At 38.0% G+C, this 72,089-nt stretch overlaps 1 protein-coding gene across 1 annotated transcript; it reads left to right on the top strand.

Annotated features, from left to right (window-relative positions):
- The first annotated feature begins 13,346 nt into the window (after positions 1–13,346).
- Positions 13,347–69,398, top strand: LOC118580027 (zinc finger protein 431-like). Its single transcript, XM_036181860.1, has 4 exons — positions 13,347–13,416; positions 68,125–68,234; positions 68,436–68,658; positions 68,977–69,398. Exons 1-4 carry the CDS (start codon positions 13,347–13,349, stop codon positions 69,396–69,398), a joined length of 825 nt encoding a protein of 274 aa, XP_036037753.1.
- The last annotated feature ends 2,691 nt before the right edge of the window (positions 69,399–72,089 follow it).

The raw sequence follows: 72,089 nt of genomic DNA, 5'->3' as shown, positions 1-72,089 counted from the left end.
GAAAGTGTTTAATTTAGAGATTATGATTTCAGAGGGTGAGCCATAATGGGGAGCATGTATGGCAGCCAGAACAACTGAGAGCTAACATCTTCATTTACAAGCAAGGAGCATACTGGGAATGGCATGTGCTTTTGAAACCTCAAAGAAGTGACACCTTCCTAAAACAGGGCCACACCTCTTAATCCTCCCCAAATAATTCCACCAACTTGGGACCAAGTATTCAAACATGAGCCTATGGGAGCCATTCCCATTCAAGCCACCACAATAACCAACTTCTATATACCATAAGTTGCATGCTTTTATTTAAAATACTGTATTTACAAAATAGGTTTCATGAAAAGAGTGGAATTATTTTACACACTACAGAGTCCTTTAATATCATCTGGAATCTTGTATCAATTTCTCAGTTCATGTGTTACTATTCATTATTTTGGCTCAAATGGATTAAAAACCATGCCTCACATAAATATTTGGCTTACAGGTACTATTTAATAGCTTTTAAATTTTGTTCTTGCTAGAGGAAGGATGTCTCTGGGGGCATGTCTCTGTACCATCCCCAGTGTTTCTCTCTCTCTCTCTCTCTCTCTCTCTCTCTCTCTCTCTCTCTCTCTCTCCCTCCTTCCTTAGTGCTTACAGTTCAAGATGTGAGCTCTCAGCTTCCTGTTTCTGTTACCATGCTTGTTGATGCTTCTGTTCTGCAATTGTGAATTTTATCCCTGTGGAACCATAAACCAAAATAAACTCTCTTCCTAAAGTTGCCTTGGTCAAGGTTTTATCACAGCAACAAAAAGTTAACAAATAAAGTATGAATATTATTCTTTGATATTGCCCCAGTACTCAGCATGTAGTAGTTTATTTAAGTTTAGATGTGATTAAACTATATTAATACATTTTTCTTAATATATGCTACTTAACAATTTATCACTGTATCTTCTACTTTGGATGGATCATTTTTGTATATGTGATTTTATAACAACATCCATGTGCCATTTGGAAATTTTTTATTTGTTGAATCATAGATCTTCCAACTGGTGATAGTTCGCTATATAGCATCAAAAATTCCATTTGTCACTAACTACCAACCTCAAAACGAGAACGTTTAAGTGCTTGTATTAGTTATTCTGCTGTTGCTGTGATAAGACATTGTGACCAAAAACAACTGCAAAAGCAAAATTTTCTTTGATTCTATCATTTCAGAGGAAGAGTCCATAATGGCAGGGAGACATAGGAACAGACAACTTGGAACAGGAAGCTGAGAGATCACGTCTTCAACCACAAACACAAATAAGAGAGGGAGAACAGGAGGAGGAGGAGGCAATGTTATGACCTCTCAAAGGCTGCCACTAGTGATGAGCTTTAGCCAGGAAGGCTGCACCACCTCTTCCAACAGTACCACTAACTGAGGACCAAGGTTTGAATACCGGAGCCTATGAAGGACATTTCTCATTCAAACCACCACAGTACTGGAGAACTGTCAAACTCGGTGGAAGATAAAAGTTTTACAAGACTGGGACTTTCACTTGAAAACTTGAATTTTTATCTCTGGCAGCAATACTGCTGATCCTTTTCACTAAATGGCAGCTCACTGAATTCTCTTGGGGGGGAATATCTGCTGGAAACCCAGGCCTCAAAGCTGTCATCGGGGTGTCAGTTTTCTCAAATAAACCCGAACTCCAGGGCTAGAGAGATGGTTTAGCCGCTAAAGTGCTCGCAGTTCAAATATGAGGACCCAAGTTCAATCCTGAGCGCACGTGTAAAATACCAGGCATAACAGCAGACACTTGTAATCCCAGGACTCTAGAGACAGGGACAGCAATTCAACCAGGAGCTAGCATATTGGCACATCTGGTTGAATGAGTGAACTCGAGGTTCAGTAGATATTATGCTACACCGAACAGACATATATAGTAGCTTCTGTTAATACTTAGATATAAAGAATGTTTTCTTTCATAGTGTAAATATTCAGACATCTAATTTTTCATTAACTCTTATTCAATCTGACCTTCAAAAACATTGTGTTAAATTAGCAAGACTGTTCTATAATATTGATAAATAAAATTAATATTTACATAAAAATAATTCTATATTATATATATATTTTAACTATATTTTATATATAGTTAAAACTATAATTTTTGAACTATGTTTAAACATGTTATAAATGTAAAATTTATTAATTTTCTTACATTAAACTAGAAGAGGCCTACTGACATCAAAGAAATGAAAACAATTGTGTACGTGATATGATTATAGCTTTTCAATAATATTTTATTAGTGTGCATACCTAAAAAAAAAACACGTGATTGTGCTCAGAAACTTCAAAGATTCATCTTAATTGTCTTAAAAACAATCTGGAGCCCCCTAGGACGGCAATTGCAATGAAGGGTTGGTTTTCTAGATTAAGTTGACCTCTGGGCATGTCTAGGGGGTCCTTTATTACATTAACTGAGGGAGGAAACCTAGTATGAGTGGCGCCATTTCACACTCAGCAGTTCCTTCTGTAAAAGCAAGTTGAGCACTAGCATATATCTGTTCATTTCTCTCTCCTAACTGCAGGCTTGATGTAACCAGCTGCTCCAAACTCCCACTGCAGTGATTTCCTCAAGTGATGGACTGTCCTTCGAACTGCAAACTGAAATCAAACCTCCCCTCATCTGCCCATGTTCAGCTGTTTCATCCCAGCGACAGGAAAACAAACCATGACAGGAGCAAACAAATTCATGTTTGAAACACAATTTAGAAATCTATAACAAAGAATCTACATATATAGAACTTGGGTCCTAGTGAGGTTTGAGAGTCCATACAGCGCTGTTGAAGAAAAAGAGAATTTTTCTACATTGTTCCTTTATGCTCAACATCACAGTTTCACATCTTACTTCCATGCAAGTGACATGAATATAACTTACATAACATAAGCCTATGGAAAGCCGTTTTGATGTGTCTTCTACATAATGCATTTGTTGGGGGAAATAGTGACTGGGAACCAAACAGAAGAGTGCATGTGTATGTGTTGGTTTATGTATGACGCTCTTGTGGTTGTGATGTGCTTCTGGAGAGAAGACTGAGGGTCGAGAAGGATTAAGATGGAGGAGAGAGAAGGAAAGAGGAGAGAGACTATGTGTATCAAAGTTACAATCTTTCCATCACAAGAGGTTTATGCCTTTTCACTCAGCAGATGTATGAACAAATATAAATAAATGTCAAAAAATACTATTTAAAACTGTCCTCTAGGGAGCTTTAGGGAATCCAGAAACTCCACATTTCATACAAACTGAATTATAGCCATGGACTTTATCTAAGAAAAGAATTCAAAATTTGTATCACAGAATACAAGACACCCCAAAGCTAAGAATCACTGTATCTAGGTAATTGCTTTTAATTAGAGTTGTAAACAAGCCTCAGGTCCATATTTGGTAACTAGAGTAAACTAATGATTAATGGTCTAAGCCATATATAAGTAGCTACTCCTAAATAATTCACTAGGGAGTTCTATTCACCATTTTCCCTATAACATCCTTAAGCTGGTTATGTGATTTACATTAAAATAACAAGAAAGACTATTAGGAAACGTTTATCCGTAAATGTCTGTACTTAAAACCTGAATGGTGGGGATGAGTGTAAATCATTTATGAAGGTAATTAAATACTAGATAAGTATAAGAATTTATCATTGATCACACAGTTTTTGCAGATAATTAAATAGTTTTATGGTCACATCTCAGTTTCTTAGCACTCTGTAGAAACTGTGGTTCATGACTTTGAAAACATTTTTTCAGTTGTTTTCTACCTTTACAGAATACTAGAAAGGTGACAGCCAGTAATGTCCCAGTGTCCTTTTGAGACTGGCATTATTCTAGGCCAGTTACTGCATAAATTTATCAATCTGCATTGTAATAATCATTGTTTATTTCACTTCTTAGTATAATGCTTAATTTGCAAGAGGAAATTAATTTTAATTTCTATGTATGCCTAAACATACCAGAGCAGCAGAATGACATGTATATATGGCATGTACACACATACACAAGCACGTGCACATGTATTACTCACTACATCATTTTACCTCACAACATCAAGGAGGCTCCTAACACAATATTTCCACTAACACCAAACCTTTTCTATTCCCAAACACAATATGATTTTTAGATTTCCAAATTTTACAAATATAGAAATATCCATAAGATGGTGCTGTATCTTTAATTTAATTTGGTCAGATTCTTGAGTACTGAAATACATCTGTTACAAATAAGGTTAAAAGCTTGTGTTAGACTTTCTCCCTTAATAAAAGTCTTAAGCTGTGTAGCTGACAATGTAAAGAAAATCAAAAATTTTAAAGCACCTTCTCACATATCATATAATTGCTTAAGTATCTTTGTTCCAGATCTAGCTGAGAAAAATACATTAAAAAGTAATCAAAATTCTCATTTCAACTGACATTTTCTGAACTGTAGGCACTGTGCACATACCATATTAAATAAGGGAAGTGCTTGAATTGTATACATTATCAATTTCTACCAAGGTCAATAGTAGTCTCTAAATGCCCTTTGAAATACCCAGTTTGACTGGGAATTAGAAATGCCATTGTATGCAAATTATTTCTTTCAAATGTCGAAGACTTCTATAAGAATTAATTTAATAAAATGCAATAGCTAGTAAAATTATTTTTTGATGAAGGAAATATGATTTAATATGCTAACTGTATAGTCTGATATAATGTGATGCCATCATAAATAATATTTAATTTCTAATTTCATTAGTCCAAACAGATTTCTTAAGTAGGGTATTTTAAATGGCTATTACTCCATTATTTTTAAGATAAATACTTTCATGTCAAAGGAATGAAAAGCTTTTGTCAAGAGGTGACAGGGGAAGTTTGTTCATAAAAGGAAAAATTAGGGGTCATGACAGACAATGACAGCCACAGAGACATAGCCAAAGTGAGAACCTATTCCCATCAATAAATACATGGAAATCTCAAATCAGTCATTTACTGTTGTGAGGCATATTTAACTTCATGGGTCTTGTTTCCATTCATTTTCTCATTTCTCTCTTTGTTCACTGCCTTCTTCTGAGTGACACCATCATTGAATCTCTTGTACAAAGTAATACTATTATTTTGTAGGAAACTGAATTGATGTTTGTAGGCATGATATGGATAAGTTACAAAGAATCCTGTACAACATGATTTCAAAGTAGGAAAGCTTAATGAATATTTATTGTTAGTAAACTCCACATTTATTCTAGCTTTTCTGTCAGCAATATACTTGTCTTTTGAAAACTATAAAATTCTGAGAACCATTTCCTAGAATTAGTCTTTCTGAATGTTAGAATATTTTCTTATTATTCAAATAGATATAAAATGTTTAAATAGTGTGTATGTTTATGTAAATACAATAACAAATTATATGCATTTGATAGAATAAATCATTGAAATTAAGAAACTAAAACCAGGGAGTTGGGCGTGGAGCTCACTTGCCTAGCTTATGCACAGCTCTGGGTTTAATCATTAGCACAAGAGCTAAAAAGGAAGGAAGGAAACTAAAGTCAAGCAATTTTATTGTCAACCATTTTCATTAAGATGATCCATCATCTTTTAGCTACGTATTTTCCACTCACTTAACAACATTGTTGATAATATAATAAATACTTCCATCTATAATACCTTCCCAAGGGCACTTTCAATAGCAATTTTGTATAGCCAGTGGAAAACTAGTTTGATACGATATATATTATACATATAATATAAAAAGAAGAGAAACTTTACTTATGAACTGTGTTTATGCATTCATTTTTAAAATGCAGAACTGTTCCACAGACCTGAAGATAAAAGATAGCTATTTGGGAAGAGGAAAGGGAATCAGCCAAAGACGTAAAGGCCAGGGGTGGAGTGGGTGCTGCTTTTGATGAAATAAGATTAGACATGTGCTGTATTGAGTATGATGATTTCAACAATAAAAGCTTATATACATATGTACACAACACACACACACACACACACACACACACACACACACACACACACAGCATAGGTGGAGGTTATGCAGAAGGCAGGATATGTTTGAAATCTCCTGAGTGAGGAGGAGCTAGATATGTTCTCAGTTCCTGAAGGTCAGCATCAGTAGCCTGAGCATTGAGAACTAAAGGCGTTCAGTGCAGGGCCCTATGCACCTAGTAAAACTTTGCCTTTTATCCTGAGGTCAATGGTGACTATTATACATCAGAGTCTTGCTTTTTTATTTTATAATAAAATCACTTAAGTCATACAGTAGAGTTAAAACAGCAAAAAAATGGGAGAGGATAAGAAAAGTGGATGAATGAAATGTTTGAAAAGAAATAATAGGGGATGGGGATTTAGCTCAGTGGTAGAGCACTTGCCTAGCAATCACAAGGCCCTGGGTTCGATCCTCAGCTCCAAAAAAAAAAAAGAAGGAAAAGAAATAATATGTTGTATAATTTAAATACACCAATGAAAAAGTGGCTGTTACCCTTGTGTACCTGCACACACAGAAGTACACATATTACACACATGCACACACACACACACACACACACACACACACACAAAATGACATCAGGCAAAAGTTAGAAGAAAGTGTTAAGATTGCCACTCAGCATTACAAGACTACAAAACTTTGTACTTGAACTGTTCCTAATTTAAAAAAAATAAATAAAACTCCGTTTGCAATCATTTCAAAAATAATACGTTTGGTCTTGGCATCTTCACACCATGAAATTTTAAACACACATGTGCTGTCCTTTATAAACACAACGTGTCTATGAGGTGGTAAATTCATTCCATTGGCTGTACTCTCCTCTGCAGTGTGGGAACATAGCATCAGGCAAACTTTGGTGAGCAGCATTAATCCCTTGGATCCTGATTAGGAATCCGGGTTTGAATTATACTCGTATAATCTTACTGATTAATTGTTTGTGATCATATAGATGTTCCAAGTCAAGAGCCATAAATATATAGACCAATCTTTGGACAAATACAATCGATAGTCAAAATGTAAAGTTGAGAAATCATTAAAATAAAAATCTATATCAAAACTAGTTGGAATTGAACTTTTTGGTAATGTTATAGTTTGTCTTTAAGTATTTTAAACTTATTTTAGATTTATTTGTTTTGTTTTATGGGTATGAGTGTTTTGCTTGCATATGTGTGTATGTGTGTGTGTGTGTGTGTGTGTGTGTGTGCGCGCGCGCCATGTGCATATTTGGTACCCTTGGTGCTCAGAAGACGGCATCAGATTCCCTAGTGCTGAAATTACAGATGTGTTTGAGCTGCCATGCAGGTGTTTGGTATTAAACCTGGATGTGCTGCAAAAGCAACAAAAGCTCTTAACTGCTAAGCCATCCCATTTATAAGTTTTAATATACTAGTGACACTGTTAGATTAAACTATATTACTAATGCATATTAACTAGAGGTGCATCAGTGGTTCAGGATTATAGAAGAGCTACTGAAGGATTTTAGCTGAGACAAAGAGTTTTACTCAAAATTCTCATGAGTCTATCAGGTGAGGCCTTTACTACAAAGAAAAATACTTTAATGAAATATGTGGTTTATCTTTTTATTTTAGTGTGTTTAGTGTTGGTGAAGCAATGCTGTTCAAATATTTCAATTTCATATTTTAACAAGAAAATGTGGAAATGAAGTAAGCCTTTAATTATATTCCCATAGTATTTCTCTGGAAAACAGTTCAGATTTTTTTTTTTTTGAAACATGGTCTCTCTATGTAGCTCTGGTCATCCTGGAACTCGCTATGTAGTCTACGCTGGTCTTGAACTCACAGGTATCCTCCTGACTCTGCCTCCCAAGAGCTGATATTAAAGACTTGCGCCACTAAGCCCAGCTTAGAATTTCTGATATTATAAAGGCATCCTAAGTTTTAATGGAAAGCAGAACAAGTTAAATCTATCACTAGTCTGAATTTTACTGCTATTTGATATATGGAACCAACTGTCAACATAATCCAAAGTCAAAGACTTAATATAACTCCGGACTGACTTCTAGGCAATCAAATGCAAATACCTCAAAAGAAAGACATTGGGGCTAGAGAGATGGCTCAGAAGCTAAGAGAGTGAACTCCTGTTCAGTTACTAGCTCTCAGTGATTCCAGGTCCGGGAAATCCAGCGTCCTTTTTTGTACTCTGTGGTTGCCTGTACTCATATGTGTGCACACATGGGGTGGGAGTGGGGGTTAAAATAAAACAAAACAAAATCTTTTTAAAATTGAGACATTAGTAGACTGTATCCTGGTGTATGGTTAATAAAGGAGGACAAAGGATAAGTATGAATTTTATTCCAAACACAGTGCTTGCAGTTTTCAGTCTAGAAGTTCATTTCACTGTTTTCTGAACTGTGTTTTATTTTTTAAAGTGATTGATTAGTTTGACAGAACTGGAGATCAACCTAGAGTCTCACACATGATAGTTGAATGAATTTTCTACCATTAAAGTATTTCCTAACCCCGATTTAACTTGTTACTATTTTGAGGCATTGTCTCGCTGAATTGCTCTGAGTGAGTTTGGATCCACTCTGTAGCCTGTGCATGCCTTGATCTTGTACTCTTCCTGGGCCAGCCTCCCAAATACCTAGAATTACAGACCTGAGACTGTAGGTATTCTATCAATAAAGCTCTTTTTTTCAAACTACAGAATACTTCAAATTCAAGTAAGCTTCCAACTAATCAAACACTCAATGGACCAAAAAGGCTCATACTAAAAGACTACACAGCAGCACTCACATAATCTTGGGCTTTGCAGAGCATTAGTTTAGGTGTCATTAATTAGGCAGTCAGGAAAGGCAATAAAACAAACACCTTCAGGATGGTGACTGTAAGTCTACTGCTGAAAAAGGATGTAATTTCCTCTGTTATTTTTCTCATTTCTTTTCAAAAACAGAAATGAATTACTTACATAATTCAAAACATACTTGATGCTCTTTAAAATTTCTAAGCAGAGGAAATTGTTTTCAAAAGTTTTCATTCTTTCTAAGGTGACAAATAGTTACGAAGCACCTGCTGACTACACACTAGTTACTAAAGATAGGGCAAGAAACAAGATGGGCATTTTGTTAAAATTGCAATTGCATCGCATATTTTTGGAAAATCTCTGGTGGCTATTACTTTTATGGCAGTTTTGTAGTGAAAGCTTGGGGGATTAAAAGAGGCACAGCTAGCTTACAATGATTTACCTTGGTTTAAGTCTCTTTATTCAATACTCAAAACTTTATCCGAAAGTAGAGATCTTTATCCCTAGCCAATGATTTGTTTGATTTATTTGCATGTGTGAGAAATAGCTCATTATTTCCCCTGTGAGTAGCACCATGCCATTGACTCACACTATGTTTTCTGATCTTTTCTGCCATTTAGGTACCTGAATAACAACAACCTCCCTAAAAGACAGTGGTGTCAACACAATCAACAATTCTCTCACCTGTGTGTCATCTGCTCCAGGAAAGCCTGTGTTACAGGTTGGTTTTACAACTACAGCCCCCATCTTTCATCCTTTTTGAAACTGTTTAGAGAAATGTCTTCATTATGATGCCATAGGCATAGGAAGAAGAGATGGGACCCAGAGAACCACAAGAAACATTCTCAGGTTTTAGGAACAACGGTATTTATTATAATTTGGGTCATATTTTCAGAATTGCATACATCTGTAGAAACTCAACAAACTGCAAAATCTATATGGATACAGTTCACCATTTGTAAATTATAACTCAATAAAGTTGACTCACAAAGCAAAAGGAATTCTAAAAAGCATTGAATTAATTAAAATGACCTGTAGCAAACTAGCATTTTATTGACAGATATATTTCTTACACAAATAGAGAAAAGTAGCATTATTGAATATTTTTTTAAAAAACTTTAGTTTTTTGCACAGAAAATGGGATACATTTTCATTTAAAAACTACATTTTTTAAATTGTTGCTTTCTAATTCAATGAAATTCTTCCTTATATCTCACCTTGCTTTCCTCTTTTCTCTTGGTAAGACGGGCATTGCTTTGTCTTCCTCTCTGGGTCTCCTTCTTTAATTTCTTTTCTCCCACACATTGTAAGAATCTGTTCTTTGGGCACTAAGGATTGTACAAAAATGTTGATTTTGTTCTGTTTATAATCTTAGAACATTTTTTTCAGATAGAAAATTAAAACACTAAAATTGTTTATGTAGTCCAATTAATGCCCACAAACAGGCTGACAGAAAATAAACACTTGATGTACCATCTTCAGAATTCAGAGGTGCTCCCAAGGCTATGGTAAGATGCTAGTGCTTATGAAAAGCTCCAGAAATTCAGCCCTAATTTAGTGCCTCTCTGAGGAGACCATTGCTGCTTTCTCTTGCTATCCCTCACAATTGGCTTTCTTGAATCTGCAAATTGATCTTACATTTGTTTTTCTTCTTTTCCTCCTGAGAAAATTAAAGAGAACAGAGTAGATTGACATTAGGGCCTGTTTACAAAATAAACTGTTTCCCTGGTATGTCAACCAGAGTCATGGGTAAGCTTTAACAGAACAGTCTCAATTTATCATAGCTAATCGACCATTTTCAGCTTCAGTGTTCCAATGGACTAATATTAAAGACGTTAAACACAGGTAACATGAGATTTTGTAGAACTGCAATATTTGGAGGGTTTTTTTTTTTATTATTTTAAGAGTATTTCTATGGACAAATTGATGCACTCCTAGTATACATGTATCTACGCACATGCCTGCCCAAACCACACGATTTCATTAGCTAGACTTAAGAGGAAGGAAGGAATGATTTGAGAGAACAGTGCTAAATAATTAGCATTTTAAAGAGATGACAGTAACAGTGGGTTGTCCAAAATTTTCATAGTCCAGTCTTATCAACAATGATACATCACGCAGGAGACTAGAAGGACCTTTAAAATGGACTGTGTGCAGAATAAGCCACTATTGATGTTCATTCCCATTGCTATCGATGAATTGTGAATTGTAGCATTTGTGGAGTCACATATCCATATGCTAGCACCCCAAAGATGACCAGCAATGAATTCAGATGATGAGTGTAGAGAACAACCCACGAAAAGTAAAGCATAAGCCCAGTGTCATTACTTCTTTGCAGTACCTCGGATATTCAGTAGCCAGTTTACCTGGAGTCATCCTGAAATTAGCCCCAAATCACTGCCTTCCTTTTCACAATGCAATTTCATTATTCTTTGGAATCTTCTAGCTCATTGCCCTGAAAGTAAAGTATTTCAGTAGCTACTAGTTATAATAGTCACATCAGCTGCCATTAAACCCCCAAAATGCTGCCATCTAGAAAGAGAAAGGGAGTGTGTGTCACACACCAGCTGCACTTCTAAAAGCTTTACAGAAGAACTTGTACTGGATTCTCCCAAAATACCCAGTAAGTAGAATCACTTATTCTACCAATTCTGCAACCAAACAAGCAGAGACTTGGGGAGACATTAAGTAATTTCTTCAAAGTTGCTCCCCCAGTAAAATGCAGAGCCGGAACTGGGTTGTATATAGTTTAGACTGCAGCCTCTAATTCTTGCAATGTATGGAGGAGACCTTGGTAACTAGCTTTAAGGGAAGAGCGACAGTAAGGAGACACATTCCTTAGAGGACTTGTGTAGGTGATGCCTGTGTCAGCTTTTACATTAGGTAACAAGATTCAGATCAATAAGGCTCAGGCACATGGCTGGGGAGCTCAGAGACTGTGAATGGGAGTTACGGAAATAAATGAGGAAAGTGCTAGACAGGAGAGTATAGAGTGTGAAGAGAGTACTTGGGAAGCAGAGAGGAGAGCACTGGGTGGCCAGAGTCCAAGCAACCTTTCCAGAGAAGGCATTATCTAAATGCAACAATTAATTGTTTTCTTGGGGAAAAATCTATTTTAAAATTTGACCAGACCTGGGAAACAAGAAATAAGATGACAAGTTTACCAGTCAAGGGACCTGTAATTCAAATACTAAGACCCCTGTTCCAGACAGACACTCACTGAATAAATTCTCAGTAGCCTAAAATTTGTCTTTATTTTCTTCTGAAGCTTATTTCTAGAGAACGGTTTAACTAAGATAAGCAAATAATAAGGGGATGACAGATAAAATAAACAGGAATGGAGTACCATTCACAGAGATAGGAAATACAGGCCTTGAAGCTGTGACTAGCCAGATACTAATCTAAAGGACAAAGGACGCCCGGCAAGGAATGACAATATCTCTTGCCTTTGCACAGCATTCAACCTCTACTTCCTTGAGCAAATAGCAGCATGAGAAAGAAATCCAAGCTTTTGTTTATTCACTTGAAACACAAGGGGAAACAAGCTCAAACAAGTGGAATTTTGTTTCTAAAATGGTGGCTTCGGAGACATCTTCAGTTCTTTGACCTATTACTTAGCCCACCCACAATGAGTCTGTGCTCTTCCTGGAGACCTCTCTTTTATGGTTAATAATCCTTTTGGCTAAAGTTCACAGTTTTTTTGTTTGTTTATTTTTCTTAGGCCAAGCAGACCATGTCAGGGTAATCTCAGAAACTACACTGACACTTTTTTGATGTGTGAGTCCATGTAGCAGACGGTTCTTAAACTCTCAAATTGGCTTAAGCAGTGAAATTATTTATTGGTGCAAAGGCCTGACTGGCTTTAGGTCCTTTTGATTTGATAACTTCAGCTTCTATCTAGTGCTTTGAGTGTTGGGTTTCCCCAGTCTGCTCCTCTGATGATGACAGTACTTTGCCATCTCCACATTGCAGACAGGAGACTAATTTGGAGATCCATCTATAAGCTGGGTGATTTTTTCTCCCTCAAGCAAGAGCTTTCAAGCCTGGATTTATCAGATTCTGACTGAATGTTGTTCTTGAAACGTGCTGTGTGCTGATTGGGTTAGAGTTGGGTCCTTAAACCAATCAATGACATCCACCCTCCCATTCAAACAAACAACAAACAAAACCTCCAGTGATGGGAAGAACCAGCTTCTCTAGAGATACTTGGATTGTGAGAAAAAAAAATGATCAAGACAGGGTTTTGGTAGACAGTGAGAAAGGGCTAGATGCTAGGGGCAAACAAACTCAGGAACGAAACTTGTTTAATGTGCTAAATCTTTCCCAGCATATTAAATGAGCTGGACAAAAAAGAAACCGAAGGAGCTGAGGTATTAAGTTTAATGAATAAAAACCTCAAAGGGAATTCCTCTCTAAACAGATAGAAAGTCACACTTAATTGCCTTCTACTATATGGAAGACATATGCATTCTCTCCTATCACCCCATGATGGAATGGCAGGCTCAGACTTCTCTGAGCTTTAATCTTGAACTTATCTTTTCTCTCATCAATGTTTACCTTTAGGAAATGCCATGACTTCATCCAGCTAATCATGGATGGAGAGCAGATCCTCAACCTGTCCTCATGGTACATCGCCTTACGTTCAGGAAGCAGCTTGTTGGGTAAGGCAGAGTTACACAGACAGATGCATATCAAATAAAGACTGAACAAATCATTATTGCAGAGCTATTGTACAGAACTGATCTAAGATGTTAGCTCTGAGAGACAGTCATTCAATGTTTTCCTAATGCCAAAAACCCATAAGACAAATGAAATGGGGAGCAGGAACATTTCTTAAATGTATCTATCAAAAAAAATAGAATTTTAAATAGCTTTATCTGTGTTTATTTAAACTTTCCTGCAACTGTTCTTTTCAGTAAATAAATAAGAAATATTGGCTAACATATTGAGCATGCACACTCCCTATCGGTAAACCGTGTATATAAAATTCTTCCAACTTTTTTTTTTTTTTTAGAATTCACAATTAATGTCTCATGCTGACTACAATATGGATTGGTTTCTTGAAGTCACCACAATGGATTTTCACAAGCTTAGAGGCTTAAAGCCCATGTTTATTTCATTAGTTACACAGTTTTGTGTGTCAATGAACTAACATCAAGTTACCAAGAGGTGACACTCCTGTCTGGAGGCTTTAGCTGGCTGCCTTTCCTGTAACCCTTATCCTCTACTCAAAAATCTCACTATGTCATGTCATGTTTCTCATGCATTACTCCAACATTCACTATTCTGATCTTCCTTCTGCATTTTCCTACATTTCTCATTGCATTGAACCTACCTAAATAAGATGGCGGAAATCTCCCTATTATACGATTATCCCACCAGCATCTTTAATTCCCTCTGCTACCTTAACTTTCTTTGTCATAATATATAACTTGCACCCTTAAAAGTTGTAAGGGTTATAAGGGAGGCTAGGATTTTGCACACCACACTGTTAATTAACTTCCTACATCTATTCTGTTTCTGTATATCTCAGAACTTACCTCTATCTACCTTCATGCACTACTATACTTACTTTAGGCGCTCTGGTTGTCTATTTGCCCACCTTTCCTTTTGTCTTAATTTTGCAGTTCACTCTGCTGGCCTCTTTATTCTCCTTTTACAGTGAGATTCCAAAGGTCTCTATTGGTGTAATTATTAAGGCCACTCCACGTAGTTAAAAGGGAGGTTTATTTTGTGGGCTAACTTACAAATGAAGGGGTAGGTTGCAGGGTCTGGCAAAGGTATAGCGCAGTCCAGCAGTGTTCTCTGGAGAACTCTGCTCGGTCTACCTCCAGCGTCCAGAGTCCGGGAACCAAGAGAGAGACCTCTTCCCAATCCTTAGTCTTCCGCTTCCTCCTTCGCCCTGCCTTGTGGGCGTGACCATTACTGAAGCCTCAATGGGGGTTGGAACTTCCAGGCCAATGCTGGAATGGCTACCCACTACAGGTCTCTTAACCACGGGATAGTTTTTCATTGCTTTTATGTATTTCAAGGTGTCTCCCATACCTACATTATTAGTCTTCTATAAGAAGTGCCTATAACTGTTCTTTCCATAACTGTCCTGTTTGGGGATTACAATATGTAAACTATATCTTTCAGATATTTTCTAAACCAGAGACTATTTGGCAAGCATGAGCTAATCCTTTCATAGCTTTATATTAACCCCTTGTTCTTGAGTTCATGTTACTTGTTACACAATTACAATTGCATTGACAGCTACCCTGTAATAGTCACAAGGTAAGTGCACCACAATTATATGTTCATATTTTTGTTTTTACATTATTTCTTTTTTATTAAGAGATTTTCTATTATTTTATATACCAACCACAGATTCCCCTGTTCTCCCTCCTCATGCCCTCAGCGTTCCCCCCAAATCCACCCCCCACTCCCCCCTCCTCCAAGCCATAATCTCCTATAGGGAGTCAGCAGAGCCTGGTATATTCTATTGAAGCAGGTCCAGTCCCTTCCTTCCTGCACCAAGACTGCGCAAAGTGTCTCACTGTAGGCACTAGGCTCCGAAAAGCCAGCTCATGCACTAGGGACAGGTCTTGATCCCACTGCCTGGGGGTCCCCTAAACAGTTCAAGCTAAACAACTGTCTCACTTATCCAGAGGGCCTAGTCCAGTACCATGGGGGCTCCTCAGCTATTGGTCCACAGTTCATGTGTTTCCACTAGTTTGGCTAGTTGTCTCTGTACTTTTTCCAATCATGGTCTTAATATTTCTTACTCTTCCTGTCTCTCATCGATTGGACTCCTAGAGCTCTGCCTAGGACCCAGCCATGGAGCTCTGCATCTGTTTCCATCAGTCACCGGATGAGGGTTCTATGATGACAGTTAGGGCATTCAGCCACCAGATCAACACAGTAGGTCAGCTAAGGCACCCTCTCGACCACTGCCAGTAGTCCATGGTAGAGTCATCTTTGTGGATTCCTGGGAACCTCCCTAGCAGTCTGCTTCTCCCTATTCCTGAGGCCCTGCCCCACTACCACGTTATTTCTTATATCAATACAATTTGTGTAATTGTATTCTTTTTAATATCATAATATTCAAAACTCCTGGGCATATTTTTGAAAGAATCTAAAATTATAGACAGCCATAGGGAAAACTCAGTAATAAATTCACTGGAAAAGCACTCATGTTTTTAACTACAAAGCTATGCATTATGGAATCATCACTGATGTCATATGGGACAGAAGTTCAGGTAAAACTCACGTTTAATCAGATATTTTGGGGTTTTGTACTGCCATCTTTCAGCATGCATCTAGAACCAAGATCTGGCATTGCTGTAGCTGTGAGGGTGTTTTGATCATATTAGGAGATCATCACATCTTCTGGAAGACAGAGTGACACCTGAAAGACATGAGGGTAACATGTGCTCAAGGCCAAGGCCACTTTGAATGTGTAATGACACCCTGTAGAGCTAGTCATAACCAGCCATGTGTCTTTGACCTGATAAAGACCAGACAGACATACTTCATTTCAGTGACCTTTATCTAACTTTACCAAACCAGCACAGGAACAGGTTGAAGTAATTAGATACAATTATTGGGATGCTTTGTAACTAACCCCCAGGTATACTAAAACAAAACAGTAATTTGACCTATTACTTTTTATGGCATGCTGGCAAATGTCATTGGATCTTAACATTTATCAGAATTCAATTTAATCATAATTTTCTCTTGTCTTATAGATTGAATGAAACATTCTGACACTCTAGAACAATATGAGATGAAATGACATGTTACCTAGTAAATATAATTTATTCAATTCACAAAATTTTGTATTTTTGAATAAATCACATTTTGTGATGTAAGAATGTGAGTGGCATATTGCAATTATAACAGCCAAATTATGTATAATTTGCTTGATTAGTACTGAAAATGGTAAGATAAAATCGATGATTAAGGCCAGTATTAAAAGTCATTGCAATTAAAGGGTAGCTAAAAATTAGGTGAGTTTGTTTGGAAATGGAGATGAGGCTTCAGTTGTTTTTGTTTTTCAAGTTCCAAGTGAAATTTCTGACACAAAGTAAAGAAAAATTCCTCTCTCTCTCTCTGTATAATCTAGATGAGTAAATGGATGGATACTGTGAAGTTCCAAAGTAATTTAGGTTAGGCCTTCAAATATAAATATAGATTTTTTTTTTAAATCTCCATTCTTTTTTTGTTTTGTTTTGTTTTCGAGACAGGGTTTCTCTGTGTAGCTTTGCACCTTTCCTGGAGCTGGCTCTGTAGACCAGGCTGGCCTTGAACTCACAGAGATCCGCCTGGCTCTGCCTCTCAAGTGCTGGGATTAAAGGCATGCGCCACCATCGCCTGGCAAAAATCTCCATTCTTCTTCATTCTCTCCTCTTTTGCCTAATTTCCATTTTAGAAATATATAGACCTTGTAGGAAGTATACAAGTCTAAATTCTTACCATTAGTGAATGCTCTCTTTCCCCCTATATCTGTGTTTCAGCTCTGTTGACATAATTGGCAATGACTATATATTTTATACCTTTGGGGACTAAGGTTAGGGGAAGCCATAGAGTTATTGTCATATTCATCTATTACCCTGTTCCCTATAAAACACAGCAAAGGAGTCAGATTTAATAACTCACCATATGTTTGTTATTGTTTCCAGTTGCTAGTTTATGTTGAAATAGGTAATAATTTTGAAAAATTAAAGTTATTCTAGGACATGTTACCAAATTATTTCATATTGAAAAATCAACATAATATTCATACCTAGAATCCACAAACTGCAGGTTTTCTTAGTATGCAAACAACTGAAAGATGGGAAAATAAATGTTTCAGAGTCCAAAAAAGAATCATAATACTCAAAAAGGAAAATAGTTTGGGTGTAACTAGGTTGATACTGGCTGACTTCAAGGTTTAGTAGGCACCTCTGAAGGGTGCCAGGTACTTCTGTCTCCAAAGGATATGAACAGACACACTTAGAGTGAAAGCAGTCAGTTCTGACTTCTGTGTTCTGTCAATGTTGTGTTTGCATGGGAGAAGTAATGCTAAGGTTAAAATAAAGTGATATCCTCCAAGTACCCAGCTAGGAAGGGAATACGAAATCTTAGAATGCTGTTTCCTTCTTTGAGGAATTCAGCTGAATATTTCAGAATGAAATGTCAAGGCTCCCCCATTCTTATCTGTTTTTTTATCTAGAGTCAAGACCAAGACCTGAACAAACATTTTTTATAAATATTCATGTATTTGGTATTAAATATCTGCATGTTTTGCCTGTGTGTATATACATAGACCTCATGAGTACAGTGCTCGCAGAGGCCAAAAGAGGGTGTCAGATCCCCTGGATCTAGAGTTACAGATGGATGAGAGTGCCCACATGGGTGCCGGAAGCCAAATCTGGGTTCTCTAGAAGAGTAACAAATGCTCTTTACCACTGAACCATCTCTCATTTCAAACATCATATGCTTTTAACATTTATCAGTTCTTATTATGAAGAAATTTTGCATGTCACTATTTAGATGTATAGGAATTCGCATTAAGATTTATTTTAATTATGTATATGCAAGTGTCTGTATGACTGTAAACCTACCTGTGTGGGCTGATATGCTTATTCATATAATGGAGTTCAAAAGGGGGCTTTAGATCACTCAGAGTTTGAATTATTGGATTTTGCAGGACATATGGCTTGTTTCACGGGATCTGAATTCCAGTTATTATGTTCAGCAAGTGCTATTAACTGCTGAGCCTTCTCTCAAGTTTCCTAGCTATTCATTAAGACTTCTCACAGAAGTTGGGTGTGGTGGCATGTGCCTTTAATCCAAGCACTCAAGAAGCAAGGTCAGGCAAATCTTTGTGAATTTGAGGCTAGCCTGTTCTACATATCATAATTCTGGCCAGCCACGGCTACATCATGAGACCCTGCCTCACAGAAGAAAGAAGGAAGGCTTCTCATAGAATGTAACAGCATTAATCTTTGCAATCATTAGAAATGAGACTGATCCATAGACTAAAGATATTTAACATGGGAATCATAGTAAATACAGATAAAAAAAATTACACCTACTTAATGCACGTGCATATGGCTAATGTAAAGAAAACCAATAATGATCAAGAGTTTGCAATAAGCAAGGGAGCATGTTTTGGAAGCATAAGGAGAAACTAAGCCTCCTCTCAATCCAGAGACACTTCGAAACGAGGGTAATGAGACCAGGGCTGTGCAATTTAGGGTAGTAGACCCCAAATGTGAACATTTTTTTCCCTTGGCCTAAACTGGAAGTGTCTTTGGCCATGTTGGCAGTTTCCTCCTTGATAGGGGCCAGAGATGTCAGAAATATTTAAGCCAAAATGGCTCTGGACTTGTCTGGCCAGAGGCCAGGGTGACAGAAGGGAGGCTTGGGTTTTCCTTAACTCTTTCCCCCTGAGTGAGTACCATGTTCCCAGAAACTATACATGAGGATGCCACTGAAACTGAGAGGCGTATGGACTCCTTCGAACCGGCCAGCTGGACCAAACATGCATCTCCCCTGGTGCCTCCATCCAGTAAAACCTTATTATCTGAAAGGCCTTCAGCAGAATCCCAGTTCCAGGGATCTGTTCCCGATACATGGGAACTCTCTCTTCTGCCTCTATCTTTTACTCCCACCTAGAAATCTGTAATGAGTTTCTTTGGAAAACTCACCCTTTGTGCTCTGTGAGTTTCAGTTTTCGAATTTGAGAAATGAGAATCCAAAAGCCAAAGGCTCAGTGTGGCTTTGGTAGAGATGGAAATTTCTGGGACCCCAGGTACCCCAAGCTAAACTTACCAGGAGCCAAAAAAAGCTTTATTGTTCCCACAAACACACCAGTTCCAACATCATATTGGCACTTTAAGGCCAGGGAATCAAAGGAGGATGAGTTCAGGGACAAAATTCTTTTGCTATTTTATTTGTTTGTGTGTTTGTTTTTGAGACAGGATTTCTCTGTGTAGCTATGGTGCCTGTCCTGGAGCTCACTCTGTAGACCAGGCTGGCTCTGCCTCCCGAGTGCTGGTATTAAACATGTGTGCCAACACTGCCCAGCTCTCTTTTGCTATTTTAACTTTACCTTATCCACCCTCCATTTTCTGTTATCCTTGCTTGCAAACAGGAAGAATGATCGATACGTCTTATTTCTCTTTTCTTCTTTAACCTTCCCTTTCACTTGTTAACTGGGCACATTTGAAATGAGGCAGACTTCTTTGGGGTACCGAAACACAACTCCTTCTGTTTTCTCTTTCAGCTATTTGTGAGGCCAGGAGCTAGGAGTGTGCCTGAATAGCCTTCCTGTTCTACAGGACACTAATAGAGTTTACACCTGGCTAGGAAAGCATGCACTGGGAAACTTCCAAAGAGAGCTAACACTTTGGGATAGCTAGATTTGTAAGTCCCGTGGGAATTTGTAGGGGTCCAGGACAGAGTCTGGGAGAAGCACAGATCTCCCCTGAGATGGAGCAATAGGTTGCCTGGTGCTAGAGGAGCCACTGCCAGTGGGAAGTCAGCTGCATGCAATAGCTGCAACAGGAACAGCCTGGAGATGCAGCTGCTGCATGTTTTGACTGCCATTTCCTACATCCACAGTGTGTGAGTTCCTTGCTTCTGTTTTCACTTCCATTTTCCCATTGCTGAGGTCTGGTCAGTCTAAGGAAAACCCTAAAACTTCTGCAATACTCCCTGAAGCACCCCCTATATACTGGGAGTTCAGAAACCCAATGGGGAATGGAGGATAGTATAGGACTTGTGTTCTATTAATGAGGCTATGTTCCCCGTCTGTCCTGTAGTCCCCAGTCCGTCTACCTTACTGATTAAATGTGCTAAAGGATTGGTGGTTCTCAACTTAAAAAGATACTTTCTTTTGCATCCCGCTACACCCTGATTCCTAATATTCTTCAAACGTGGTTGCTCAATTGACTTGGCCAATGCTGCACTGAGGGCTTACAGTTAGCCCCCCACCTATTTGGGCAAATCTCAGAAGAACTTGCCCAGATTCTCTCATCCCTGGCTCAGGTTCTCTCAGATGGCAACTATCTCTGTGCCCCATAGAGGTCACTTCACAGTCTGGAGACAGAGGCTGTTGAAGTTTCAAAATCTAAAATACAACTGTGTCTGGACATTAAAATATTATATATTTTGTAACAGTGGACTAGAGCATTAAGTAAATATTGGACACATCCCATTATCGCCTATCCACTCCCTAAAAGCCTCAAACAACTTAGAGGATTTTGGGAACCACAAGATTCTGCTGGTTATAGATCTCCGGATATGAGGAGATATCTTGTCCCCTGTGTCAGTTAATTTAAAAAAAAGAAAGAAAGAAAGAAAAAAAAAAGATACCCAGGCATCTAGACCTCCCCTCCTGACCTGGGAACCAGAGATGCAGCATTCTGTTAGCCAGGTAAAAGAGGCTGACTTGAAGCCCCAGCCCTGAGACTTCCAATTGGAAAAGTGTTTAATCTTTATGTGTCAGAAGAAAAGGGGATGGCCTTGTGGGTTCTGACTCAGACCTATAAGCCTGCCTAATAGCCTATTTGGATACTTGAGGAAAGAATTGCATCTAGTGGCCAAGAGATGGCCAGCTTGCCTTATTGTAGTAGAAGCCATAGCCTCCTTCATTCCAAAGGCTACCACATTAACTTTGGGGAGGGGGGTGTGGGGGGGAGACAACCTTGCCCACTTCTCCTGCTGTGTCAGGCCTGTTAAGGGAAGTTTCTGGCTGAGTGATAACCTCATCCTAAGAGACTGTTCAGCCCTCCTGGAGGGGCCAGCCATTCAGTTAAGGGCTTGTTCTTTACTAAATCTGGCCACCTTTCTCCCAGAAGTGGCAGGAGACCCAGAACATAGGTGTGAGGAAATAAATAATTTCCCCGTGTTATATATATGACTTAAGAGGACCCCCTTAAGCTTAGCTCACCAAGAGTCCAGAAAAGCCCCATTGTTCTCAGGGACACCCAATAGTCCCACATCATATGCAGAAGAGAAAGAAAATTACTATTGCAAAAGCATTAAAAGCAGTGAAATGTGAATCAAAGGCAATGCATGTGAGATTACAAAGACTAAAGAAGATCTTGCCTTTTTACAGCCAAGTAGACAATCTGTTTCTACAGGATCTTAAGATAAATAAACCCTTTCCAAGAAGACTCAACACCATTTATCACACCTAGTTCATCGTCACTTCATTTAATAATTGAAGTAGATATCAGTGTCAACTGATTGGTCTTATCATAAGAAAATCAAACTCTCGTCATTTTATCACAGGAGACTTTTGCAACTTGGAGAAAGACTCCATTGGTATTACTACCCTCCCTCTACACTGTACTACTATTTTCCTTCTTCAGAAGGCGAGAGCTAGGATCTCCATCTTCCCCGGTGATTGCTTTTCATTTGGGGGCCATTAAATTGACAAGAGGCTTATTTAACTATTAAAAGGATTTACATCCATTTCAAAAAGAAGATTAGGAATTTGTAAGCTTTCAAGTGAATATTTTAGGAGGAAAAAAGGAGAGTGGTCTCCTCCCTAATTTTAAATAGGAAAAATTAAGTCCCTTATTTTTAATTTTTGTTTGCCCTTAGAGTTGAAACATTTCAGTGCTTAATTTGCATCAGACTTCCTTGTCAGAATTTCCCTCTAGAAGCCTGCATTTCACTTTACTGCCCTTAAAACTCATTTTTTCCATTCATTAACACACTCTTCCTTTAAATACATTGCTGTTTCATTCAATCAGTTTACAATTAGCCAGGAAAGCCATCCAATCTCCTAGGCAAATTTGTTTACTGATTCTTTATGCATCAATTTCAAAGTTTGTCTCTGAAGACAGCCCCACCCCCCAACTTTCCCAAGTTCTAGAGAGGCATTCCTTGTTCTACATTAAAGAAAAAAAAAATCTAACAATAGAATTTACCTGGGTTAGTGCATTGTTACAGCAGGCACTCAGGAACTATTGCTGATTGATTGAGAAACCTCATTAACTGAAAGCCAGGTATAAACTTCATTCCAGTTCAACTGGCTTCTGTGTAAGGCTGCATATTGGCAATTACAGGAATGGTTTCCATTTCCCTTTGCTGTTAAGGAAACTAGCAGAATTAAGCAATCAATGGCATTACCAAAATAATGGCCATGTCTAAAAAGGAAACATTGTGATTGGTGTGTGAATCATTATCCAGCCTCTTGAGATTTACCTGAGTTTGTGAAATCACTTTGCTGTGGAAATTTAGAATATAAAAAAATCTTGAGCTTGAACTGTAGATAATGACATATTCAGTTTTTCTTTCTCTCTCTCTGAACCTACGTAAAGTCACTGCATTAGCAGGCTCATTGCTGAGGGTTCCAAGGCAACCTTTGTCACTGTGAAACACTCACACCAGTATGCACATAGGAAACTTTTGCATGGATCCCTTACAGCTTGATTCATCTAAAATGTCCTCTGGAGGCAGCTCACTGATCTATGTCCACTGCTTTGAACAGAGGATGATCCCCTATCACTGCTGTTTAGAATAAGAAACTTTAGCTGGTAAATTGCTTCTGATCTGCCTCCAAATAAAGTTGCTGCAGTTAACATGAAATGGGCTGAATATAAGAGTAAGAGCTAGACAATGGCAAGCCTGAGCTAATGGCCAAGCAGTTTAAATAATATAAGCATCTGTGTGTTCATTGTATAAGTGGGCTGTCGTACTGCTGGGGCTTAGTGGGACCTGGAGAAAAGCTCTCCAGCTACAGACATGGGTGGGCTCAGCACACTGTTGATGGTGCCACCTCTAGGCAGGTGATCCTGAATTATATAAAAAAGCAAACCAAGCAAGCCTTAAGGAGCAAGTCTGTAAGCAGTGTTCCTCTTTTTCATGATTGATCCTTTGCCATGCACAAAAATTTCATTTTCTTGCAGTTCTATTTGCCAATTTTTGTTTTCTATGATACTAAGATAATTTTTAGAATTCTTTGCCAATACTTATATCATTAGATTTTTTACATCCATTTTCTTCTATCAGTTACAATATTTGAAGACTTACATTAAGTTTTAAAAAAATTTTTTTTGAATTTTTATCTAAGTGAAGAGATGTAGATTTAGTTTCATTTTTCTACATCCAATTTTGCTGGCACTATTTGTTGATAGGTTCTTTTGTCCAATGGATATTTTGACATCTTTTTTTTTAAGTGACACTAGCTGTGTGGGTTTATTTCTAGGTGTTCTTCTCTTCTATTGGTTTGCATTTCTTTTTGTGTGCCAGTACAACGTACGAGGCTTTTTCCTTGGGACCACCAACCAGCTCCCAAATGGCACAGAGACTTATTTTGAATGCTTGACCTTGGCTTACCTCATTTCTAGATAGTTCTTTTCACTTAACCTGTCTCTCTTTATCAACATTTTACCTTGGGGCTTTTTAACCTTTTCTTACTTTCTTGCTGTCTCTAGGCTTGACTGGCTGATGCTGCCCAGATCTTGCCCCAGGGATGTGTCGTTCTCTCTTCCTTCTCTTGTTCTTCCTCCCAAGACTAGATTGCTCCTATTTATTCTCTCTGCCCACCAGCCCCACCTATCCTCTCTCTTGCCTAGCTATTGGCCATTCAGCTCTTTATTAGACCAATCAGGTGCCTTAGACAGGCAAGGTGAAACAAATACAGCACATGTTTTCATAATTACACACACATCCTTACATCATTTAGCAAATGCAGCATAAACAAATGTAACACACCTTTACACAGTTAAAGTGCTATTTTACAACAATACCATGCAATTTTAGTAGTGTAATTTGAGATTTGAGATTACATATTGTGACAACTCCTACATTGTTCTTTTTAGCCAGTTTGTTTTGGCTATACAGGTACTTTTGTGTTTCCATATGAATAGTAGAATCTCTCTGGGTTTTTTTTTTTTTAAAGAATGTATTTTTTTTAAATGTGTGTGTGTGTGTGTGTGTGTGTGTGTGTATGTGTGTGTGTGTGTGTGTGTGTGTGTGTGTGTGTGTGTGTGTAAGTACCCGTGAAGGTCAGAAGAGGGCATAAATTCTCCTGTAGCTGGACATGGTGCTGAGGATAAAACTGGAGCACTCTGCCAGAAGAATATGTACTCTGAACTCAGAGTTATCTCTCAAACTCCCATCTCTGATTTTTTTTTTTCTAATGTAAGAGCACATAGCCATAAACTTTCTTCTTAGAACTTAGCTATATGTCCAGGGCTCTTGTAAGTTGTAGTTCCATTTTCATTTGATTCTATGATTAAAAACAATTTTTCCCTGATTTCTTCAGTGAGACCCAGTAATCATTCAAAAAATGTTTTATTCAGTCTCCAATATTTGTGCAGTTTCTGAAGTTTCTCATACTATTGCTTTCTATTTTATCTTGTTATGATCTGATAAAGTTCCAGAAATAATTTCAATTCTTTTTTATTTAAGACTTATTACCTAGAATGTGTCCATTTTAGAGAAGTCCCCAGGGACTGCTGAGAAGACTGGATTTTGTTTCTTTGGGTGCAATCGTCTGTCAAGAACCATTCAATCTTTTTGATTTATAGTGTAGTTTAACTTGTTTCTTTTTGGATGACCTATCTAACAATGCCAGCAGGGTTCTGAAACCACCCACTATAATTGGATCAGGGCTTCTGTGACATCTTGTGCTTATTAGCATTTGTTTTCTGAAACTGGGAATCGAAAACCCTCATATTAAAAGAGAATCATAAAGCCTTCTGCCAAGACCAAATGGGTTGAAGTCCACACCTTTCTCATAGTGACCCACGTGGAGGAGTCCAAGGTGAAGTTCCAATCTAGCTGTTCTCATCAGTGGGGAGCCACCTGGTGGTAAGTTCATGACTTTGGCTCCTTTCCATCATTTATAGAGACAATCTATGGTTCATCATGGTTTTAGATTTGCCTTCCTTGCCCATCAGATGCTTGTCAGCAGCATTATACATTGATCACCTAACTTTACTTTAAGAAAGCATTGATTTCTTGTAATGTTTTGTGATGATCTAAAATGATATGTAAAATATTCGCTCTGTATTTTTTTCTTTGAGAGTTTGGGTAAATTTGATAGTATTTCTTTCCTAAATATTCACAAGTTTGCACCTCCAAAACTGTGAAGAATATGACCTTCATTTATATTAGTTATTTAGGGATCGTGTGTGTGTGTGTATACGTGTGTACGTGAATACATATGCATATATGAGCATATTTGTGTAGGAAAGCAGAAGATGACATAGATGTTTTCCGCAATTGCTTGCCACATTATTTCTTGGAGAGATGGTTTCTCACAGAGCCTGTAGCTCACACATTGAACCATGCTAAAAAGCAAGACCCAGGTATTCTCCTGTAACTTCTGCTAGAACTCCAGGCTCATGCCATCAAAGCTGGCTTTTATTGGGTGGTGTGATGTAGTTCAAACTCTTGTCCTTTTACTAATATGGCAGGCACTTTACTGATGGACATCTCATCAGCCCTAATTTGTTTATTTATGCTGTTTTGTTGTTGTTTGTTTTGACACAAGGTCTTATGATGCAGTTTAAGCTGGACTTGGAATTCATTAAAATCATCTCCCCAAGGTCTAGGATTCTGGGCTTATGCCACTACTTTTGGCTTGATTTTCTTTTAAAAAGAAATCAATGTCTTTAATGTATTTGTTATTTATGAAATTATTTGTTATTTCCTATATTAATTTTAATATATTGTATTTGTCATTTATCAATAACATCTAATTGACAAATCTAATAATTTAAAATTAATTTTGAATTGTTTTAAATATTTTAAATTCCAGTAGAACTGTTTTCCTTATCATGGTGATACGTTATAAGAACATTTAAATATTTATAAATCCTTTCCTCTTTCTCTTCCTCTTCTTCTTTTATTCTCATTCTTCTTCTTTTTTTAATAGGCATGATCTTGCTGTGTAGCCCTGGCTGGTCTGGAACTCATTATGTAGAACTATTCATCTTCCTCTGTCTCTTGAACGTTAGAATTAAAGGTTTACATCACTATTCAGTGAATGTTTAATGGCAAATATAGTTTGTTGTCCTGAAATATTCCTTTTGATCTTTCTACAGATTTTAATTATCTTTTAAATTTTTCAAATTTTGCCCATTTTCCCAAACACTTAAAAATAGTTATTAATAGTTAAAATAGTTAATTACTAACTTTAATGATTTATATTGAGTCATTATTGAAATAATTTAAATTCTATATATGCAGTACATCTTCAATCTCAGAGACATTAATGCTACTGTTTTGTAAAGCAATAAATTCCACTTACTTCTTTCTCCAAGTTTTCAATGACTGTCACCTTTTATGCCTGCTCTTGTACCAGGCTATCTTTTACATGCATCTTTGTGCATATGCTTATATATGTAGAGATGTAACATTTCACTCTAGATATTCATATGAGGGAAAATGTGGTATTTGTCTTTGTCTTTCCTGGTGTTTTCACAATGTTTGGTGTTTTCTATTGCTTCTCTGTATAATAGGCTATGTATTTAATTTGTTCAAATTTCAAGTTTGCTAATAAAAATTCATGCTGTCTTTAATATACTGTCAAACATTCAAAGTAAGCTTTTAATTGTGGAAATTTTATCATTTTTTGGTTTCCAATTTTTTACTTGATTGTTTTTTTTTCCACCAGTTTTAATACTTTATTTCACTGCTTTCAGCTGTCATTGTTTCTGCTGAGAAACCAGCTATCATTTTTTATCTTCTCGGAGAAAAATATACTTTCCTACCTGCTTTTACTCCTCCCTTGCCATTTGTTTTTACCGTTTCAATTTTTATGTGCTCATATATGAGGTTTACTTTACAATATCTTGAATAATTTTGGCAATATATTTTTAATCTTCATATGAATACTTTGTTAATTTTGGAAGGTTCTTTACTATTATATTTTCAAATATTACTTCAATCCCTCCTCTGCTTTCTTTCTGAAACTCTAAGCGCTCAGGTTCACTTGGTCCCTCTGTGTTTGTTGTGATGTGCTCTGTTCTTTTCAATCCTTTCTCTTTGTGCTTTTGGTCAGATGTTTTCTGTTGTGTTATAGAACCTGCTGTGCCCAACATTCTGTTGCTTGTACCCTCTGAACTAGCTAGTTAGTTAATTATTTAGTTTGATGGGGTAGTGTTTGTTTTTGCATATATGCACATTTGTGTGTAATGTTTGTGCATGTGTGTGCATGATTATAGAGGATAAAGTTTGACAGTGGGTATCTTTCTCAATCTTTTTCCAACTTAGTTTTTTAGATACGTTATCTCACTGAACCTGGAACTTGCTAATTAGCAAGCCTAGGTGAACAGGAAGCCCCATGAACTCTTCTGTCTTTGACTGCCTGAAATTACAGGCACCTAACTTTTTAGATGTGTACTATGGTTCCATTTGGATCCTAATCCTTGCTGTACATTTAACTACATCCTTAGCATGTATGAATGAATGTGTGTATATATACACATATTTAATATATAGACATTATATATATGCATATCTCTAACAAATTTTTAATGACAGATTCTGCTTTATTGTGATCAAATATTGTTTTAGCTTTCAAATAATTTTAAAAATTTTCCAAAGTTTTGTCCACTATACTGAATAATTTGTTTAAAAATTCTTTTAATATTGCTGTTTACTGACTTTGATGCTGAGATTATCTGCAAATCATTATTTATTGCTCATTATGTGCTTTTTATTATTTTCATGCTGTTCTAAGTCTTTGTGTGTCTCTTCTTTATTTTATGCCAAACATGGAATAAGGACTTATCATAGAGGCTTTGTTTGATATGATTTCCCCAGAGAGGTCTTGTTCTTCATTTTGTTACCTAAAGAAGAAGAGCTGCTAACCCCAATCTCATGAAAGCTGATCTTTATTTTGTTTCAGTGGGCTTGCTTCTTCTATTTCTTGAGCCTGTGACACCTGAGATTTTTGCCTCAGGATCTGTCAGTTCTCTTTGTCCTAAGAGGCAGGACATGGGGATGTGTTTGGGTTTGGGGATACATAAGCTTACAATTGTGCTAACCATTTAGTACCACCTTCAACTCTGACATGTTTCTTGAGTGTGAGTATGGGTATGGGCATGAATGTGATGCACACACTCTCCTCCTGGCAAGGGTATTTCCTAAGTATTCTAAGATGATGAGAATTTCCTTTTTCCTTCTCAGAAGTTTTTAGGTTAGCCATATCCCCCTACTCTTGTTTCATGCTACCTGTGAGAAAATTGGAATTATATTTAGGCACATTTTGGATTGTAACTCAGCACACCATCCCATATAGATACTAAAAGCAAAATCATTCTATCTTCTACTAGAATCCCTTTGTATAGCTCATACACCATTATATTAGTTGCTATGTAACAACTCACACCAAATTTAGTGGCTATAAAATCAAGGACAAGCATTTTTTTTAGTATAATTCTGTAGGTTAGCAATATATGCTGGAATCAGCTAGGAGATGTTTTTGTTGATGTCATACATGATCCTCACACAGCTAGGATCGTCTCTCACCCAGCTAGGACTCAATGATCAAGGGGGCTTCACCCACATTATTGTATATGGCTAGATAAGGAATTGGGAAACTCCATTACTCTCTTTCTCAACTGCTATAATATATTAAGTTGAGTAAATATCTTTACATGGAAGCCTCAAGTTACTATTCTAAGGAAAAAAAAAAGGTCTTTTAAGTCTTGGGCTCTGCCTTAGTTACGGTTTTATTGCTGTGAAGAAACACCATGACCACAGCAACTCTTATAAAGGAAAACATTTAACTGGGTCTGGCTTAGCTTCAGAGGTTTAGTCCATTATTTTCATGGTGGTAAACAGCAGCATGCAGGCAGGCTAAAGAAGGAGCTGAGAGTTCTACAACTTAATCCATAGGAAACAGGGAGTGAACTGTGACACAAGGGGCATAGTTTGAGCATATCTGAGACCTCAAAGTTGGCCTCCACAGTGACACACTTCCTCCAACAAGGCCACACCTACTCCAACAAGGCCACACCTCCTAATAGTGCCACTCCCTTTGGATCAAGCATTCTAATGCATGAGTCTATGGGGGTCATTCCTATTCAAACCACCACAGGCTCCAAAACTCACAGCTTTGGTTCAGCCACCATCAGCTGCAGTACATTGCAAAGCAAGCATGCAATCAAACAATGAGTAGATGGATTCTACCTCTTCATAGAGGCATTGTAATGCTGCATTGTGAAGGGTATGCACACTTGAATGATATGAACTTTTATGGCCATCTTTGCAACAAACCTGTAGTTCAGGCTCAGAACTTAGTAGCTTTTTGGCCTTCTAATGTTACAGCAGCAAGGACTGTTTATGTAAGTGCTATTGTCACATTTAATAAAAGAATAAAATACATTAATTTATGTAATTCCAGTAGATAGATGATATTAACATACAAACATTGCCAAAATTTCAAAATGGAACAGGCCCTGCACCTTGCCTGGGCAATATAATAAACCCAACCATGTTGGTGGAGGTGTGTGTGAGCTATCCCCAAAGTAGTGAGCAAGGGAGAGCCGTCCCTATTGTTTACTGTCTTGAGGCAGCATGCATGGATAGAGTTGCTGCCCCATTCCTCCCTTCCCTCCCCTGTTACCCATCAACACCTGGGGCAGGTGGGAGAGCTAGCCCTGTGGTCAAAAGAGCAGGAGAGCTGTCCCTGACTCCCACCAGTTGCAACACTCAGGAGAGCAGGCCCTGCACCTCACCTGGGTAACACAATAGAACCAGTCTTATTGGTGGAGGTGTGGGTGTGCCAGCCCTGAAACTGTGACACTGTGGGAGGGTGAGAGATGCCCCCCTTACCCCTTACTGCCTGCAACAGATAAGAGAGCTCCCCTTACTAGCTGTAGCACTCAGGAAATGGGTCTTGCTCCTTGCCTAGGCAGCACAGCAGAGTGGTCAGAGTTGAGGGTGACTCAGCCCCAATGTTATGAGCAAGGGAGAGCCGTCCCTATTTCTTATCTGACATGTGGCAGCATGGGCAAAGAAGAGATGACCTCCCCACCACCTCCAGCACATCATCATCTGCGACAGGTGGAGGAGCTGGCTCTGGAGTCATAAGAGTGACCCTGAGAACATGAAAGCAAGAGATCTTGTGCCATCACTCACTCATCACTGCAAAAGGTGAATCAGCTGAGGAAATGCTAGAGTGCTGGTGGTGAGGACAGGGGAGAACTGGGCCCAGAACCAGGGTTATAGCTTGGCTGGCCCCAACATCTACTGCATCTGTGATCAGCTGGAGCATGTGAAGGGACTGACTTGCAGACATGGATCTGCACAACACAGGGCAACAAGATATCCAAGAAAAGTCCCAGTGAGGGCCCAGCATTGATAGCATAGTGGAAACTAGAAACCTTGAACCATACCAATGACTCTTTGCAATGAACACATGCAAGTAGAAACATATGGACAAAGTGGTCACTGCATACTCACTGTGTCACACTGAAGCTTCCATGACAAGTTTTTAAATTTTTTCCTCACCCCCCCCACCACTTTTTTCCTCAATTCTGTTTTATTTTGAGATGTGTGTTCAGGAGCAGAGGGAAGATGTGGAAGTTAGAGAGAAATGAATGAGATCAAGATACATGATGTAAAAGACATATAGAATAAAGAAAAGAAAAAAAATTAAAAATGTTTGAAGATATCAGGGATCAATCATTGTTGAATCCTGTTATTTTGTTGTTGTTGTTGTTGTTGTTGTTGGTGGTGGTGGTGGTGATGGTGTGTGTGTGTGTGTTTCCCTTCTTTTGACTTGCTTGTGTGAGATTATATATTCCATATATTTTCATGGATGTAGTTAACCTCCTTAGGTTTGAGTTTAGCATCTTCTGTAGGGCTGGATTTGTAAATAGGTAGTGTTTAAATTTTCTGTTATCATGGAATATTTTGTTTTCTCCATCTATCATAACTGAAAGTTTTGCTGGATATTATAGTCTGGGCTAGCATCTGTGGTCTCTTAGAGTCTGGAGCACATCTGTACATGACCTTCTGGCTTTTAGAGTCTCTACTGAGAAGTCTAATTCTAACACTTCTGCTTTTATATGTTATTTGGTCTTTTTTTTTCCCTTGTCACTTTTAATATTCATTCTTTAGTTCTGTATATTTGATGTTTTTATTATTATGTGCCTTGTCACTGTGAGTGACAAGAATATATTATAGAGAGTCAGCTGTATATAATAAAGCTATACCTATAAAGATCAAGGAATTTTTCTAGAGGGAAGCCATTTATCAAGGAATTTTGATGTTATTCAGCTTTTCACATATATCAGCTGTCTTCTACTATGAAATTCTTGTGCCCTCATGCACTACTAGGCCATATCACAACAGCATAAGCTTCTCAGAATGACTGCCAATCAATGAGATAACACTCTACAGAGCCTAGGGGACAGGAGGACTGTGGATGCATAGTTTCGTTTCTTTTGCAAATGAAGCTCAGACTTTCCTTCCCCAGACTGGCCAAATGGTATTCCAGAGCATTGACTCAGAACAAAGGATTTTTGCAGATCCTGGTGCAAGTGAAGGGGAAGCAGAATTCCTGGTCAAGGAGTCTTATGGACAGAAGAGAAAAGAATGAGGCAGAGTTTCTGTAGATGGTAGGGCAGACTGGCTCATGCCAAGGAGTAAGGAGCAAGAAAAAGTTCTGCAGACTGTAGATAGATTTGAATCAGGTCAGGAGAGGAGAAGACAGAGGAAAGATGGAGGATGAAGGAACTGGGGACAAAGATGAGATTGAAAGCATAAGAGCTTAATTATTACTAGGGCTATGCAGGGACAGAAAAAGTAGGAACAGAGAGCAACTGAGTGTCAGGATGGAACTGAAGTTGTGTAGATAGAATTTTGTCATAGAGAAATAAAATAGATGGACAAAGGACCATGATGTATATAGATTCTTTTCCCTCAGATAACCCTACACCGGACATAAAGTCTTCCCCAGGACTCTGGGAGGAATCTTCTCAGGGCAGGCCCATGGGAAAATTCTGATATGTGCCCAGGAGAATTTCTTTTCTCTTCCAATCTGCTTGGTGCCCTGTCTGTTTCTTGTATCTTTATAGGCATCTCCTTTAGGTTAGGAAATTTTTCTCTAATTTTGCTGAAAATATCTGGGCCTTGGAGCTGGTTTTTCTCCTTCCTTTATTCCTATTATTCTTAGGTTTTGTATTTTTATAGTGTCCCAGATTTCAAAAATATACACTAATGCTTTTCTTGTTCAAGTAAAGCATAAAATTGCTTCTAAATTCACAGTTAATGAAACAAGATTAAATGAAATAATAGAAAAAAATTTTAGTATGATTTAGTCTGCCAAATAGCAAATTTTCCTTGAATTTGTTAAGCAGTCTTTTTAGTGGTTTCACTAACCTGAAACTCGTTCATTTTACAAATATTTTTACAGCATGTATTTGCCATAACATGAAATTCATTAGTAAAATAAAATTTCCTTTTGTCATATGTGCTGATGATTAGCCACTTGTCCGTTTCATGCCTAATCTTTTATGTTCTGCCTTGTCCCACTAGGACTGGGACTCTGAAACCATGTTTCTGCTCTACCAGTTGCTTTTGCTAAACTTTTACAATAGAGCATTCTACGAGAAGATTAGAAGGTCAGAGTCATGAAGAGACATGCTCTTTTCCTGTTTTTCTTCTTATGACAACATCACCTGGTCAATGGCTTTTTTGCCCTGGAAATTTCAGTGGGCAGTGACAGCAATTATTTCCAGCTACTACTTGTTTCCCCCAAGGCCCTTCAGTCAGCCTACTTTTGCCTTATTAACCAGGCCAGCACAAGTTGGCTGACACTGTATTTTGAGATATTTGAATCCCAGCTCCTTAAGGCTCTTCCTCTAAGCTCATGAAATATAGCAGCTCCCATGGAGTCTGTCTTCCATGTATTAGCATCTTGTTTTTATGGACTCTCCTCTTTATTATTGTAGTCTTAAGGTGGTAGTCATACAGTTGTAGTTGCTACTTCTATGACATTTCATGTTTTGTGTGTTTTTTGATCCTCTAGAACCTATTGAATCAAATCCTCTATTAACCCTCATTAAAATAGCTGGAATCATGTCTGTTTTCCTAGCAGAATATTTCTTAATTTATGCTTTTTACTTGTGAATGTATAACAGAAATTTACTAGACTAGATTAAGCAAAAAAAGACCACAAAGTTATCCTGTGTTATTCTGCGTCATGCCGTCATGACAGACTAAGTCTGTTATGCAATGAACAGAAAATTACTTGTCTTATAATTCCTGAGGCTAGAAAGTTCAAGGATAAGAGGCTGCAACTAGTCAGTGACTTTTTGCTGCACCATAACGTGGCAGAAGGCATCTTCCAGGTCCGGGGAGAATAAATTCCTTTTGTAACAAGCTTAACCCTGCAATACTTACATTAACCACCTAAGAGACAGAGCCCTCATGTCCTTATCAACTCTTAAAGTTCTCATGTCTCAACACTCCTGCATTTAGGCATTTGGTTTGCAACACAGAAGCTTTGATGACATATTTAAATCCAAGCATATGTGTTTCTTCTGGGATCCTGAAAAAGAAAATGCTTATTAGTTTTGGAAAGCAGTCTGCAATCATTATATTTTGTATTCTCCCTTGGAACACACAGTCTCATCTTCCTAAGCTTCCCCACCTTTATATTTCTCACAGTAAGTCATTTCCCCCACCTTTATGTAACATCACCTCCTAGTTCTGGACTTGTTTGGGTTCAAATGATGTTCAGTTGTCAGTTGGAATTCTAGTTGAAGATAGGAAGAAAGAGACCCTATGTGGTCTAGTTTATACAAATGTGTGTACTTGGTCCTCTTGCCTACCACCGTGAACACAGGTGTGGGGCTGCCAATCAGGTGTAGGATGGGGATATTTGTGTAGTATGTGATTTATAGGTTTTATAACATAAATTCCAGCTTTTGCTTGTTTTTTCACCTGAAGGGATCAAAGCTTAAGATGATCTTTTAGAGACTATTTCCAAGTCAGTCTTCATTTCAACATAGTAATTATTAGATTACTTTAACAAACTTTGTTAAGTGTTTGCTCACCGCACCAAAATGATAAATATAGATAACCACAGTTAAAAAAAATGATACTAACTCACACCACACTGTATCTAATCCAAAACTACATCTATTTATACTTAATATGCATATTATATTTTGTTTTTTATGAAATTGAGTTTTCTTCTTCGCGATAATTTTGAACAAAACTTACATGTCAACAGCTATGTTTGAAGACACCACATCATCTTCCATGGGGTTTCATATAGCCCAATCTGGCATAAAACTCATTATGTAACTAGAACTCCTGTGTCTACTTTCCAAGTTCTAGGATATAGACATATACTGAAGAACACCATCTTAAAGGCCACTCAATTTATAAAACACAGTTACTTAACCTATAATGAATTTTAGTCTGTGTTGAAGCCATTTTTTTCAAATTCCATTAATTACTTGCATGTATTCTTTTTTATGATAAGAGTATTTTTTTAAATTTTGCCAAATACAAAAAGGCTAGATATTGTAACTATAATTCTTGCTTGATAACTAATTTTAATTTTTTTTCATTTTGCATACTAACCACAGAGCTCTCATCTCTCCTTCTTAGTTGTCAGAAAGTCTGTGTTCATATTACTCTGTTGGCAGAAGCTGTGGCAGCCCCTTCCACCCCTCAGTCTAAGGGACTATTTGCTTTCATTTGTTTGTTTGTTGGTTTCCATACAATTCTAACAAGTGACCATTTTTGAGAAATGAGCAACACTAGTATCATATATTACTTTAAGCAAAAACATTTTAAATCATTTTATTTTTGTTTGTGTATATGTATGTGTGTCTGTGTGAGCTTGAAAGCACATGTGTGCAGTGCCCTCAGAATCCAGAAGAAGGTTTCTGATCCCCTAGAACTGGAGTTACAGGTGGTTGTGTGCTGCCTAATGAGATGCTGGGAACTGAACTTGTGTCTCCCGTAAGAATAGCAGGTGCTCTTAACTCTCTCTTCAGTCCTATTAAGTGAATTTTAAAAATAATTTTTAGGTAAGAATTTTTCCAAATGATTGATCATATTTTTTCCTTTGGTGAATAGCCTCATTTCTGTGGAGTAGTTCCTTATCTGAGTAATTTACAACAGTGGTAGAAATGATATCAATTTCTATTTAGCTTCTAAAGGCTGATTCCTCCACTTCTCAACTTTTAAAGTGAACAGTATACTGCCTTTGTAAGTGCCAGTGTGGTTTAGACTGATTTCTTTCTCATTGAAATAAATACTCACTAATTTACCAAGAATCCCTTTTAACCTGCTAGAACTAGTCAAAAGCAAAATACATTTTTTTTTATAAGTAAACAGCATTCAAACATAACAAACAGTGGAATAAAATTAATTTAAAGCTTATTTACTAAATGGTCATTGAACTGTGTAAGTGATCTGGTTTTATTAAAGCATGCTCTTTATTCCAAGTACTACATTTGTATTTTTAACAGAAAATTTAGCACTTAAATATTTAGAATAGAAAGTTTCTTCATGTAAGATACATTTTTGGGCACTTGTATTTTGTCTGTAGTTTAAATGCATTGGAGATTCCCTAGAGGTAAGAATTTAGAAGGGAACTGGCCAAACTTTAAATAGAGATAGTGAAAAACGAATGTGAGTAAAAGTTCATAGAACATAAAATGCAACCATCAGTTTATATTTAAAATAATTCAGGAATGAAAAAAATGCCTATGCAATTATAGTTAATATATTGAAAATATTTAAGTAGTTTAATCTTTGGATTCTACTTTTAAACTTTTAAAATCACATTGCATGACCTCAAGTCATTATAGCTGTTATTTCCCAAGGACATCAGGTAGAGATGTTTTAAGGGATTTAGAAAAAAATACCATGCATCTTAGGAAAATATCAACCCCAAACACTGATTGTATTTTGTTATAAGTCTCTCAATTTTGTTTTGTGGGAAACAACGAAGATTCACATATGTTAACGTCAGCTGTGTAAAACCTATTCTGTAACGACTTGAGAGGAAGAGTTTGCACTGTAGAAGGCTCTGACATTTGTTGCAGGGATTGGGCTATTTTGTTGAAATAACTTGGGGTCTGGCAAGTTCTTAGAATGAGTTTTTCAGCTGATGTGAATTAAAATTATTTAACCTAGCAGTTCCTTAACTAATAGTTGGAGACTATTAAATGCTTCACCAAAGATCCTGTGCTTACAGTATCCTTCCAATGCAGAGCTTGTATTTTTAAACTTTGTTATAGAAATACTGGAAAATATGGGCAAGCAGAGGGGGGAAAGCCCATTACCCTCATCTAATACTTATTTTGTATGTGTCTCACGTATTTATTGACTTCATACTATATCCTAGACCCTGTGACAAGAATTTTATACACATTATGTCTTTTAATCTTTAAATGTCTCCTTGTATAATTATTATTATCCTTACTTATAGATAATGAAACTAAAAAATCAAATTAAGTATATTCCTGTCATTTGGGGTTCCCTCATGTTGGATAAGGCATGTGTATGATTTATTGGGAGAGATTTTGTGAAAAATAGTGAGGAGAATATTTTCAGACTTTAGTGAATAGAGACAGTGCCTATCACTGTTATTTTCACTAAACTTACTCAGAAATTATTAATTTCTTAATTTCTGTTTTCCCAGTTAGTTGTAACAGGTAGAATGTTTACTGTATTTTGTAAGGCTGCAAATCTTTCCACTTCCAAATTACTCTGTAATCCCAGCTTCTTGGGTGGCTGGATCAGGAAAAGAACTTGTGTGGACTACATAGGCAGTTTGTAGTAGTTTGAATGAGAACGGCCCTCATAGGCTCATATTTGAATACTTATTGCAAGGTTAGAATTGTTTGGGAAGGATTAGGAGGTGTGGCCTTTTTGGAGGAAGTGTGTCACTGAGGGCAGTCTTTGAGGTTTAAAAGGCCCATGACATTCCCAGTGAGCTCTCTCTTAACTCTGGCTTGCAGGTCAGTATGTAGGTTCTGAGCACCTGCTCCAGCTCCATGCTTGCCTCCTTGCTGCATGCTTTCCTACAATGATGGCCATGGCCTCTGAAATGGTAAGCAAGCCCTCAACTAAGTGCTTTCTTTTACAAGTTGCTTTAGTCGTGGTGACTCTTCACAGCTGTAGAACAGTAATTAAGACAGAGCATGTCCAGCGAGGGCAATTTAGTAAGACTACCATCTTCAAATAAAAATAAAAGGCAGGGTTGGTTGTATAACTCGATGACAGAGTCCTTGCCTATCATGTACAAGGTACTGAATTTAATTCCACTACAGGAGAGAGAGAGAGAGAGAGAGAGAGAGAGAGAGAGAGAGAGAGAGAGAGAGAATTAAACCAAGATTAAGACTAAATGAACTATAAAAACCAGTCAACATTCAAAACAAATATTCCAATAGCCTAAGTTTTACTTTTTTTTTTTTTTTTTTTTACAAATTAGACCTTTTTCTAACTTTTGATTTTAACATTAAAGTGGAGCATTAAGTAGCTGTAAGATACTCTCTTGCCTGTCAGTGAGTTTTCAAGCTGGGGACCCGAGGCTGGCTTATAAGACTTTAAAGCATTGTGATTGGGAGTAACTTTGGGATAGTGTTGATTGTCTTCTTCCTGCCATTACTTTGTGAAATTAGATTGGGACATACTCTTCCCTGAAGGGCTCTACATCCACAACTCTTTCCCATCATTTGAAATCAGTCAACATGTGAAGGGCCCTCTTGCAGAGAGGAGTATCCTACTGTTTCCTATTGTTGTGGATGGCAGAACAACAGCATAAGCCTTGAAATTGAAAGAGAAGAAAGAATTTAGCCTGAAAAAAAAAAAAACACTGTTTTTTTTATTTAAACTCATCTTTCTTAGGGTAGCCTGGGCCTCCTATAGTTAATTTTTTAAAGCTATGTGGAAATGACTGTGTGTGTGTTAGGCACTGTCTTAAACATTTTACCAGAGTTAGCTCATTGATTCTTCATAGGAGTTCTGTAAAACAAGTATTTTTATCCCAAATGTACGTTTAGGGCAGACAAGGCACTAAAGATTGTTAGAAAACATCACCCTACATAACACAGAGAGTGCCAGTGAGATTAGATGATAGGATTTAATTTCTTATGGGATAAGACAGTTCTGTGCTCCTTCACAATACACAAACTTTCTTGTTTCTGGCTTCACTGGGTTGTGCTTTGCTTCAGTCTCCCTGTACCATCTGCCACTGGGCTATGATCTCATCAGGCTTCCAAGCCCAGCTGAGTTGAGTCTTTTAATGGCTTCCATTCTAATAGAATCTGACAGTGCAGAAGTGAGTGGCTGTGAGCTATAGCTGGTGTGTGTGTGTGTGTGTGTGTGTGTGTGTGTGTGTGTGTGTGTGTACATGCACATGTGTGATATAACATTCAGAACTATCTTTTATCTCTGATTAGTTATCACTTTATGGATATCTTGGTCCTACAATGTTCTAAAGAACATTTGTGCAAAGTTGCATGGTTAATAAGTGCTCTGGACAGTTTCAAGTCATTTTGAACAACACAGATCCCAGTGAGAAGACATCAATTTTAAAATTTTCTCTGTCTTACTTTTCTCAAAGCACAATTCTTTACTACTTCATTATAACATGGAAGGTAGTTTTTCAATGTGGAGTTACTGATCTCCCTCTTCATCTATCACTCAAAATATCTATATACTATGGATTGGAATCTGTATTTTAAATAATCACCACAGGCTAATCTCAGGAACTCACATTTTAGAACTCATATTTATTATATAGGCAATACCTTCCATCACAAGATTTGATAACCAAAGAGGAATTTAAGAACAATCAAGGTATATGGGTAGACATTTGCAATTCCAGAACTGGAGAGCCTGTGGCAGGTGGATCATGAGAATTTGAGGCTAACTTGGGCAACATAGTGAGTTGCAGGCCAGCCTGCACTGTTAAGAAGACACTATTTTTAAAAAATAAAATAAAATAAAATAAGAAAGAAAGAAAAAAAGAAAGAAAAGGAAAAGATTCAAAAGATCTCTAAGTAAATGAACATATGCTTTGAAATTTTAATTTTATTCTACGTACAGATAATCAAACAATGGCAACCCAGGATCCTGATATGGATAGGTGTCCTAAAAAAAAAAAAAAAAAAAAAACTGATATACTGGGCATAAAATATGCCATTTGCCATCTGTATAACTTGGTACAAAATTCAGCCAAGGGCCACGAGGATTGGCTGAGTGTGTTAAGGCACTTGTTGCCAAGCCTGACCAACCAGGTTTAATCCTACATGGCAGAAGGAGAGAATCAGACCTGAGTCTTGCAATTTGTTCTCTGACCTCCATATGCCTGCCATGGTACACATATGTACATATGTATACACACACACACACACACACACACACACACACACACACACAGAGAGAGAGAGAGAGAGAGAGAGAGAGAGAGAGAGAGAGAGAGAGAGAATAAATAATTAAATAGGATAAAAACTATGAATGTTAGGTTATTGGAGCAACCAACCACTAGCTGATTGACTCTAAGGCCTATTCCATATGAGGAAACATACCTTGTACCGTAAATCTGGTTATAAGAATCTATACTCCATAGGCTCTGGGAGTGAACCTGTTACTATTATTCCGCTAAAAAGTGGACATAGGGCTAAACTGCCCTCTACATTTGTACTTCTCTACCAGTAGTGCAGCTCTTAGACTTCATCAGCAAAGTTTCTTTGTGCAGAAACTCACAATTGGCCAACGTCCAGAGAGTAAATCCAGCGGGAGTGTTCAGCCATGAATAGGATAGCTACATCATCCCACCTTTATATTCAGGAGAAGATGGAGATATCCTAAGAGCCAGCAGTCAGCGAGAACTGGAGCCAAGCAGTCTCTCCTGGACATGCAGGTCCATTGCATCCATGAACTCACAGTGGCTGTGGTTACCTGTATAAAATCAAAATGACCATCATTTTAGTACACAAGAGAAAGGGGTTCATGAGCTTCTGTCCCAGCTGAGAAGTTATTGATAGTTGATGCTTCCTGGACAGAGTCAGTTTTCTTTAAGTGTGTGGTCCCTGGTAGACTGACCATGCCTCATTGGATGACCTGACACCCAGGAGTATATATATTTATAGTCCATGGAATATTAAAGTAGAAAAAGAAAGGAAAGTAATAAAAAAAAAAAAACTAGGTAAGACATATAATTTAGGGTAAGGAGATGGGGATGGATCTGGAAGGAGTTAGGGGAAGATTAGAAAGCGACAAATATGATCAAATACACTGTAGGAAGTGCTCAAAGAATTATTAAAATATTTTTAAGAATAATAAAAGAAAACCTTGAGTTGAATTGGGAATTTTCATATTGGATGTTCTCTTCAATGTGAAACTGCCATTAAGAGTATTGTGTTAAGCCTTAGTTTGGATGATCTGGCTGTTGTTTCGGTCCTTTGGGGAGCTTGATGTCATCTCAGCTCCAGAAGGGACAGACCTATGGACCCATGACCAGGAATGTGGTTGCAAAGATTGGTCCCTGCATTTTTCTGCCCTCTAGAGTATCTTTAAAATAACCCAATGTCATCTCTCTGCTTGTTTTTTCCTTGCAACCTCAGAGAATTTAGAGAATAAGCACGAAAACTCATCTAGCAATTGCTATTCAGTACTAGCAAGTAGCACAAACAAAGCAATTTTCATTTAATATAAAAACGTCCAAGTCTCCAGTGACTGGTTACATTTACTTTTGCTCTCTTTTAATATTAAAAGAGGAAACTGCAAAACCCGAATCCCAAGATAGATATGGAAAAAAAAAGGTTTCTAAAACTGACATTTGAGCATCTTGTACTGAGCGTTCTTATGGAACATTTCTTTAAAAAATTCAAGGCTCTCTGTGTCTGTCTCTGCTTCTGCCTTTGCCTCTTTTGCTGTCTCTGTCTGTTTTTGTCTCTCTCAAGTGCAATGTAGTATTTTGGAGCTAATCAGCTGAATGTGATTCAATGAATGCAGCACTAATGTTGAGATTTGAAGAATACTCTTACTTTCTAGTCCTTCTAGAATTCTTAAGCAGTGTGAGTGAAATTAATAAATGAACTTGAAGTATGTTAAAGGTTGTCTTAAATATTTAAATTGCAAAAAGAATGAGGAAGAAGAAAACTTTCAAGAAAGCTTTTTTCATGCCAGTGGGAAGCATCTCGAATTTTACTTAATCTCATAGCACTCAGTAGGAAAGAGAAAACAGCACTTCTTAAACCTCACTCTGTCTTCCAAACCAAAACCTGATTTCATGTTTAAATTTGGAGTTTATATGTATTTCTTTTCCTTTGAAGACTGTTAATGTGTATGTTGACTTTGAGCCAGAATATGGAAACATATGTTCCATAATTGAGGTTGCAACATATACAGAATAATTTAGTATCAAAGTCATGATAGAATTTATAGTTACATCTTCACTCATCCAAAATGCATGGCCGCATGATCAACTGCAGTTCTGCTTGCTCCAAAAGCAATTAAAATGAAGCTTATGAATCTCAGAGGGCACATCAAGATGAAGAAACCCATGCTGCTCTACCATCTTTAGCTCTCTTTTTATTCTTCCTTTACCTCTGAAGACAATTTTGAAAAGTCAGTATCCCTCTCAACTATAGAGTACCCTTATGGGAAAATGTCTCTGATTGTGACACCTAATCCCCACTCCTGCTCACTTCCTAATGACATAATCACAATCCAGCTGTTCTTTGTAGACCTACCCATTCTTCATCAATCACCTGTCTCTAATCTCGTGACTTGCTTTCTCTCTCATCACGCCATTCCATTGCTTTCAGATCTGCTGTATATATCAGCGTAAAACACATGCTCTACTGAATGATTGCCCACCCTCTAAGTCTTGACTTACTCTGCTTTATCTCCATAAGACTGAGTGCCTATCCCTGCTGTCTTTTTCTATTTTCTTCAAATGTATTGTTTTGTACCATGGTTCCATTTTACTGAAATCTCTTAAATTAGGAAGTGACCAGATGAATCTAAATCAAACATTTTTTGTTCTCTTCCCTCTTCTCTATGTTTGAGAGTACACGGAGTCACAATCACACTTGTTTCTCCACACATCATTTTGTTTGCTTTTTTAATATCTTCTTTGCTTACTCCTTCCCCCTAACCCCCTGTAAGGTGATTATGATCCTTTCAAGAGAGTTCCTAGCTCCTTGCTTGGTATGTAAACTACTTGTCAGAGCTCCTCACTTCCCAATACATCTCTCTAACCCCACTGAAAATCCCATTTATAACCTCTACTAAAAATCGATTTTCAGTAATTGTAAAAGCATAGTCCTTGTTCTTATGATCCATGCTTCTACATACTTCTTTTTGCTGCAGTTCTAAAATCTCTGGACAGCCTTGAGATATTTTTTTACTCCCCCCACCCCCACAATGTTTCCTTCTACTTGAATTTAGTCTATTAGTTTCAATGTTATTTATCCATTGTGGACTTTAGTTATAACAGCATTAGTTTCATTCAGTGAAAGTCTACTGCATTTCTTCGGAATTGTTCACAACATTATGGAAAAGGGGATAGCTGGTTGTCTCTTCCCTCAAGATTTCCCAAATAGCAAGGAAGCCAAAAGAGCTCTAAACACTTGATTGTATGTGAGAGAGAAACAGAGAGAAAAGGCTCTACTCATGTTTTGAGTACATAAATATACTTACCCTGATTAAATGTTATACCATGTCCACATGTAAAACATCATACAGTACTCCACAAATAAAAATTTGTTTATTAATTTAAAAAATCAGTTTTCCAAACAATGCAATATCAAAATAAGAAATACCAGGCACTCCTGTTTATGTGTATAGCTGCTGGGAGCCAACTTTAATTTGCCCTGGGAGGAATAGTTTCAGACACCTGTACTGATGCAGTGATGTAACACAGTATCCATTCCTTGCTCTGGGAAGAAGTGACAATAGCAGGTAAAAAGTAGTCACCCTATCCCTGGACCCATGACTTCAGAGAATAGGACATTAAAGAAGAGATAGGAAAGTTATTAAAAGCTAAATGAGACAAAGTGAACAACACATATGTTTTGTGAGTTTGACATTATTATAGTTGTTCTAATTGACTGATAAAAATTCAGTTCAGCTTTTATGACAGGAGACCACAAAACAGTCCAAAGTCCCTTTAATTTGCTTAAGCCCAAGCACTTTCTAGATTATAGGGTGTTCAATGCAAAACCAGAAAATCTTTTTTGTTTGTTTGTTTGTTTGTTTTTTGAAACAGGGTTTCTCTGTGTAGTTTTGTTGCCTGTCCTGGAGCTTGCTCTGTAGACCAGGATGGCCTCGAACTCACAGAGATCCACCTGGCTCTGCCTCCCAAATGCTGGGATTAAAGGCGTGCGCTACCACTGCCTGGCATTTTAGGCAAACCAGGATGAACTGGTAACATTGTCACCAGCTGCTCAGAAGGTATCAGGGTAGGTCAGGACTTCTGACCTAAGTTCATTCCTGTGGTCTATAGATTTGGCTGTCTTCAGTGGTCCATGAAGGTAATGGAAAACACAAGGTAATAGGGAAGTCTATGGAAATTATAGATCCAGTCTATGTGTTTGCAAGGACCACCTCAGCAAAGTACCAGAAACTGTATTGATTTATATACAATCATTGTCTCATGGTTCCGGAAACTAGATATACACTAGATATACAAATCAACGTGTCTGTAGGTTTGGTTTCTTCTGCGATCTTTGAGCAGAGGGTCTGTTACAGTCTTTTTTCCTATCTTAGAGATGGCTATCTTCTCTTCATGTTTTTATGTATCTTTATTACATACTTATCTCTGTGTTCAATTTATCTATTTATGAAACATCAGGCTAGGCTCAAATCCAAGAAAATCAATTTAATTTGATTATCTCTGTGAGGCAATATTGTCAAATAAGATCACATTCTAGGTCATTAGGAATTGGGACTTCAAAAGAATTTTGGAAGGGTCTGATTCAAAGCTTTCCATTCATCTTAAACAAAATCTAAGGGTGCTGACAAATAAACACAATTCTGTACTTTTCTTTTGCCTAGACTAATAGGAAGGAAATTAGATTCCCTCATAGTAATGACAAAAGCAAAATGCCCTCATAGATTACCTTAATGTTATATCAGGTGCTAGAACAATCAATGAGCTATTGCATAAACCTAATCTTTACCAGGGACACATTAATTGTAATGTCTAGGCTTCCCTTAGGGATGACATCAGTATTCTGGGAACTGGGCTTACCATATGCATGGTCACTCTGGTGGGCAAGGTTGTATTTGCCAGGGAAGATGGATTGTTTCTAATAGCAATAGTGAAAATACTCGATAGTATATATTGTAGAATAAAAGTCTGTATCATGTATGGGGAAAATATGGAACTAGTTTGTCCCTTTCATATTTGCTCTCTCTGTTTCTGGTATTGGAAGCAGTAATGGATCTTGTTAGTTTTATATTTTTGTTTAACAAATTATTATAAATTTAGAAGCTTATAGTACTGTCCATTAATTAGTTCAAAGTTGTATATGTCAGGAGACTGGGCACAGCATAAGTGGATTCTGTTCAGAGTCTTATAAGGCCCCAAATCAAGATGTTGGCCAGGGTAGGATTCTTTTTCAACCTGAGAGCTCTAAAGAAAAGTATGATTTTTCACCTCATTTAGGTTACTGGTAGAACATAGAATGCTGTAGCTGAAGGACAGAGTTCACTGATTCTTTCTTGCTTTTGGCCAGGAGATCTCTTTCTTTCCTAACTCCCCAACTGCAAGCTAAAAATGAAATGGCATGTCAGATCTTTCTCAATCTCCACAACTCTGCCTTTTTTCTGCTTTCTTCTGATACTGTCAAAGAGACATTTTGATTAGGGTACATCTACCTGGATGACCCAGAGTGATATTAATTGGTTGACCTTAAGACAAGCATCAGATGAGAAGTAGGGCATTTATGTAGGGCCTTATTAACCATTGTCTAGATTTTTTTCTTTTCCTTTACAGCACAAGTCACTGGAGAGTTGAATACACAGAATGCCATGGCTAGAGTTACATCCTAAAAGAAAACAAGCTGGACTTAATCTTACAGAAGGATATAACAGGTACTTTCTACTGCCCAGCCCCCCAACCATGACCTCTACAAGATTAGAGGCTCTGGTCTCCAAGTAATATGCATTTTCTAAGATAGACACCAATTACTTCAGTGAATTTTTGTTCTATGTTCAGAAACTTTCTTTCCTTGTGTCTTTGGGCAAGTAGAAGACAAGAAGAGGCATTATCTTTACAGACAGAATTTTCACCATTTTGAGTTAGCAGGAAGAAATAGTACTGTTCCCAAAGAACAGAGGCAGGTAAAAATGACCGTGGGATGCAGTTGATTCATGTAGATACTTCCTGCCTAATGAATGAGCAACTGAAACAGTGCTCGAAAGCATATGGTGATTGGTGGATCAGGCCACTTAGAATTGATGGTGTAAGTTACAAAATCATGTGTGATGGCAAAAGGAGTTTTTTAAAGCTAAGTGATCAGTGACAGTAAAATAATGACCAAGAAATCCAAAATGACCAAGTAGCACTCATTGTTTCCAATTTAATAGGACAGCTATGCTACCTTGTGATAGCATGTATCTCTTGGGAACTAAGACCACTATACTAACAAAATTCCAAGTTGTGGTAAACATAAGCAAAACTTTTGCTATATGGTTATTAGGGATAACAGTGAAAGAATCACTTTTATTTTCACCCAATAACTGCTGGGCCCAGGAGTCAAGGTTAATAGAAAATTGTTGTCATAATTCCCTAACTATCATCATGTAGCCTTCATCCAGTAACTAATAGAAGCACAGGAAGAGAACCACAGCCAAGCACCAGGCTGAGTTCCGAGAGTCCACTCCAAGAGAGGGAAGAGATATTTTATGAGCAAGGAGGGATCAAGATCATGATGGGGAAATCTACAGAGACAACTGAACCAAGCTCAAAGGAACTCATGTCTTTAGACCAACAGCTGTGGTGCCTGCATGGGACCAAACTAGACCCTCCACATATGGAACACAGTTGTGTAGCTTGGTCTTTTTGAGGGGCCCCTGGCAGTGGGATCAGGATCTATCCCTAGTGAAAAACCTGGCTTTCTGAAGCCCATTACCTATGGTGGGATGCCTTGCTCAGCTTTAATGCAGGGGGAAAGGGCCTTGATCCTGCCTCAACTGAATGTACCAAGCTTTGCTAACTCCCCATGGGAAGCCTTACCCTTTTGGAGGAGGGGGTCAGGAGTGGGGAGGATAAGTTTGAGGAAGAGTAGGAGGAGGGATGAGAGGGGGGAATCTATGTTTGATATGTAAAATGAATAAAACATTTCTTAAATTAAAAAAAGAAAACTTATCATATAAGTTGAGAACACACATGGAAGATAGCAGTCATCTCCACAGTATATTGTCACCCAACTGGCATTGCAATTCAATCCTAAAAAAGTCATTATTTCCATATTACATTCAGTAGATTCTATTAGAATAAGCCCACTGGGTAAATGTTCTTTGAACTGAGTTCCTTGTTCAGAAGCAATGCAAAAGAAGGTTGGAATGGCCGAATGATGGATGGTTTTTCTATAAAGCCAAGACGGTGATTTAGTCAAAAGAATTGCACACAGGAAAAGCAAATGCATGAATAAAGTATCTTTTCTAAGAGAATAAAAATCTTCCTTTACATAGAGTAGTGTTAATTTCTGCTGATAGAAAACTGAACACTTAGCCGGGTGGTGGTGGTGCACGCCTTTAATCCCAGTAGTCGGGAGGCAGAGGCAGGTGGATTTCTGTGAGTTCGAGGCCAGCCTGGTCTACAGAGCTAGTCCAGGACAGGCTCCAAAGCTACAGAGAAACCCTGACTCGAAAAACTAAGAAAAAAACAAACAACAAAAAAACCCAAACAACAACAACAAAAAAAAAACCCCAAAAAACTGAACACCTAAAAGAAAAATATACCTGATGAGTAGAAGTCCATAATACTAAGTAAAATCAAAACTGTCCTCCCTATTAACATGACCCACTGTATAGGGACATATGGCCATAGATGGAGTGGATATAGAAGGAGGTGACTGACATCTACAGAATAAGTTATCTGAGAGGCCATGCGATCATGAGTTCCCCTTCTGCTGAGATTATTCAACAGTGAGTGATGGAGTAATGTCTTTTTGTATGCTGCGAATATATGCTGCTCTGATTGGTTGATAAATAAAGCCCTTTGGTCTATGGCAAGGCAGCTTTGAGGCAGGTGGGACATTCAAAGAGGGAGAAAGAAGGCAGCGGGGGTCGGATGGGAGTGGAGGGCAGAGAGTCACCCAAGGAGCAACATGTAATGGGATGCAGGTAAAGCCACAGAACATGCGGTGATACATAGATTAATAGTTATGGGCTAATTTAGGATACAAGAGCTAGCTAGCAAAAGGCTTGAGCAATGGCCATGCAGCTATAATTAATATAAGCCTCTGTGTGTTTACTTGGGGGATGCGAGTAGGAGAGATTGGTCCCGACTGCTGGCAGGCCAGGACACAGGAAAACTTCAGCTACAAATGAGTATTTGTGTATGTCATAAATATACTCAAATTCTGTTTCCGTTCAGAGAGGTCATATAACTTATCCACAGTCCTTCTTGTCATCAATTTTCTGTCTGGTTGTGTTTCTTTTAAGTTTTTCACATATCGCCAAAACATTATCATTGCCCATGAGTCATTGTAGACCCATATAAGATAACATGCTTTCCACAGCAAAATGAAAATTAGGTGCACTGTGCTAAGTTCTGCCTATTGGGAGGGTATGGTGGTTTGAATACGGAAGACCCCCATAGACTCATGTATTGAAATGCTTAGTCACCAGGGTGGGGAAAATGTTAGGAAGGATTAGGAAGTGTGGTCTTGTTAGAGGAAGTATAACACTGGAAATGGGCTTTGAGTTTTCAAAAACTCATGCCAGTCCCTTCTCTCTCTCTCTCTCTCTCTCTCTCTCTCTCTCTCCCCCCCCCCCCCCCCATTTGTGGACCAGAATGTAGCTCTTGGTTACTTCTTTAGCACTATGCTTATTTGCTGCTATGCTCCCTGCCAAGATAATGAAAAAAAAAAGCCTGTGAAATGGTCAATAATCCTTTGATTAAATGCTTTCTTTTATAAGAGTTGTCTTGATCATAGCATTTGCTCATTGCATTTGAACAGTGACTAAGACAGAGGGTGTCTTGCATGACCATCCATCATGGCCAATTGTATTATAGATATTAATGTTTTGATAGTGACAAAATATTGTGCAGAATGATTTTAATATTTCTTTTTCTATTTTCATTAGCTGGGCAATGTGATTTTCTCATAATATTATTGATGTAATGCCCATCTAGAGACCAAACCTTTACCATATAAACTATTAAGGGAGAGTTATGATAAAAACACAAAACAAAGCAAAACAAAAATCTTTAGAAATGACAGATGGAGAGTAACAATCCCTAGGGATCTATATTAGCTAGTAATAAAATACCACTTAGAGGCTGCATGCTAAGTACTAAGTATGATCTTGTTAACTCTAGCCAATGAACTGTGTGTGGAGAGTTCAGGAAGATGGCTTAGCAGGTAAGAATTCAACACACAAACCTGATGACCTGAATTGGATCACAATAACCCATTTGAAAAACCAGATGTGGTGGGACACATCTGTAGTGTCAGCATTTCTACAACAATGTGAAAGGTAGCTATAGGAGAATTTCCCACAAGCTTTCAGGCCAGCCAGTCTGAAATACTGAGTTTCTGCATTGGTTTCTGAGTATGTTTCATGCAGGCTAGGTGAAGCACAATGTCCGACAGGGTTAGTGGTATTTGAATACACTTTTAACTTAATGATATTTTCATATGGTGATAGATTCACGAGGGTGTAAATTCACTCCACAGCCAGAAGCAACTGCACTTGTAAGCAAGCAACCATCCCCAAACTCACAGAGATTCACCTGCTATGTGTTCTGAGTAATGGGAATAAAGGTGCACTGCATCATCATGCCTAGCTTCAGAATTAGCTTTTGGAAGTCTTTAGATTTAAAAAATACTATTCTAAGATTTGAAAAAATATGGTACTCAGTAAGATTCATTTAAACATTGTTCTGCCCTAAGATGAATGAATTCTTATATTAGTATACAGTTTGAGTCATTATAATAATGTCACCTAGTTTTAGTAGTTATTAACACTTTCATTTTTATATCAGAATGGGATCTATGTTAATTTCTGGGTGGTATCCCACTTTCTGTCTGTCACAAGTTTGGTTGTTTCTGGGATATTAAAAGTAATGAAGTAATTTGATCATTCCTAATATCATTATTAATACAACATAGAACATTTAAAATAGATTTCACAGGCTTCTCATAGCTCAGGAACTCAGTTTAGATGATCTAGGAGCATCCTATAAAAAGGCCCAACTTTGAAAAACACTAGGCTGGTCTCCTTCCATTCCTAATACTGTGAATAGTTGCTATGAAATATCAGAAAAGAGCTTTCTTGAAGATTGAGTATTCTCAGATTGAATGTGCTGGGCAAGAGCAACATCTGGCTTTAACTTCTGTTTTTCTGAAATTTCACCAGAGGGATTTTTATAATGACTCTGTTTAACCTCATTTTCATTTGTCAGTGTCAGCCCCTTCTATGGGAGTTTCAAGATTACCTTCTGTGACTGGCTGGTCATTAAGCAGAGATAAATACATGAATATCTTTCTAGGTTTTAGTGTCAGTTAAGCTCTCTAAGACATCAAGCCTAAATACTGCTCTTAATTGCTCCACTTCCCATCTGCTTAACTATAAGATTGGCCCAGATCATTTTGGTCCTATGTACAGTTTTCAAAAGAAGGATCTCAAATATGTTGTCATTTCAAAATATCTTCACAGCATAATGCCATGCTCTTATAGGGTAGAAAACTGTGAAGAGACTTGAGTGTTTCAAACCCAAGAGGTTTGCATTTAATTTATTATGCAATAGAACAGCAAGGTGCCATTACATGCTTCAGTAATGAAATTATGCCTAATACAATTTTACCTTTTCTGTGGCATCCTTGGATCTTTAAAAAGACTGATGCTATTTGCCTATCACCATCCGTTCTCTATTCTGTAGTAAGGGGGTATTTTGATAAACCATGTTACAACTAGCCCCTCTTATTGGAATATGATCATAAAAATGAGTCCTCACCAAATGACAACGTTCTTTAAATAGAAAGGAATATATGACTTTGGGATTTTCCCCTCTTCTTGCTACATGTCGACAGTGTGCTAATGTTAACCTATACCTATACCAGGATATGAGAGGAGCAACAAGAGAAATACAAACCTTTAGGACCACTTGGACTGTTATAGGAGAAAGAAATACACTATCATACTTCTACAGTTTGCATCTGGAATGTCCTCTAGAGGCCCACATACCAAAAGCTCAGTTGACAGCATAATACCTTGGCAGGTGATGGAATCTTCACTAGGTTTGGCACAATGGGCTGTGCTTTGGTCATCAGGGCATTCTTAAGAGAGGAGAGTGGAACTCTAGCCTTCATCTTTTTTTTCCTTTCTCCTGTCCATTAGCTGAAGGTTTTACTTTAACATGAAGGCGTTTTCTATGCTAATGCACTGTTTCCATAGTTAATAGACCATGGTTTCAGACCAGAGAATGATACACACACACACACACACACACACACACACACACACACACACACATTTGGTTTATCTCATATTTGTTTATTGTTATAAACATGAAATGGGGGAATGTTTTTCTGTACACTGCGAATCTGTGTTGCTCTGATTGGTTGATAAATAAAGCCGTTTAGCCTATGGCAAGGCAGCTTAGAGGCAGGCAGAAAATTCAAAGAGAGAGCCAGGAAGAAGGTGGAGGGAGATGCCAGCAATCTGCCTAAGGAGCAACGGGCACAGGTAAAGCCACGGAACATGTGACAATACATAGATTAATAGTTATGGGCTAATTTAAGACATAAGAGCTAGCTAGGAAAAAGCTTGAGCCATGGCCATACAGTTAGTAATTAATATAAGCCTCTGTATGTTTACTTTGGGAATGCAAATGGGAGAGATTTGTCCTAACCACAGGCCAGCTGGGACACAGGAAAACTTCCAGCTACAAACATGTTGTTGTTGGTGGTGGTTTTCTTTCTTTTTCTTTTTTTTTTTTCCAGAGCTGAGGACCCAACCCAGGGCCTTGCACTTGCTAGGCAAGCACTCTACCACTGAACTAAATCTCCAACCCCAATGTTGTTCTTTTTTAAATTTCATTGAATTGACTTTTTTCATTTATTTTACATACCAACTACAATTTTCCCTCTGTCCTCTCCTTCTGTTCCCCCTCCACCTCCTGTCTACCCACTTCCCCATCCACTCCTCCTCTGTCTCTTCTTCTTCCAGAAATGGGCAGTCCTCCCACAGGTTTGAACAAAGCATGGCACATCAATTTGAGGCAGGACCCAGCTCCTCCACCTGCATCAAGGCTGAGCAAAGTAATCCAGCATGGGGAACAGATTCCCAAAAGCCAGCTAAGCACCAGGGGCATGTTCTGATCTCACTGCTAGGAGCCTTATAAACAGACCAAGCTACACAACTGTCACGCACATGCAGAGGGCCTAGGTCAGTTCCATGCCAGCTCCCTAACTGTTGGTCCAGAGTTTATGAGTTCCCAAGAGCTCAAGTCAGCTATTTTTGTGTTTTCTCCATCATGACCTTGACCTCTCAGGCTTGTACATTCCCTCTTCCCTGTCTTTAGGACTCCAGTGCTTGACTGTGGATCTCTGCATCTTCTTCCATCAGTTACTGGATAAAGACTCTCTGATGACAAGTAATGTAGTCACCTATCTGATTACAGGAGAAGGCCAGTTCAGGCACCCTCTGCACTATTGCTAGGAGTGTTAGCTGGGGTCATCCTTGTGGATTCCTGGGAGTTTCCCTGGCACCATATTTCTACCTAACCCCAAAATGCCCCCCATCAAAACGTCTTTTTCATCTCTTTTGTTACTCTCCTCCTCTGTCCTGCCACAACCCACCTCCCATGCCCAGCCAGCCCAACCTGATCCTTAAAGTTCCCATTCTCCCATCCACCCACCTCCTGCCCCCAGTTTACCCAGGAGATCTCTTTAATTTCTCTTCCCAGGGAAATCAATGCATCCTTCTTTGGGCCCTCCTTGTTATCTAGCCTTTCTGGGGCTGTGGATTGTAGGTTGCTTATCCTATACTTTGCTCCTAATATTCATTTATGAGTGAGTACAAACCATATTTGTCTCTCTGGGTCTGGGTTATCTCACTCAGAATGACTTTTTCTTTTTTAAAAAAACCTTTTTAATTAATTAATTAATTTAAATATTTTTATTTTATAATTAACTTAATTTCACATATCAGCCATGGATTCCCCCATCCTCCCTCCTCCCACTCCCAGCCTTCCCCCCAATACAACCCCCATTCCCACCTCCTCCAAGGCAAAGTCTCTCCTGTAGAGTCAGTCTAGCCTGGTAGACTCAGCTGAGGCAGGTCCAGTCTCCTCCTCCAAGGCTGAATAAAGTGTCCCAGCATAGGCCCTGGGCTCCAAAAAGCCAGCCCATGTACCAAGGTCAGGTCCCAGCTCCACTGCGTGGGCACCTCCCAAACAGTTCAATCTTATCAACTGTCTCACTTATCCAGATTGGAAAAAGCACAAACTAGTGGAAATGCATGAACTGTGAACCAATTGCTGAGGAGCCCCTATGTATGACTTTTTCTAATTCCATCCATTACCTACAAATTTCATGAGATCATTGCTTTTTTAACAGCTGAGTAATACTCTATTGTGTCAATGCACCACATTTTCCTTATCCATTCTTCAGTTGAGGGGCATCTAGGTTGTTTCCAGATTCTGGCTATTACAAATAATGTTGCTACGAACATAGTTGAGCATGTGTCCTTGTGGTGTGATTGAGCGTCCTTTAGGTATATGCCTAATATTGGTATAGCTGGGTCTTGAGATAAATTGATTCCCAGTTTTCTGAGAAACCACCATACTGATTTTCAAAGTGGCTGTGCAAGTTTGCACTCCCACCTGGAGTGGAGGAGTGTTTCCCTTGTTCCACATCCTCTCCAACATAAGCTGTCATTAGTGTTTTTGATCTTAGCCATTCTGACAGGTGTAAGATGGTATCTCAGAGTCATTTTGACTTACATTTCCCTGATAAGCATGTGTGTAATAGGAAGGTCTCTCTGATCCTGTCAGGCCCCAGCAGTCCTGTGGCCTGCTTATAAAATAATCGCTCAGAAGCTTATATTATTTGTAACTCCTTGACCATTAGCCCAGGCTTATTACTGACTAGCTCTTACATTTAAATTAACCCATAATTCTTATCTATGTTTAGTCATGTGGCTTGGTACCTTTTCTCATTTCTGTCTTGTCATCTTGCTTCCTCTGTGTCTGGCTGTCAACTCCTGACTCAGCCCTTCCTTTTCTCAGAATTCTTCTCATCTGCTTGCTCCTCCTATACTTTCTTTCTGGCTACCTGCCAATCACCGTTTTATTTATCAACCAGTCAGAGCAACACATATTCACAGCATGCAGAACAACATCCCACAGCACATGTGAAACAATCTTTAAGTGTATTTTGGCAATTTGAGATTCTTCTGTTGAGAATTCTCTGTTTAGATCTGCATCCCATTTTTAATTGGGTTATTTGGTATTTGGATATCTAGCTTCTTGAGTTCTTTATATATTTTGAAGATTAGCCCTCTGTGAGATGTGAGGTTGGTGACAATCTTTTCCCATTCTGTAGGCTACCGATTTTTGTCTTTTTAACAGTGTCCTTTGCCTTATTGAAGCTTTTTAGTTTCAGGAGTCCCATTTATTAATTGTGACTCTCAGTTCTTTGCTACTGAAAACATGTTATTCTTTATTTTATGTGTTGACTACAATAGGGGCAGCTAATATACGTGCCTGAGCCATTTTTCCATCACTCACAAGCCACAGCAGTGTAACCTATATTCTAGTCAGTTAAATCTGGATTCCTACATGCAAATAACTTTTCCTTAGTTTGGAATTGAAGAGCAAGGCAAAGTATAAACAAGTAACTGCAGCACAAGAAAAATGACCCCGATGGGATTGCCTCATTCTGTGTGCTGTTTATGGCAAGATGGATAGGTCTATAGTGCATCATTTTCTCTCACGGCATTTCTCAAAGTTCTTCAGTGTTGTTCTACCTTCAAAATGCTTGGTATAGCCTTGTCTACTTTTAACATTACTTATTTACTATTTCCTTTAAGTTGGTTTTATGTATTTGTTTAAAAAGGCATTGCTATGGCTTTGAGTAGATACCACTTACAAAAGTAAATGTATTGAAAACACGGAACACTGAAAAAGAGTGGGATTTTCTTTTGAGTGTCATTTGAGAGACAATTGAAGGTAAAAAAAAATCTTTATTTTGATTAAATTTTACACAATACTTCTTGAAACCTAAAGTCAGTCAGGAAGTCCAATCATGTACTATAGGATGTTTGGATATTTTTTTCCATTAAGAAGAAATAGTAATGACCAGAGATAATGTTGGAGGTAGAGTAGAGGGCCAGTCATGTTCCTGCCAACTTTGGTGAGTATCACCTTTGCTCTTCTGGTGTAACACATCCTTCTGAAAGAAGAGCAGCCCTTGCTGCATATTATGGTTTATTTCTTTCACTTTTTTATTTCTCACCTAGACATGAAATAATTTTAAAAGGAAAACTAAATAAACAATTTGTGATCCTGAGAGTAAAATCACATCACTCTATTATAAGTGAAATGAATACCAGGAGCAAATTGGTTAAGCTTGAATGGACATTTAACCTTAGACATGAGAATAATAAGTATCAGTAAAGAGCAAGTCGAAAAGAGAGTGGGTTATTTCACAAGCAAATACCGATTTGCTTAATTTGAATGGCTTCTGATTACAGTGCACTCTCCAAAGCTTTGAGTAATTTTTGTTTGGAAACTGCAAGAACACAATGTTTCTGTTGAAAAGATGTGTAAATGTGCTGCCTACAAACGTCCAGGCGTGAGTTCTGCCTGTGAAAAAGAATGTGGAGTGGGCAAATGTTACAGGAGCTTTTCCATAGGGCTCCTCTTACACATTGGGCCATCAGGAAGGATGGCTAATTGGTTGGTACAAATTAGTCATTAGCTGGCTCTTTAGCATGTTCTGAGTCCTTTAACATCTACAGTACACTGTAGGAATTTTTCTACTTGTGATCAAAGGTCTGTACTCGCACACACAAAAAAAGGCTTTTCCATTATGTTTATCAAAGAAGTGGAAGTTTTGTTTTGTCAGGTTCTCCATTTAGCACTTGGTATTATGCATCCCCCACACAGGAAATTAAAAATAATTTTTTCTCTGTTTTCATTCTCAAATTCATCTTGACTTGCGAAAACACATGATGTTTCCTAGCTTTAAAGAACAGATAATGTGCTAGACAGCTGCATATTCACCATAATCTATTTCATTTTATGCTTGGCTTACTGACAGGTCTTAACACCCACCATTAAGACTCCCTGTGTAACCAAGCTCTCACCACCAGAATGATAAATAGGGTTATCCAACTCCTCCATGATAGTCTCTACATGGCAACTGAGTGATCTTTCCTTCTTTCTCTGCCAGCAATGTGGGTTTAGGGAATTCAGACAATGGTGATGAGTTCCCAGGCAATGGTGGGACTGGAGAAGAAGTACACCTTTTCAGGCTCTGAACAGCTTTGTGGAGCAAAGCTTCATTTTGCTGCCACTTGTTGACACTATTGTCAAGAAATCAAAAAATAAACTTAGATTGAGTTAATGCACCATTTTGAGTGTTTTCCCCCTAAACAGATTCAGATTTATGTGACAAAGAGTGTCGGGTGACAATTGGGAATTGTGGAGCTGAAACATAACTGCAGACTTTCTAAGCCTAGAATCTGTCTGAGGGATCTTCATGCAGCCAGTGCAAAATAAACACTTCCAGCTACACACAGCATGCTGGCTGAAAGGAGAAAGTCTCTCCAAAAATCTGCTTCCAAACTTCAGGTCTGGCCTTGGGGATTTAGCTTAGTGGTAGAGCACTCTGGAAAAAAAAAAAAAGATGAATGTTTTCTAAAGAGGGCATATAACCTTCAGCCTTCAAGTGGGAAGATGGAGACTGAGTTCAAATGATTTGTTTGCCATCATTGATTTACTTAATCATTAGAACAGAACTCAGTCAAGTAAGCTCCATAGTTCATTTCTAAGTCATTAGCAGCAGCTGTATTCTGAAGTGCATCAGAATAGTAATGAGGAATAATCTTTAGTTAGTATTTATTGATGCTGCGCAAGAAGATTGAAAATGATGTCATATTCTTGGCTCTTCCTCAATTAAGGAAAAAAAAAACCCTCCTCCTGTTGATTTGGGATGGCTTTTTGTGAGATCCTTAACTCACAAGAATGCTTCTGCCACTGGTTAATAAATGTTCTTAGAGTGTTTGTGGAGTTCCTCTGTAACAACACCATAAGATGCAATCACCACTTAAATTGTTTGACTACAGTGACTAGGCCTGCCCCTCTCCTCTAGCCAAACACTAGTCAAGTGTTTTCAGAGGAGCCAGCTTCCCAGCTGTCTTTGCCAGTGTATCAGAGGATATGTGAGTAGACCCATCTTCTTGGGTCAGTTGTAAACCAAATACAAGCTTAGCTGATAATCAAGCAGAGCAGACTTCCTTTGACTGAGTCTTGCTGGAGCCCCTGGTCTATGAAATCTTCATACAAAATAAAAGCAGTGGTTTTAAGCGCCTAAGTTTTGTCGTAATTGCTTCATACTTTAATACTGGACACACTGAACTGAAATATCATCTATTGCAGTTACTGACTAAAGGTTTGTAAAGGAATTCATTTGTCTGCACCCTGAAGATGCTCCCGTAGGAATCTGCTCCTTACCTTCTCTATCCCACTCAACTAAAGACCATCACATTCTGTCAGTGAAAGCAAGGTGGTGGTTGTGTTCTGTACATTCCACACCTCCAGTTGTGGCTTAAAATAAATCCACTATGTAGTTTGACAACTTCAACATTGTAGGCCATACTATTAGAAATACAGAATTTAGGCTAGTGTAGATAATAATGCTATAGACAAGGTATCAAATATGGTAATTTTTAGAAGATACATATTAATTTTGAAATATCCAAGTGATACAGAGAAGAACAAAGAAATGATCAGAAAGAATCTTTTTAACATTTTATCTTTAGGTGGATGTTATTTCATATAATAATTAGGTAACTTAAAATAGATAAATAAAAGAATCAGTCAGTGGTGTGTGGTTCATGCCTATGATCTCAGAATTTGGAAGACAGGGGCATATGGATCTCTGTGAGTGTAAGGCCAGCCTGGTCTACATAGTGAGTTCCAGGCCATCCAGGGATACACAGTGATACCCTGTCTCAAAGCAAATAAATAAGTTAATAAATAAACTTTCATGGGAACTATAGTAGATTAACTGGAATACATAATAACACACTTGAGGTTGGTATTCTTTCATGCTTGTTTTTTGTTGTGGTAGTGGTGTTTCTCTCTGATTTCCAGTGTGCCCATTTCATCGTTTGCATCTTTATTTCAGAGAAATTACTCTTTTAGTTATATACAAGTTGGTTACTATTGCCCAAGATATAAATTGCTTTTAGCTAATTATTTTAATCCCTTTTATTATTGATTTGTTGACATTATCTCAGTTTTCCTCATGTACATATTAATACGTTTTCAGTAGAATAAACTTTCAGTCAGTTTTGATTCTAATATTTTTAATTAGCTCTGAAAAAATGGTATACTGATTTTCCCTTTAAGAATTATTTATATAAATGTTTTATCATCTTTTCTTTGGGTTCATGTTATATGACTTCTTGTTCATAGTCTTCTCTTTCATGAGTCAATATGGTTCTGGTGATGTCATCTTGTGTATTTTCTTCTTTGAAAGTTATCTGGCTTGGCATTCTTAATGCATGTCCTCCTCCTGTCTCCTTCTAACATGTTGACCTGTTCTCGTTGGTTGCATTTTCCCCTCCCTCAATCGCTATCTTGCTCCCATCTAATGTGGATAATTTTAGCAGGCAGTCCTGATGTGTAGTTTGTGATGGTCTCAAACTCTGGATCTTCCCGCTGCAGCCTACCAAGGGCGGGCATTAGATGCCCGTGTCCCTGTGTGGTTGAATGGATTGTGGCACACTTAACAATTACCTAAGACTGCTTGGTCTTTGAACACAGGGAACAGGATTACCCTCCCTACCGGGCATCTTGAACATCTTTTGCCTCTCCTGAGCCTCTGAGTTCCCAGAGTAAATCTACTGCTTTTACTGAAGCCCTTGTCCTCAGCTTTCCCCGTTCTGCCCACCTGCCTTACCATAGATTTCTCTCTACAGTGACAGTATTCGTGAGAATTCTTAGAATTTAGTCAGTGTACTTTCCCACTCAGTAACACTTCTTAGGATTTCTATGCCATACACAAAAGCCCCAGAAGTTTCTTTTTCTTTTTGGTTACAATAGATGTATCACTTTAAAATTGTTGCTTATGTAATTGGCTTTTGGGAGTAGGAGACCTTGCTGTTCCATTGAGCTTTGTCATCTTTAAAAGGACTTACAAAGAGAGGAAACCCAAATCACCACCTTTGAATAGTGTGATCAATCTGTAACTGATTTAAAGAAAACAATAGAAATAACAAAGTGATTGAAAATGTTGACAGTTAAGAAACACTTTCAATTGTAATTTAAGAAGGAACAGAGAGGATCTGTACTCAGGGAAGACACGGTAAGCAATTATTGAGGCTCTCTTATAAAGCATTGAGCAGCTTTAGCATGTCTGGTCTCAGTGAAGGGCTGTATTTCATTGGGACATGGGTGGTTCTCCGAGGGGAGTAGAGTTCAGATTGGTACTGAGGAAAAAACTTGGGAACCAGGAGGAAGGCTGTGACCTTGCTCTTCCTTCAACCTCCTTGACAGCTCTTCTCCTGACCTATGATGTCCTTCTTCCTTGTGCAAAATTACCAAATGGTTCTATTAATATTTTATTAATATTTCAGTCTTTCCCACACTTTATATCTCATTATTCTGTTCAACCATTAACACCAATGTAAAAGTAAATGTGGTTTGTGATCTTTTATAAATTTTGTTTTGTTTTTTCATTTGTTGCATTTCATTCATTTTAGTTGCTAGCCATTCCATTCAGTTAGTGACTACATTTTAAAACTATTTACATTTACTGTTTCCAAACATTAGATTAGTTTTCCTTTCTACTAATAAAGTTTATGGATAGCCTGTGCATATTTTATTTAACAAAAAATTACCCAAACATATTCTCAGTTTTTAAAAACTTTATCCTTTAATGATTTCACAAAACTGGGTGAATAAATATGTAATAATCAACTTATGAGGTATAGTCATACAATTTTCCTGTTCAAAAATGTGAAGCCTGATGGTATGGCATTTTCCCAGGTTAGAATAAATGTTTGGTGGTTTTAGAACCCTGTGTTTTCCATGTTCCAGAACTTGCAAGTTTCATATTTGTTTAAAGGATTTTAACATCCTATATAGGAACATGTTAAAAAAAAAAAAAAGAAACAACTTGACCCATCTCCCTTCTAGACTACTTCGAACCTTTATAATTAATGAGGCTTTTCATTATTTAAATAACTATGTTGATGCCATTTATCTGAACCAGCAGCTACATATTAAACTAAATTATTAAAAGTTGTAAGTGGGCAGGATTTAAGAATGTACATATGTCACATAACTTTCACTGTTAGGAACATTTTTCTAGAGCAATGCACTTAGCTGTGGTATAGCATCCACATCAGTGTGTTGTTTGATCACATTGGGAAAGAAACTTTTATAAAAGGGTACTATACTCTGGGGACTGGAGAGATGGCTCAGCAGGTAAAGGCACTTGCTGCTAAGACTGACAATCTGAGTTCCATTCTTGGGATTCAGATAGTGGAGGAATAAAACTGGCTACTACAGGCTGTCTACACAAAAGTTGTGGCATGCAAATGTGTGCAAGTGTGCATGTCACACACACACACGGTAAATAAATTTTAAAAAAAGATTTCCCTAATTTTGATTTTAGACTAAAATCCTGGAACATATATTTCAACAGCCCAATTTATACTTTTTCTGTTTTATACTGTTTATTTTATATTTGGTGTTAATACTACCCCCTTCTTCCTGTGCCGATAGAGTATGAGCATTCTTTCCTGACAGTCTACCTTTTGGTGTGGTCACTCTTCAGTGCCTCAGCCTTAGGTCTGAATACCCATGTGATCCTTCACTCACCTTCCCCCTGTCCTCCCAACATCTTTCATTTTCCTACCCTTTTCTTTCTTTTTCCAACTCCCCTTATTTTCTCCCCCTTTGGATCCTGTCTTTAGAGAGGAAAGGAAGAGCAGAATGTTCTGAGACATTTCTGCAAATTTCCCAATCTCATGTCTTCCATTGTTCTGTGTTCTTTGTGTTTCTTATTAGGGAAAAAGGAATAGGAATTGGAAAGGAAGTAAAAGGAATAAAATGTAGTTAGAGTTTTCCTGCCTGGCCCAGTCAGGACAAATCTCTCTTACCTGCCAGTCCCACAGTCGCTCAGACCCAACCAAGAAAGCACACAGAAACTTACATTGCTTACAAACTGTATGGCCGTGGCAGGCTTCTTCTATCTTAAATTAACCCATTTCTGTTAGTCTATACTTTGCCACATGGCTTGTGGCTTACCAGTATCTTTACATGTTGCTTTTCATGGCTGGCAGTGTCTCTCTCCAGTCTTCTACTTCCCAGAATTCTCGTCTCTCTTATCCCGCCTATACTTCCTGCCTGGCCACTGGCCAATCAGAACTTTATTTACACAGAGCGATATCCACAGCAATAAAAAGAGTAGAAAAATTAAATATAGTGATTGGAAAGAGGAAAAGGAAAGTATATTGGGGTTACAAGAAAGAGACAATGGTTGAGCAGTGAGTGAGGTCCAAGGAATCTGATCAAATGCAGGGGGAGGAAGAGAAGAGAGGATAATATCAACCTCCTTACCCCATCCCTGGTCTTTGTGGCTTCTCTTTCACTATGTTTATCTTCATTACATTCACTTTTTTTTTTATTTCTTTGATTTCTTCCTGCTCATCTCTCTCCTTCTTCCTCCCCTCTTATCTTTAATTTTTGTTTGTTGCTGTGCTATACAACTGAGTTACACCTCAATGCATCATTTCTTTTCTATTTTTTAAAATACATTCTGCCAGTATAGGATATAAATTGTGGTGATATTTTATTTGTACTGAAATGTGATTTTGTTTGTATATTAATAAAGTTGCCTTGGGGTCAGAGCAAGCCATAGCAGAAGCTGGCCAGTGGTGGTGAATGCCTTTAATCCCAGCACTTGGGAGGCAGAGCTATGCAGATCTCTGTGTGTTCAAGGATACAGCCAGCATGAAGACATACACCTTTAATCTCAATACCAACCATAGAAGACCTGGAGGTCTGTACATACAGGCAGTGACGAGGAGGTCATGTGGTTGGGCTTACAACCAATGAGAAGGCAGAACAGAAAGTCTATAAAAAAGAGAAAAACACAGGAACTAGGTCTCTTGCAGAGAGGAAAGACAGAGCAGCAGTGAAGGGTGAGGTTTTCAGCTCTCAGCTATTGCTCTGACTTCTTGGCTTTTAACTCTGCAATTGGCTCTGTGTTTTTTATTTAACAAGATGGCTTATCTACAATAAATTAGGAATATTATTAAGAAGGAACACCCCCCCACACACACACACCTGCAAATAGTCCCAAACCAGACCACTTTCCTCCAGATACAAATCTGCTATTCAGGGCCCCAATGCTAAGCAATATGCAGTCCTTCCTGTGCCATTGAAGATGATGTAATGCTCACTTTTCTTTCTTTTCAGTCTTGTTGTTTTCAATCTTAAAAAGAGAAAGAGCTGGGAGTATTTTTATTTTACAACTTTATCAAATAGAACTTAGAACTTAGCATTTCTTTTTGGATGCAATTAGATATCTAATAATTGTATTTCCATGCTCTGAGGAAACTGAAAATATTTTCTTAATTTGTTGGTATTTTTAAAAATTTCCTTGTGGTTCAGCATGGGTTAATTCAGTCTAAATTAATAGCTTGTCTTTCTTCCTCCTCCTTCCCTCTGCCCTTTCCTGTGGTGATTGTTTCCTTAACACTAGAGACCCTTCATGATTCCTCAGCACAAAAGAAGTGGGTGTTATTTCCTGAGGGAGAGACTGAATTATTTCTAGTGTTTAAACACCAAGACCTTGTACCGTCTATAAATACAAGCTATGATCCAGGTAACAACAAGGACTTCCCCATGCTCTTAGAGTTGTTTATCCAAGCAATTGACTGAAATAGAGATTTTCATATGGCAAGGTGTACTTTACTTGTGACTTTGACCTCAGCTTATAATCGTTGTCTTACTCTTCTGCCCACCCTGCCCTTTCCCCATATAGATGGAGAGGAAGGACTAAGGATTCTTTTGTTACACTAAGAATACAAATGTGTGAAATAATTTTTAAAGCATATGACTAAAATAGTAATGGTGAAGTGTGTGTGTGTGTGTGTGTGTGTGTGTGTGTGTGTGTGTGTGACTATTGTTCTAAAGAAGTGAACCATGATAGTTGAAGGATGTGTGGAATTAGGAAATGCTGTTATATTAGTAATACCTCTACTATAATTTGAAAAAGCAAATTCTAGCTGGAGAAAAATCCAAACATCCAAAACTCATCTCAGCTTTCACATATAAAATATTTATGTTTCAGCAAAAAGCAAATCTTTACCTGACCTTTCCTCCTTGCTTCTCTGCTTTTGCTTCCACAAGGCTGTATTTGGGAAATTATCCTCTTTTGGAAAACTGTAAGAACTAATACTCTTCAAATATCTTACACATTTCATGTGTCTTGTCTCTAAATGGTTGGCTGTGCAGGTGCTTAGGCTCCCTGAGATCATGAGCCTCAGGTAGAGCCACTTGTAACCCACAACAAGGACAGCTGCAGTGTTACAGGGCAAACAGTGATGGACTTCTTTGTCACACTTCCCCCTAACCAGAGATGATGAAGCTTCTTTCACCCCTTTGGCTGACATGAGCATAGGCAGCAAGGTGAGCAGCCAGAGAAGAGGGAACTTTTAATTCTAGATAGTATATTGTGTCACTACTTTACCTTCTTTTTTAAAATCATGAACATTGAGAATCTGAGCTTTGTATGTTCTGGTTAAGAAGGAGAATAGATCCAGTAGGCAGAGCCTGGTTATCTTAGGAGTTAGAAAGGGGCAAAGAGTCATAGAGCAATACAGAAGATTGCTACAAATCAAAGCAAGCTGAACTATACAAGCCAGTTTATTTTCCAGAGAAGTCCATGTTTGGGAAGCAGCAAGGATGTGGGAGAGATGACACTGTTATAGAGATCAGATTGTCTAGTGCCATCAAATATAACTGAGGAGAGAAATGAAGACATGGAGACAATTGAAGATAAATGGGAAAGAATGAAGGCCTGGGGGAGCCTGGGAATTAAACTTGATCTAGAAAATTTCCTTTCTGTTTTTACCTATTTTTCTCTATCTCCCAAGCTGTCCCGAACCCCTTCAGATTATACGAGTATTATTATGAAACACATGGAAAATGTAGAAATGTCCAACAGAAAAAAATGAAAATCATTTGCAATCTACTATTCAGACAACAATACCATTATTTGAATACATTTTCTTCTTAATCTTTTTTCTTTGGCTTTTAAAACTCAAAATACAGTTTTAGTTTTTATCCAACTTATACATGTATAAGACTTTAAGAGAACAATAGTCCTGTAAAGTATATTAGAAAAAAATGATTCCTTTTAGCTTCAATGAGTTCTTTTGATATCAGCCCACAAGGCTGTAAGTCAACGTGATTGTTTTGTCTTTTCAAACTTTTTCTATCTTAGCCATCATCTGTTGAGAAGTAGAAGGTACTAAGTTATAGTTTTTAAAATGAGGATATCATGATTTTTATGTAACCTTAAAACAAACATTTGTCAAACTAAGTGATTTAAAGTCACAATTTAGTTTCCTGTTTCTCTTGATTCTGTAAGTTGCCTGAGCAGCTTCTTGGGTCTAAGAGGACAAGACCTCATGGCACCAGGATGATGCACCTGTACTTACACCACTAGCATATTGATCAGCTAGCTCAGTTCTTAGAGAGTGGTACACTATAGATCTTTATGACAAACAGAACCATTATTTATTAAGAGACTGTCTACGACAAAACTCATTGTTACTTTTTGTTTTTAGATATTTCCTGTGATGGCCTTCTTTTCATCTCCTGTTAGAGCTTTGTTTAAATATCTGGAGATTGGTCAAATGTAAGATACATCCAGGAAGTAGTCCAGGATATAGGGTTAAGAGGCAGACTGGAAGCTCGTGTATAGTATGGAGCCTATCAAACATCATATTCACTGAAGGAAGATATGGCTGGGCCATTTGTCTAGTGGTCAAAATGTCCCAGAAAACACCATTACTTTTATTGTCTGAAAAATATGAACTTGACTGATGGGGTTCTCTACAGCGGGTCTTGATGAAAGGCAGTTTTCCTGTGATTATCTCTCTCAGCCGTGCCAGAGACTCTCATTCAGGTATCCTCTTGATTCTGCAGACTTGAGAACTGGATTCCATCACTTCAACATATTTCATCAAAATCTCATGTGGTGTCAACTCATTGGCTGCTTAGCTTTACATATTGCCAATTTAGGGGTCAGCTTTACAGTAAGGCTACATCAGCTACCACATGTTGCTTCCGAGCTTCCCAAATGTTGTTTCATTGACTATTCTCCTTTTACCTTTGTTTTTATGCTTCTTTCTTCACACTTTTTATAAGGTGAATGTGGTTTCAAGAGGAAATAGCAGCTTTGGGTATATACAGTTTTAATCAGAACTCTGTTTTAAGTGTATTTCACATGTGTATTAGGATATTAACTTACTGTGTATATTTCTCACCTTTAAGTTTTTATACTTGCCACTACCATGATTCTTCTGGGTACTGTAGTATCACTGTATGAATCCCCTCTCATATAGAAGGAGTAGTTTATGATGTTGTGCTTTGTGACACAATTCTGGCCACAGCTAGTTAAAAGCAAGGATGAGTACTTGATCCAAAGAAATCAAGTATGGGGGTTATGTCATGGCATTTGAGATGGTCACATACAAATGTTCTTTATGTATAAGCTGTTCCATATTGAATATGACTCCCATTTTCCCAGGTTGATGCTAGACACTGGACATGGTAATTTGTGTTAATTGTCAGTTGGATACTGCCTAGTTAGGGCTTCTATTGCTGTGAAAAGGCACCATGTCCATGCAACCCTAATAAAGGAAAACATTTAATTGGGACTGGCTTAGAGTCTCAGAGGTTTAGTGTATTATCATCATGGCAGGATATGGTACTGTAGAAGGAGCTGAGAGTTCTATATCTTGATCCCCAGGCAGCAGAAGGAGAATGTGTGCCACACTAGGCATAGCTCGAGCATATAAAACCTCAAATCCTGCCTCCACAGTGATACACTTCCTCCAACAAAGCCGCAGTGACTCCAACAAGGCCACACCTCTATGGGACAAGCATTCAAACACAGAAATCTATGGGGCCATACCTATTCAAACCATCACAGATACAATGTAGATTTGCCTACTAAGAAAGTTTCAATGAGGAATTGTGTAGATCAGGTTGGCCCATGGGCATGTCTGGGGACATTTTTTTTTTTTTTTACTACTTTAAGTGAGTTGAGAAGACTATCCTTTGTGGGTAGCAATATTCCCTAGGTTTGGGCCCAGAGCTGTATAAATGTAGAGAACAGTCTGAGCACAAATAAGCACATGTGTATTAATTTCTCCATGAGATTGGGTGTAGTGTAATTTGCTGCTTTAAGTTCTTGCTTTTACTTTCCTACTATGATGGACTGTAAGCTGGAAAAGTAAGCTAAAGTAAACCCTTTCCCCCTAACTTTTTTCCCCTTAGGATATTTTATTATACCAACAGAAATGAAACTTGAACATACATGCACAGGAAAAATAAAGATTCTGTCATTATGGTACTAGGCTTACATATTTTGAGCTTTTACTCTCTTCTATAAAAGAACTTAAAATTCATACAGAAGGAAGCTCAAAGACAATTTTATCAGAGTTTGAGAGAAAATCAGCAGGGTAGACTGTTAGGTATGAAAGAAATCCCAGACAAATGGCTAACTGAGGTGCTATTAACTTATCAAAGTGGACACTGGCCAGCTCTCCCAGAATCACTCAGTGCCTGTGGCTCCTCTCAGCACCTCTTGCCCTACCTCTACCCTAAACTTCTCCTCCAGAGGGGCTGAGTTTTGGTTCCCTTTCCTGAGCTTCTAATGTCTATATAACTCAGTAATTTTGATATGCCCTTCTTGACTTTCCTGGTTCCCAAGCATTCTTTTGGTCCTCATGACCCTCTCTCTCTTCTTTCTTCTCTCTTTCTCTCTGGCCAGTTCATTCAGGAACCTTCCAGATGCCTCTGGATGTACTATCCCTCATATCTACAATAAAACCCTTTTCCTCAACCATACCTAAGAGCAGTCATGTCTTTATTTTCATTCACAGGCAAGAGGAAAAATATCATTAGATGCTTAGAGAAGAGAAGGGAGATGGAGGAGAGGAAGCAATGTCTTCTGCAGTAGAAGTCAACAAGCAGCTAAATTATAGAGGGAGAAAAACTCCAGAGAGTGAGTGAATAAAGACCAGAGTGTCTGGGAAAGCATGTTCAGACTTTTGTTCAGTATCCAAAAGAAAAAGACAGAAGAAAAAGGAGTTCTGTTTTTCTCAGTTCAGGCAGGTTCTACAATGTACTGTAAGCATCTGCCCCAAGGGAGGGACTTCTGGGAAAGATAAGCATATTATCTCACTAAGGGGATAATTAGTCCTCCCTTCTCCTAAGATTTCCTGTGGTCCTGAAGAATGGGAGAATGGGGGTGAACTTCTGATTAGGTGATTAACAAGCTCTGCTGGATTAACTCTTAAAAGGAGAAGGCAATAATATGAAATATTTTGGGAAGTTTAGAACGTCAAATTTCCTCCCAGGGTCAAAGGTAGAACTTAGATTTTATTCTTTAGTTAGTAGACAAAGTAAAAGACAGTATAAGAAAGTAAGACCTGTGGAGGAAGTAGCCTCCACAAAAGGCTCTGCTTTTTCATATGCTAATTTAAAACTTAAATGTGAGGTCAGGCTTCCCAGTTTAGTGTTATCAGAAAAACAGGACAGCTTGAGTGTTGCAGCAGGAAGCTGAACAGAGAGCATGGCCAAGCTAGAAAACCACAATATGTGCTTTCAGCTGCCAAGCATGCACCTCTAGGCTCATGGGGTGTGTTCCCTATGATGGGTTGACTGAGGAAGAGAAGACTAAGGCTTGGTTTACTTGATGGTTCTGTACTTCATGTAGGCATCACCCAGAAGTGGATAGCTGCAGCATTTCAACTCCATTCTGAGACAAGCCTGAAAGATACTGGTGATTGGGAAATCTTCACTGTGGGCAGTACACAGGGTCATACAGTTTGTTTGGGAGGAGACATGGCCTAATGTGCAAGTAGTCATTGATTGATGGTCCATAGTCAATGGACTTGCTGGGTGAAGACTTGGAAAGAGCAAGGTTGAAAAGAGAAAGACATGTGAGGAAGAAGTATATGTATAGATCTCAGTACTTGGCAAAGAATGTGAAGATACATGTGTCCCATGTAAAATGTTCACCAAAAGTTGACTTCAGCTGAGAAGGAGTTCAATAATCAAAATGCAGTTACCTATATTGAGGTGCATGTCGACATCACTCAGGAAGAGTGGGCATTGATGGATCCTTCACAGAAGAATCTCTACAAAGATGTGATGCTGGAGACCTATATGAACCTCATTGCTATAGGCTACAATTGGGAAGATCTTAAAGTTGAAGAACATTGTCAGAATTGTCAAAAACATGGAAGGCATAAAAGACATCATACTACAGAGAAAGCACATAAAGCATTTGAATGTCATAGTCATCCTGAAAGGCCTGAAAAAACACATACTGGAGAGAAATCCTATGAATATAATCAATGTGGTAAAACATTTGCTCAACACAGTCATCTTCAAAGGCATGAAACTACACATATCTTTAAAAAACCTTATGGATGTAAACAAAGTGGCAAATCTGTTACTCATAGGGAATTTTTACAGTTAGATAGAACAAAACATTCTGGAGAGAAACCCTATGAACGTAATCAATGTGGTAAAGCCTTTACAAAGCCCAGTCATCTTCAAGTACATAAAAGAACACGTACTGGAGAGAAACCCTATGAATGTAATAAGTGTGGTAAAGCCTTTGCTCATCACAATGCTCTTCGATTACATGAAAGAACACATACTGGAGAGAAACCCTATGAATGTAAACAATGTGGTAAAACCTTTGCACAGCCCAGTCATCTTCAAGTACATAAAAGAACACATACTGGAGAGAAACCCTATGAATGTAATCAGTGTGGTAAAGCCTTTGCTCAACACAGTGCTCTTCAATTACATGAAAGAACACATACAGGAGAGAAACCCTATGAATGTATACAATGTGGGAAAGCATTTGCACAGCCCAGTCATCTTCAAGTGCATAAGAGAACAGATATTAGAGAGAAACCCTATGTGCCCCTGCCAGCAGGGTTTCACCAGGGGCCACCCACCTGTGGGAGTGAATGAAAGGAACAAGGGACACGAGAGATGGCAGCAAGACAGGATTCTGATCAAGCTGCATATTTTATTTTCCTCCGAAAGGCTCATATAGCATAGGAGGGGAGGAGGCAAGAAGGAGGGAAGGGGAAGGGATGTGGAAGGGGTGCAGAATGTGGGAGACGTGCAGATCGTGCAACTGCAAGTTGTTGGCTAAGGTCACTGGTCAGGGGCCGTTTATTCTGTTGCTAGGCTACCTGACCATGGAATGCTCTTTATGTTTGGTTGTCATGGCACCTGACTGTGGAATGTCTTTTTATCTTTGGGAGCTTCTGGTTAGTCAACAGGTGTTACTCCTCTGAGGAAGGGCAGTAGTCTCATAACTTGTTCTCTGTCTTAGCTAGTACTATTCCATGGTTCATGTTTGGTTCTTGACATCTTGGTAATGTGGTAAAGCCTTTGCTCATCACAATTCTCTTCAGTTGCATGAAAGAACACATAAGGGTGAGACACCCTATGAATATTTACAATGTGGGAAAGCATATGTACAGCCCAGTCATCTTCAAGTACTTAAGGGAACACATACTGGAGAGAAACCTTATGAATGTAATCAGTGTTTTACAGGCCTTTGCTCCTCACTTTCATCTTCAAAGGCATAAAAGAACACATACTGGATTGAAACCATACAATTCTAATCAGTGTGGTAAATCCTTTGTACATCAAAATGCTGTTCAATTTCATGAAAGAACAAATAATTGATAAGAACCCTATGAATTTAAACATTGTGGTAATGTCTTTGCACAGCCCTATATAAAAAATATACTGGAGAGAAACCCTATGAATGTAATCAATGTGGTAATAATGCCTAGTCAAAACACAAAGTAACCCTGTAACTGTAAAACATTTAGTGTGTAATTGGTCTCTTAAAGCCTTACAATATAACATTACACTTTGAAGATCTGAAAGAAACTCATGCCAAAGGAAATCTGAATATATATAAATTGTTATGATCAGCCAACATACTTACATTCAATTTAAAAAAATAATTATTTTGGAAAAAATCTAAAATGTGTCAATAATCTGTTCAATCATTATAATATCTCTTTATAATTTGTTTACATACTTCAACTAATATGGAAAAAAGGCCTATAAATTTAAATGATAAGTAACACTTTTAGATTTCATACTTCTGTTCAAATACATGAGATAATGAGTTCTGATCTAAAATTTCATAGATATGCCTTTTCTGTTGCTTTGATAATAGATCATATCTATGTGAACTTAGAAAAGGGTTTAATTTGGCCCTGGGTTCCACAGCAATACATGAACCTCTTAAAAGTGGCATGGAAACAAGTGTCAGATATGGCAGCTAAAACAGGCAGCTAAGAATTCACATTCTTGTCTTGCAGCATAAAGCAAAAAGTGTATATTGGAAATGGTGTGCAGATGTAAATGCTCAGGCCAACCCTCATGAATGATTTCTTCCTGCAGGGTACCATTTTTTAAATTTTCTCAAATGATATCACAGACTAAAAATGATAGATTACTCAGATTTCAAGACTACATGCTTCCTTTCTGTTACATGGACCAATTCATGATGGAGAAAAACTCTGTAATCATTTAGATGCCTCAAAACCCATGTTGCCAGAATGATAACAGAAAAACATTCATGATTGAAAATTAGTTTAAAGATTTGTTTTTATTTTAGATATGCTGTGTGTGTGTGTGTGTGTGTGTGTGTGTGTGTGTGTGTGTCTTCCTCTGGGTATATGTATGTGCATTCTCGTTCCCCAGTAGGTTAGACCCTTGGATGTTCTTGTTGCAAGAATTACTGGAAGCCACCCAAAACCTGATCTTGGTCCAGGGAATGAACTTTGGTTAACACTTCAGACATCACAGTTGTTTTAGGTTTCAAAGAAAAAAAACTTTGTTTTAAGTCTTTTCATTGTACATTTGAAGTAAATAAATTATTAACAAGGTTCACTAAAGACTGATGTGAAGATCCCATTATGGCTTCTATTTGGTAGCATGTGAGAAAGATATTGAAGTGTGGGATATATGTGGCAAATTCAATTAGTAAAGTTTATTTTGTGGCCTTTTAAAAAGACAAAAACAAAACAAAACAAAACAAAACAAAACCACACAGGAGGTGGGGTTCAAAGCTGACCTTGAAGGAGGAGTCCATCCTCAAAGGCTACATACCCACTGTTATCTACCTAGCTACCTAGGAACTAGAAATATAAGAGCAGTGAGGAAGCTAACCAAGTCTACATTATATTGGGATGTTACAGTATGGTAGACATGACTATTGCTATTTGTGAATAAATATTAGGTCACTAGAAATTCTTTGTACTTATATTCCAAGACTCTGTGACAGTCATTTGTGGAATATTCCTTTATACTGTGTGAATATATGTCACTGTGATTATTAATAAAGAAGCTTACTGGCCTATAGCTAGACAGGATAAGGTTAGGCAAGAGAACCAGACTAAAGACTCTGGGAAGAAGAAGAGAGGAGTCAGAAGAGTAGTCTGTGAACTGAGGGGAAGCAGGATATGTAGGAGAGGTAACAAGTGGCAACATAAAAATTAATAGAAATGGGTTAAATTAAATTGTAAGAGCTAGTTAGTAACAAGCCTAAGCTATCAGCCAAGCTCTCATAATTAATAAGAAATCTCCATGTGATTATTTGGGAGTTGGTAGGTGAGACAGAAAAAACTG

This window comes from Onychomys torridus, chromosome 3 (assembly GCF_903995425.1).
Source record: "Onychomys torridus chromosome 3, mOncTor1.1, whole genome shotgun sequence".
NCBI classification, from domain to species: Eukaryota; Metazoa; Chordata; class Mammalia; order Rodentia; family Cricetidae; genus Onychomys; species Onychomys torridus.
The sequence above is the reverse complement of the archived record's forward strand: the minus strand, read 5'-3'. Positions and strand labels throughout refer to the sequence as shown.

Coding starts and splice junctions, on each gene's coding strand:
- LOC118580027 (XM_036181860.1), top strand. CDS start 13,347: ATGGATGGAGAGCAGATCCTCAACCTGTCCTCATGGTACATCGCCTTA. Junction 13,417..68,124: donor TTCAGGAAGCAGCTTGTTGG/GTAAGGCAGAGT, acceptor TACTTCATGTAG/GCATCACCCAGAAGTGGATA. Junction 68,659..68,976: donor TTGTCAAAAACATGGAAGGC/ATAAAAGACATC, acceptor ATCTTCAAGTAC/ATAAAAGAACACGTACTGGA.